The 58,858-nt window shown below is 38.3% G+C and overlaps 1 protein-coding gene across 3 annotated transcripts; it reads left to right on the forward strand.

The window, feature by feature from the left end:
- Positions 1-35,192: 35,192 nt before the first annotated feature.
- On the forward strand, positions 35,193-58,549 carry LOC149780722 (acyl-coenzyme A thioesterase 8-like). Of its 3 annotated transcripts, XR_016415125.1 has the most exons (7): positions 35,193-35,441; positions 40,485-40,630; positions 44,042-44,267; positions 48,106-48,263; positions 51,645-51,836; positions 53,176-53,401; positions 57,474-57,600. XR_016415125.1 is itself a non-coding variant. In XM_089937773.1 (6 exons), the coding sequence occupies exons 1-6, from the start codon at positions 35,218-35,220 to the stop codon at positions 57,590-57,592; spliced, it is 1,065 nt and encodes a 354-aa protein (XP_089793899.1). In that variant the 5' UTR covers positions 35,215-35,217; the 3' UTR covers positions 57,593-58,549. The 3 variants fall into 3 exon arrangements, 2 of the variants coding, with proteins under 2 accessions (XP_089793900.1, XP_089793899.1); XM_089937773.1 differs by lacking the exon at positions 53,176-53,401 and having other exon boundaries at positions 35,215-35,441; positions 57,474-58,549; XM_089937774.1 differs by lacking the exons at positions 40,485-40,630; positions 53,176-53,401 and having other exon boundaries at positions 35,208-35,441; positions 44,079-44,267; positions 57,474-58,549.
- The last annotated feature ends 309 nt before the right edge of the window (positions 58,550-58,858 follow it).

Genomic DNA, 58,858 nt, shown 5'->3' on the forward strand with positions numbered 1-58,858 from the left:
AATATCTTGAAAATCATCCAAGTGTCAAAAACAATTGCTATTATATGTGATGAATAGTATTTTAAAATTTTGGGTTGAATACATGTACATTTGTAATACTCTTCAAGTTTAGATGTACGAAAGAAGCACACTTAAAGATGTTATGTTTACCCAGCTTCACTTCCTCTCTTTAATAACTGTCCATTATATAATATTAAGATCCACTGAAGTCCTTATATTAATGACGATACTTTAGATTCTTCTTCTTGTTAGACAATGTTTGTAAAACTGGCCTTGTCAGCAGCTTGACATAGTGATTACTTTTGTGTCTGTGTGCATATCCATATGTCCATTCTTATGTCTGTCCATAGGTCAATCTACAGTCTAGATTATTCTCAGTGGTAAAGTTTTTGGGTCTTTTTGGTCAGTTTCTCAAGATACACCACAGAGTCATGTTACTTAATAGGTAGACACATCCTGTTGTGTATTTTGCTAAAATGCTTGCTGGTAGGCTCGATATACAATGCTTGACCAGTTTTTGTTTCACTAATTTTGCAGCATTGAATGGTTTCTGTTTCACGTTTTATTATTAATTATTGACTATGAAGAGGGTTTAAAGAATTTATCTTCATCTGATGCGGTAACATTTTTTATACTAATGGACGCAAGCTTTCTATGACTGGCCAATTTTGTAATAATAGTGTTGATCGTTGTTTTATCACAGACATGGCATGTCATGGACATCTTGGGACAAATATTAAGGGTGGGACTTCTGCTTTTAGATGTTGTGACTTTATTCATTTTCTTGTAGTTTTATTGAGCGTTTTGCGATATTTTGTTTGATGGATCGTGTAACTTTAGAAACTGCAGTTTTGACAGTGTTGAGAATATAGTAGGAAAATGTAAAAACTATGGTATTTTGTGCTACATAGTTTTTACAGGCCTTAGAGCCACTCTGTATTATTTGGTCTAATATAAATTAATTGAATTTCACTGCGTAAGTCAATGTATATAGCCAGAACGTAGAATTTGTGAAAAAGTTTCTTGTAATAGAGATTATAATACATGACTGAGGATGTTGTGTTTGTCAATAATTTGTGCAAGTTTTATATCCTTTATATGCTGCCATCGTTTAACTCACAGAAATTTAATCCTGCTAAAATATTAGGAGTTGCAGTATTTCATCATTCTGCATGGTGCAAAAACAACAGACCAGCATTCACTTATTGTTTTCATGGGTATGTATTACAGTGCTTGTCAGCCATATAAAAATTAGAAACTTTAATCTGCATGATTGAGTAGTTTAGTGAAATCAGTGTGTGTCTCCATGTAATCAGTGGTTTAACAGATGTCATTAACTTCTCTATGTAATGAAAATGTATTCGTAAAAAGAGCGAGTTAACAGTGCTACCTTCACTTGCAAATCAAACCATTATGAATGGTCATATGCCACTGAAACCTGTCTAGTACAACTGTTGTATTTGAAATGTATTCATACAATCATTACATTTAGGAGCACGTTGAATTGTAATTGTTGTTTAACACACTATTTAATGATTTGTATTACCACATAGTTGGTACACTTTATCTATAGTGTGTGCAGTTTAATATTTTTATATTATAACATTTTAACATATCACTTTATGTGATTTTGATTGGTCCAAATAATTCTATGAAATTCTTGCACAGTAGTCTCTTTACTGATTAGCTTTGATTATGGGAAAATTTCATTACCTCGCCTACTAAAATGGTTTTTTTTGTACTGTTACTACTAACATTTTGGCGGCCATTTTTTTCAAATCGACTGTCCAAAGGGATTGTTGCAAAAAGTCATGTCTGTCTGAATTTGGGGGTCTCTTTATGCCATGTATGGATTATCATGTGCTGAAAAATGACGTTAAACAACAACAACAACAAATAAAACTTAGGGAATTGGTAAATTGATAGCACGCATGTGAAAAGGGGTGGGAGTATATCCACCCTATATACAAGAGCAGTTTAAATGTTAAGTTATAGGAGTAAATAAACTCACCTCTGTTCGCAGAAGAATGTGGACATAAACCTGTCTCCCAACTGAAAGAATATTAGCCAAGCACACCATGTTTATGCTGTTATACAATTCCGAATTTGTCTGTCAATATAGTCTATAGTTCCAAATCAAATAATGCAAATCTCCAGTCACAAACACACTGTAAATCTGGAATAACTGCATCCGTAATTATGCCATCACTTATCCAATAATCTGAATACTTAGAAGTGAAACTGAGAGTGATACACTCTCACTGATAAACATTTCTTTGTAACATCATACTGAATTTGCATGTAATTTTGTGTTGAAAAATTATGTCATTTGATTAAAATATTCTGTGTATTCTAAAGGACAGTTGCTCCTTGAATTATAATGGGTAAAAATTAAATAAAGTTTATTAGTTATAGAACAGCGCAAAAAATTCCAGGGACTTTTTTTTTACAAACAACAGTGTCATGTTTACCCCGACCCAGAGTAGCCCCAGTTTGAAACATGTATCATCAAAGTAATTCTGACAAGCCATTGTTTGATGTTAAACATTGCCGCAGGCTACCACTAATCCATTACATAAGATTGCCGTGGCTAGAAGTGGAGAGTCGGACCTAGGAGTTGCGAGGCCACCAGATAGCCAATTATCACCTAGTTGTGGAAACTTTGTCCAAGATCAAAAGAAGTTGCCTGAAGAGGTGGAGTGTCTTAACTTCTTTTCCCTGCAAACAGACAGACAGTTTGAACTGGCCGCTAAGACGATTGGACAGGGTCACAGCGCCACCCAATCAGAATGGAGATAGGGGAGAGACCCTGATTTGGGTAAAATGATATCTCCGCATCTTCCGGCAAGAATTAGTTTGCTAAGAGAAATTACCCAGAGGAGGTTAGCGTAACTCCAAATAGCCATTCGATATTGGCGGGAAAATCTTAGAACAGGAAATTCTAAGTACAGACAGCTTCAAATAAGGTCAGTGAGCTATTTGTTCGGTCTTTGCGGAATGTGACTGCATTTTAATTGTAGGTCGTATGTATACTTTATTATTACTAGAATCATAGTACGAAGAATTACTTTATTTTGTTAATATGTTTGCATATTTTGAAGAAATGAGTTGATATTTGTAAAAAATTATATAGCTTGCAACCCGTCGTAAGAGTTAATATTGTAATTCGCTATGTGGGTATTTTATAGTAGACTAACACATGTGTTCATGTGATTATAGATTTTGCCTTTGTTGAATATTTGTGTAATGTACAGACATGCGTCTGATTATTGTCAGACTGTAGTACAATGAGATTAAATATATATGTGTATATACTGACGTGACGCAATGTATTGATGTCTGTATGACAATTCGCTGATACCGTGTTATTACGCCATTGTTTACCCTGCAAGAAGTGTGTGGGAATTTCGATGTGTACGTATGCGTGACAGAAACCGTGATAGCCTTACCTGATGATTAATTGTTGATCTAGTGTGAGGTAAGATTCGATAAAGCATATGTTAACGCCTTGTGGTTTTTCACAGGAAGCTTTGAGGGACAGACCAGTTACAGTTTGGTCCCGTAGTCTCAGATAGAGAGACGGAGGAAAGGAGAAGAAAGGAGAGAGGTCAGGAGAAGTTGAAGTCTGGGAGCGAAATTGGAGGAGGAGATAGTAGAGAGGGAAACAGAGTCGAAGGAGGTGTTAGAGGAACGGAAAGAAGGAAGAAATTAGCGGGAAAGAAAGAGATGAGTAGATGCAAGGACAGGGGGAAAATCGAACTCACACTGTAAATCACGGGATGAATTAGGCTGTCACTTGGTCGAGGGAAAGACGGGTGATTGAAAGTTATCGTTTTTAAATTATCGAATTTATTAAATTGTTATTGCTTGAATTTCGTCTTCGTGTTCTCTATAATTTAACCGTCGGCATTGCTGACTGGGGGCTCAGAGCTGTAAATCTACCTCGTCACTAATTTAACTTTCTAACCTCACGAGCCAGGGTGGAACTTCCATCATAATTTAATTAAAATATATTGGAAGAACCCCACCCCAATGCGTGCAAACTTCACAAACAGATAAAAGGTGCTGTGTCTGACTAAAAAAGATTGAAGTTATTTCTTCTTTCACTCCTATTTCTATTCAAATAAAAAGTATGTGATAAACAGAATCTCAATGGGGTAATGATTTATTGTTGAATTATTAACCTTGTTTCATAAATTCAATATTAAATCATTCTTTTTTTGGAAAAAAACAATGCACAAGTTAACGAGTCAATAAAGAAAAGAATGAATGAATGAATGTGTAACCATACCAGTTTTTTTATATATTTTTTTTACAAAATGTTTGAATGATTTGTTGAATTTGTTATTATAATAAAAATGTTTTTGAATTAGATGAATAAGTTTTTGTTCTTTTTATTTTATTTATCTAGATGAATTCTATGTATCCTTTGTCAATATAATCAACACTCTTCTCATACATGCTTACATACACAATATATATAATATATAATTATCACAGAATCAAGATGCTTGATTATGCTGAGCTGCCAGCGTACAAAATTCCAGATTATTTTGAGATGCGACAAATCAAGTCATTATCTGGATTTTGATGCTGATGAGAAATAATTATAACACTGACAATTTCATATTCATTATTCTGGAAACTCACAAACATTATCAAATATGAACTTTCATAAATGGATTGTACTGCACAGTACATTATTGCCTGGTTCCCAGACCATTGGTAACTACTGCTCCTATGTGGGCTTGATGTGGGCAAATTCACTGTTTCAAAAATGTGGCAGTCTGGTTTACATTTGTTATCACTATGTTCAGCAGCACAGTGCCTCGACGACCACACTAGGTCATGAGACTGATGATGATGATCACTATCCTGAAATTAGAATATGGTAAGAGAACCAGTACAATATGATTGTCTTTGGTACTATTAAAGATGTTTTGAGAGCAATTATGTTCATATAAACTGAATAAAAATTAAATTCAGATTGCCCTGTTTTCGGATTATGAATTATAAAACTGCACATAAATATCATATTTAGAATGCACATATTGGATCAACAGTGTAATGTGGGCTGAATCTTGTGTGACAACTTTGCTTCTTTAGTCAACAATTTCTTTTTTGGCTTACTCTGTATACAGACAAACTCTTATAACCATTGGATGTTTTTACATGCATTAAATGTCAGTAATACAGTGAATAAGTGCAACAATGGTAGCATTCTTCAGACCATGTGCTATGTTTTGATATTTGAGCAAGTTCAAGACCTGCCTGAATGGTGCCTTTTTACATCCATCTGAATCATGTGCAAATGAAAGTACTTAAAGTACATTCTTGTTTATTTAATTTCATTTGCAGATTTGTAAGTTTTAATCAATGCTTACAAATGGGCAGTGCTTTATCACCAACTACCCTGACGCACTGAACTGTCCTGTTAATTGAATTTACATTTACCCTAAAGTCAAAAGTAGGATTAGAAAACGTTAAATTTTCTCTGTGTCAGCACTGTTTGCTTAATTTCGATATCGTCTTAATTATATTTTTTCTGTGATCTGCATGATCAGTTGCATCCTTGACAAGTATTGTTGGGCTAGCTGTTCTCGTGTAATGATTGCTTTATCAGAAGAGTCCGAAAATTGTTGTTGCCACGTCAAACATTGTCCAGAACTGATTTGATTTCTTTACCATCGATGGAATAACGTGCATTGGTAAATAACGCCATTGATAAACAACCCGACAAGGATATTTGCATCTCACGTGGCATCGTTCTCGCGCATCAGTTTTCCCTCCATTTTTAAGAATGCCTTACATGGAAGAAAAACTTAGCTGAGTCTTGTACTTGCAATTCATTTTTTAATTGGTTTGAGTCTCTGGATGGATATGAGTAATACTGAAAATCTCTTGCTTCAATCCACTAACACAGGCGCTCCCATGTTAAATGCTGGAACAAATGCATTTTTGAACTGTGCCTTTGCAAAACTATGCATTATTTTATTTCATTACCACTTCGTGACCACTCACGTCCAAACCCACTTCCCGTTGCCAGATTTGCTGTCTCTGAATCTGATAATCTCTGTTCAGCGGCCAAGTTAATGATTTTATTACCTGCAGGCAACATTGATTCTGTCGATGGTAACGCAACTGGAAATTTTGTTGCTGATGCTCGTGTTACTAATCGTCGTATTCGATCTCGGCAAAGCTGCCTGCGAGCCCAGTTGTTTTAATCAATCGACAGTAGCACTTTTAATATTATCCATAAATTGCATTGAAACTTATTTAGTGACGGGTGAAGAGTGCGATGATAAAGCTGTGAGTGATTTTGGTGCGCTCGCAAATAATCCACTAACAACGTCACTAAGCCCGTAATATGTCATATACACATGTTTTCTAGCGTTAACTACACAAATGGGTTTCACACATCCACACACGACTGTCTTTGTTATTATTAAATATCAGATCGATCTCTAATGTACACGTGTATCGTCCATGTATAGGTTTTCTAGCGTGAACTACACGAACCGGTTTCACACGTACACACACAACTGCCATTCTTATTATTAAATTTCAGATCGATCTCTAATGTGCACGTGTATCTTCCATGTCTAACCGTGCAGATCAACAACATGGCCGTCTGGATCGACAAGAGAAAAACGAGTATGTGTAAATCGATTATTATGGCATGGCAGATAAATATGTGCTGCGGGCGTAATCGATATCAAATCACCTCGTTCAACGGTTGGTGAAAATCCAAACAGTATGTAACTCTGTACAACTACGCCTGTTGTGTCAAACCTCACAAGCATCACAAGTTAAATTAACCTGGATCGTTGGGGTCATTCTCACAATGTCAGGCCCGATATGATATCCAGTCCCTTTAAGTCCTGCACTCAAAATGTGCATATTTTCGGGAAGATCTTTGAGCCATCCAAGAAGTGTTCTCAACGATGCATGTCCAGTGTTAAGCATATAATTTGGAGATTCAATGGCAATAACGGAACTGAGTGTGGGCTCATGTTTACGAATATAAATTTTGGACTCTTTTCCAATCAATACCGACATACTTCGTCGAACCTCGTCATTGATTGAGACAATATCGTACGCGCCTGCAAGGAAGTTCAATAATATGCCAGGTGTCACCACTATCTGGTGAAAACACGTTTTATTTGCGGGCAGACCACCAAAACGGTTGGGATTGAATATTAGGCCAATTGTATTACACTCGTAACGATGCAAGTGCTATCTAAAGTGTAAGCGAGTGATCAACGGTCATAGGTGCAGAAAAAGTCACGATAAATTCTGGTTTTGTGGATGAGACAGTGATCATCGAAGTAACGCTCTGAGCTGTATTAACAACCACCTGTTGCATCGCAGCACATATTTTCACGTACGACTCTGAGCGTCTTTCCACGAAACGCTTTAATCGCCTCACAACTAATCCATCGGTGAACAAACTATGTTCATCATATACAACATAAAATATCTTCAACAAGTTCTTGCATCAGCGCACGGTACGTGTCTCTATCCACAAAACCATTCGTAAGCAATCGCTGACAAATCGAAGTTGCTACATTAATGACTTCGCGTACGATTTTGCCTGCACGAACTGATCGCACTAGACTTTCCAATCAATCAGCATTAGGTCGTTAGGGTCATACAGTCCACCAAAATTGTTTCCTTACTTTTCATATAAGTGGTACCACCTATCTATTTGCTCGTTTAACCACGCATTGTATTCTTCCGGTGAGTCAAATATGGGTCTATTTTTTTACCTAGCCACTTTCTAAATTGTTCTTTCCTTTCCTCTTGTATATATAATTAGTTTTCCTTGTTCAGTAATCCACCTTTGCATTTTTTTCTTCCTGTGTATGTGTGCAGGTGTAGAAACAGGTGCAGGTTTTTGTTTTGATTGTGTTTTCTCCACAGCTTTGGGTTTTACTACACGCTGGCTAAGACGTTTAGATTCATTTCTAAACCCTTTTATTTTCCCCACTACTTTACTTGTTCGTCTATCCATTTGGATTGTTCTTCTTCGGAGCGAAAGTCAGCTACAGTTTGTTTCTCTATCCAGTTGTTAACATGTTCCCTTTCACCTTTTACCGGTGAAAGTTCTTTTTGTTGTTCTGCATATTCAGGCATTCGCGACCTAGGACTTTGTTCTTCCGGGTATTGTCTTGGTAATTCTTGTTCTGACGTACTTTTCCAAATATTCTGCCCATAAAGTATCACCTATTATAATGTCTTTTCGATCAAATGCATCATACGTTTATAGAAAATAAACACAACATTCGCCAGAAGCTTGTTTCTTTCCAGTAAGCTTCCTAAATAATAATTTAGGCCATTCAACATTCATGACATGTGTCATTCATTGTATTTTTTTTTTATTTCGTGTACTCTTTCCATTTGGAGTTATCTCAAGACCAATGAGAAGAGGCTTTGTAAAGATTAGCTGGCGCATATGTTCATTATAAAGGTGAAGCGGTGTTTGCATCTGCGACTTGTACTCGGGAAGTACGTTTGGTATCCTGGCAAGAGTCTGTAACGTCTTCATGATCAAGTGAACGGGCACGTATTCAACTTCAATAACATTTTCTCTCATTTCACCAACATCTTTGAATTCATCAATTGCCTCTAGCAAACGCGCAATAGTTTCTGCAGTTGCTCTTGTGACTTTTTTTTAATATCCTCTGTGTGTTTGGTTATCTTACGAAAGTAGTGAAGTGGGATACCCTAGCGTCAATGGGAATTAGCATTACAGACCCCCCTTGGGACAATCTAGCGTCAATGGAAATTTAACATGGAGAAAAATCGTGGGACAATCTAGCGTCAAGGGGAATTCAACATGGGAATAAATCGTGGGACTGTCTAGCGTCAAGGGGAATTGAATATGGGATTTTTTTTTTTTTTTAAAATTTTTTAAATTTAAATTTAAATTTAAATTTAAAAAAAGGGGTAGGCAATGGAAAGGCTATCTCTTTTCGAGAAATATGGCTGGCCCTGAAAAGGGCCTTTGGGTTTTTCTTCTTCTTCTTCTTCTTTTAACTTCTTAACTTCTTCCACCATCCTCTTATTTTGTCCATCATTCCTTTCTTCTTTTTCTTTTCTGTTTCCGGCAGCCAGTCCGGGTGGCCCATGGCCCGGAACTTCTCTTGGATTTTCATCCAGTTTGTGTTCAGTTTTTCGAATTCATCCTTTTTTTTCTATTTTCTTCTTCTTTTCTTTCCTTTGACCACTTTTCTTTGATCTTCTTGACCTCTTCGGTCAGCACATTCCTAATTAGTTCTTCAGCTTTCTTAAGTTTTTCTAACCCCCACTTCGCGAAACACCAATCTGTCCATTCTACAATGTCTTCTAGAAAGCACCTTGCTCTCGTCACACGATCTATCGCTTCTTTTAACTTACCCACTTTGACATAACGGTGGGTTAATTAAACCTCTGATTCTCTTCTCCTCATCCTCTATCATTTCTTTTACAATATTTACGGATAAGTGGAGGCTGGTTACTTGTCTTGAGACGAAGTCTTTTGTCACTGCATACCTCCATTCCTGTTCAACCCTTTCTACTACACTCAATCCATCCACCATCCAATACCAACTTCCCATAAGATCGTTGTATAAAGCTGAAGCTGCTGGCATCTTCTTGTTTGCTTATTCCGTAGAATGGGTTCCAATGGCCAACACTGTTAGTTTTATACTGAAAGCGCGTACGTGAAGGAAAACATCCCCCTAAAACATAAAATTGATCTTACCTAGATCATGACCAAACAACGCGCGGACGTGAAGGAAAACATCCCCTACTTTTTTTTATTTCATATAATAAAACCCAAACTATACTCTTCACATACGCTTAGAAACAATAAAGAAACCCATAATCTACTATTCACACAAACTTACTTCAGCATTTACAAACACAAACACACAAACTTACTTCAGCATTTACAAACACAAACACACAAACACATACACTTCCACTATTAATAAAGAGTTAGTGTTTATATTCACACTACTCTACCTACACACATTGGCAAATTGATGGTTATTTCTTTTCTAGAGTATTGGGTAGCCCTGAAAAGGGCTGTTTTTTTTTGAACTTCATGGACACCTGGATAATGGTGGCACCTTCCAGGCCTGGCGCCACATACACATCTTATCCCCCAGTTACTTTTTACCTTTTGGGGGGAGAGAGCAGAGGCAGGATATGTCGCTTCAGAATCCCAATTTTCGCTCTCTGGGATTCTGAAATTTCTTCTTCTTCTCTCCTTTTCCTCCTCCTCTTCTTTGTTTCTTCTCTCCTCTTTGTATCTTCTTTCCTCTTCGTCTTCTTTATATCTTCTCTCCTCCTCTTCTTTGTTTCTTCTTTCCTCCTCCTCTCTTATCCTTCCCTCCTCGACAATGGCTTCCGCGGCCAGTTCATTTAATATGCGCCTGGCATATTCCAGATGCACATAAAGTTCCAACAGTTTCTCCAGTCTCGTGTTCATTTTTGGTGTTGATCAATCAGCAAGGGTAGCTGGACTGCCGAACGAGTTTCAATTTATACTGAAAGCGCGGACGTAAAGGAAAACATCCCCTAATAACATAAAATTGATCTTACCTAGATCATGACCAAACAACAACGCGCGGACCTAAAAGAAACACTCACTCACTTTTTATGCTACCCATCACTATTTTAAAATTTTTTATAAATCACTTCAATAGACTATCCACATACGCAAATCAATCCAATCTAACCCCAAATATACACCTCTAACAGCCAAAAAAAAAAAAACAAACATCATTTTAATCTACTATCCATACCAACTTACGTGAGCACTTACAAACACACAAACACATACCCTCACATTTTTTAAAAAAAGAGTTAGTGTTTATTTTCACACTACTCTACCTACACACATTGGCAAATCGATCGTTATTTCTTTTCTAGAGTACTGGGTAGCCCTGAAAAGGGCTGTTTTTTGTTTGCTATGGCATTTTTTTTTTAGTTTCTAAGAATGCGATGTCCTCTGAGGATAGACTTTCTGGCGATAGGTCTGCTTCTTCGGAAAGAGAAGAAGAACTCTTTGGTGTCGATACGACAATCGACAAAGCCTCTGTCAGCTTCAGGTTGCTGCTGCTGCTGCTCTTGTTGTTGTTGCTGCTGTTGCTGCTGTCTCTGAAGTCTGTACTTCTCTGTCCATTCTTCTTTTTCCCTGTTCATTTCTTCTCTGAAGAGCTCTTCTATCAGGTCTTCAGTGATTTTTAACATTCTCACATTCTCTATTTCTTCTGGCTTCGGTATCAGACTGTGTCTGACCCTATGCAAATTCACGTAGGCTTCGTTGAGTTTAGCTAGTTTGGAGCACATCTTCTTAGGAGGATGAGTCAACAATGGATGGTTAGACTGGAAACAACCCCCGGTTCTTAAAATCAAAGCGCGGACGTGAAGGAAAACATCCCCCACACGGTTTTCGAGCCGCAACGTTTAGTGAGTGTCATGAGAGGGATAGTAAGAAATGAAAGAGCATCAATCCAACATTCTTATAGCTAAACAAACCACAAAGGCATTTTTTCAAAACACAACATTTTTTTATTAAAAAATCACTTAACACTAAACAACAACAACTCTAACATTTTTTAACAATAATCCAACACTATAACATCAAACAATTTTTTTCAAATCACAAACATTTTTTCTCAATGGACCATCTACTTTAAACAGGGCTGACAACGTTGTGAATGAAATTGTGATTTCCACTGTTGGAAATCATTAGGCCATTGATGGACACTACGTTTCCTAGCTTGAGACAAAAGATAAGCATAATGGTCACAAAACCATCGATCTACTTTCACATCGTTTCTAGCAGAAGAACGAGGATCGAAATGAGTCACTAAATGTTCTAAGGAATAGCCCAGGCTGCGATGATGCAGAAAATACACACAATATTGTCCACACACCAAGGAATCTGTGCCTTGTAATTTCACATTATTGAATCGGGTGGTTTGAGCATTTCTTCTCATAAAGTCAATGATATCGTCTTCCAAAGGGGGCAATCCGTACGAATCGAAATATTCCACACATCCTTCTTGAGGAAAGTAGAGTTCATCTTTAGCACAGACGACAGGATTCCAAGAAGACGTATACGAACTGTGGTTCAAAAGGTAATAAAGTTCCCAGGTATCCATTGTTTTGTGTTTTTTCTTCTTCACAGGTAATAATACGTCGTCAATTCGATCCTGACTTTTTGCTTGAAAATGTCTGACGAATAAACGGTTATTCGTTCTGTTTCCTCACTCTGATTCAGGAGAGCTTCGATACGATGGATCTCTTGAGTGGTTAATGGTGGACAAGAATGTTCACGCAAGTCTTTATACCACTGATGCAACACGTCTTTGTCCGAGATGAGACTCCAAGCTTCGTCCAGATATTCGTCCAATTTTTCTTCTTGACTCAGCATCAGGCATTTATCGTGTTGAATTTGACTGGGATGATCGTTTTGACATCCATAGCAATTTTTCTTGATCAATTCTGTTATTTTGTCGACCAAGTGTTTGGCAAAATAGGAGACTAAATGGGCTTCTTGTTCTGGCCATCTCGACTTCATCATGATCACTTCTTCTTTTTTCACAGTCTCTTCACATTTCATGTCCAAAGTTTCTCCACTAGGTAAAGAGGGATAACAGTCTTCCATGGTTTCTAGTAATCTAGAATGACTTCTCTCAAACTGTTGATTTCTATCGTATTGTCAAATTCTGCATACAGGATGACGTTCACTGTCGCTGGCAGTGCTTCTGCAAACTGAATTTCTACACGAATCTGGCCAGATTTTATAGGGTGGAAATGTCCCTCGTCGCTGCCTTGGTCTGGAGTGAAATCGAAAGCCCACAAAGCGTAGCCTCCTGCATAATCGTCGTACGTAATACCGTGACTGGTGTTGGTTCCTAACTGTCCGGTAGCTTCGTACAGGGACATGTACGATCTCAAGTAATTGTTCTGGGCAAAGTTAGGCTCGAAAGGCCGGTTACACAAGGTCTTGCCATCGCGACTGACTTCAATCTTGGACACTTTGTAATTTTGAAACTCAAAAGGATTTTCGTTGTAGACTCCATTGAAGGCTGAATTCTTGACGATACCAACAATCAGACGTTTGGGTAACTGTCCTTGGAACAGATGATCTTCGATCATGGATCGGTGTCCAGTGGGAATGGTGAAGGTTTTCACTTCCACTCGTCGGATCGGGTACTTGGCGGTCGTTCTGCTCAACGTCTGACTGATGTCGTTACCTACTTTAGGCAACACTTCTACGCGACGCACGTAGAGTCTGGCTTCTTCGATTTTGGTTTTGTAAGTGGCATCATGAGCAGCCATCAAATGGAAAGCGGCACTGCTACGATTCAGTCTCAGACGGATATCCACCCCGTTCAGCAAATACTTTTCTTGCAACCACATGTCTAGATGCAAGCGATCCATCAGTTCTAAACTACGACTTCTAGCAATTTTGTTTCGTCGTTCTACAAATCCCTTTGAATGTGAAGCATCCGCAACAAGTACAATAGTGTTGAACTTAGTCGCTTGGTCAGGTTTCCATACCACGCAAGCATCCAGATGAGTGTTCTTGGCGTTTATTCCGTACGTCAAGAGATTCTCCAGGTAGGCTCGGTAAGGGTAAGTATCCATGCTGCTGCTGACCAGTTTGTTATTCAAGTACAAGTCCACTTCGCTAAACAAGGAATGCATGAAATTGTTGACGGGAGCTACTGCATCACCATCGTCTAGGTTATTGTCGGGTGGTTCGAACACTTTCACTTTTAAGTATAGGTAACTGCTATTCAGATCGATGTAATCTTCGGGCTGTCCTTTGATTTCAAACTCGATGGGAGCGGAATCGGTCAATGAGGAGACCTGGTGAAATTCCACCCATTGGGATTCTTGCATCGTCATCATGGTGGGGGGCATGGCAAACAGATCCAGTTCCGTCTTGGAACAAGCGCAAGACTCTCGGTGCATCATTTTGTTCTGTTCTTTCTCAATAATCGAAAACGTCTAAGTCTCGAACGGTTTTTCTTTTCTTGGCCTTTCTAGCTTGAAGTCTGGTGAAAGGGTGTTTTCTTCGTCGTCTCTTTCTGCCTTGTCCTTGCTGAATGCCTGACTCGGTAGCGTGCAGGGCATTTATAGGTGTGTCTCGTCGGCACAAAATGTCTTTGCCCGTTTGCAGCAAGACATTTTTGCCTGCCCTCATGAAGGCTTCTTTAGGGTTTTGTTTGTCGATGATGACATTTTGGAGAAATTCTTTGCCTTGCGTCAGTGCCGCATCTTTCAAGGCTTGCAATCCGCGTGTCACCATAGGTTTCAACACCGGGGCCACCGAACGAAAGGCCGATTTTAACATATCTCCTAAACCGTGTCCTCGCTGTCGAGCAACCCCTCGGTACACTGGATACATGACTTACTTACGAGTCGTGAGAGAACCGTTTTCGAAAATGGAGTTTCACCGTGACTTTTCCTTTGGTGAATGGAATATTTTGTCCCAAATCTCCTTTTATAGTAATGTTGACCGTGTCCAAATACGACTTGCTGACCGGCAAATAGTGAGGATGGACAAATTCGCGGTGGACGTGGTAAGTGTTTCCACCTTCCTCGTCAGCGTTTGCGGCAGAATCCACTTTGAAAGGAATGACACGCAGTAACGGCACGGAGGTGTGTCCCACCACGTTGTACTCCACCACATCGGAGTACACGAACATCAAATTCAGTCCTTGGTTCAGTTCTACCGGGGAACGAAAAAACTTGGCAAAAGAATCGTTGTCGAAAATGATTGATAATTCGGGGGTTTTTTTTATTTGTTCTACTTTCTTCCTCATCTCCATGTCACCGCCCAACATGTCAAACAATTCATCAAAAAAATAGAAACCCATGATTTTACCCCCTCAGGAAATTTCATCAGGAAGCGACGAGCTGTTTTGTGGTATTCCAGGGTGACACTTTTGTTCTTGACATTCTTAAAAGCTTCCCCAAACACACCATTAAACCTGGTGGCTATGGTGTTGACCAAATGTTGACCACTAAAATAATAGCCTGAGGGAATGGACAACTGATAGATGGTGTAATTTCGAGTTTTTGTGGGAGGAATTTTCTTGTCATATTTGCTATGGGTATCCATCCACTGTTGTATTTGTTCGTCATAAATTTCCACATTAAATTTATTATGATTGGGAAGGACATTGAGGACTTGGGTCGGGTGAATCATTTCCACTAAAGCCACTTCCCAATGGGCTTCGTGATCTAAGGGGATGGCTTGAGGTAATTTAGCCGTGTAACAGCACAACGTGTTGTTGGGAAACACCTCCATGGAACTGTCACTGGGTAAGGTTAAGTAAAATTGGTTTTGGTGACTCATAATTCCAGAGTTCTGTGGCTGTCCGAGGGGTTAGTGGATGTCAGAGGCGTGTCTCCGCCCAAAATGGGGTTCTGGTTGTGGTTGTTGTTGGAGTGGTGACTGGCACTGGCACTGGACACAACGTTCCCGCTCGAGGAGAATTTCAGGGAGGGATTGGGAAGCAGGTAACCGATGCAACTGCTCAATAAAATGGTCCACAATTGTTTGTCTCCTTGTTGCAAACTCAAATTGGCGATGGCTGCCCCGATGACACAATACACCACGAAGATTTGGCAGAAAAAGACGATTTGCGTTTTAGGCACACGTTCTCCACACCACACCCACAAGGGTTGTTTTTGTAAATCTTGCACAGAAGAACTAGGTGAAGAAGGACTGGTCGACGTAGCTGCGTCTGCTGTGTGAAAGGGCATAATGGTCACTTCTTCTTTTTATAGTCGATGACTTGCGAAGCGTCGATCCAAGAATCGAAACTGGGTGGATATCCTTTCCAACGTACTTTGACTTCTTTGACACGTCGTTTGCCCATTTTACGGGTTCTGCGTTCGAGAATGCTTTCGATGTCGTACACGTCGTCTTCTTTTTTGGTGACACGTTGTAACTCGGGCAAATAAAACGTTCCTTTGAGTACTTCTCCGTTCATGTCTTCCAATTTATAGACGGCAGGATGACGACCATGCACTCGTCCAGTGACGCGAAACAATTCGGTCGTCCAGTTAGGTAAGTAACCTTTGTCGAAAGTGCGTTTGGTTTTGCCAATGCGCACCCAATCTCCTACGGCCAACTCTCCACTTTTCTTGGGGACAGCCCTCGTCGGGGACGTACCGAACAGGCGCTCAAACACCAGCACTTCGTTGTCGGGAGTCACGTCTTGCGGGGCACGTCCGATGCTTCGATGGTAAGATTGGTTGTACGCTTGCACCAGGTGCGGTAAGATGTCGATGTACTTCAGAGTGTGGTGATGCGTAAAATATTTCCACATGCGTTCTTTCAAAGTGCGTTGAAAACGTTCCACGATGCTGGCTTTGGTTTCGGGATTCTCGGTGGTAAAAAAATGAATGTCACGTTTCTTTAATTCTTTTTGGAAAGCTTGGTTCAGAAATTCGGTGCCTTTGTCCGTTTGCCATCGAAGAGGGTGACGACCGCTTTGTTTCAACACCCGTTGCAGGGCTCGCACTAACTCGCTGCTCGATTTGGAAGTCAAGGGCACGACCCAGGCAAATTTGGAAAAGACGTCGATGACACAAAACAAATATTTGTAACCACGATTGTAGCTGGCCAAATGAGAGACATCGGCTAAATCGGCTTGCCATTGATGATCGATGCCTTCCACTCGGGTGCGACTTCTGGCAAACTTGCGTCGAATGGGTTTGTGTAAAGTGTAGGTAGCTTGTTCTTGTAACCATCGTTGCACTTGAGGTAAACGGAGACTTTTCAGTCGAGTTTTGGCAGCACGATACAATTTTTGAACTCCTGCGTAACCTGCAGGATGCGAGGGATCGTAGTAAATGCTGGCTAAGACTTTTTCCATTTTTTTGTGTTTGTGTGTTAATAAGTCACCCACTCTTCGGTGATGCTACTTTGGGTGGGTCGAAAGGGTGGTTTGGAAACGGATTTACGTGTCCGATGGGCTACGGGAGTAGAAGTCGAAGGTAGTGGTGGTGGTGGTGGAGGTGGCAATGGAATGGCTTTGGTTTTCTTTTCTTTTTTCGCTTCTGGTTTCCCTTCTTTCTTTTTCACTTCTGTCGAAGGAGGCGTGGACATCATCGTTTTAACCCAAGCTTTCATTTCTTCTCGTTGGGGGGTGGGGGACGGGGTCAACAAGGATGCTGCAATCTTACTCGAAATGGGAGCTGCTGACGGTGTTTGAAACACTTCGCGCATCTCTTCTTCCTCAGGTCTTTGTGGGGTAGCGTCTCTGGTGACCCTTGGGGATGGTAGTGGTGGTGGTGGTGGTAATGATGATGATGGTGCTGAACTTTTCATCAAGGTCTTAAAATCTTTTAGAGTGGGTAAAGGTGTTTCGTCTAAAGCTTTCTGGTGAAAGAGTTGCAGTCTTTGCAAGAGTTGACCGTACTTTTGCGATTTTTCTGTTTCGGACAAATCTTGGCGATCCATCAAGGATTGCAATTCGTGTTGTAACTGGGACATCTCGCTCAAATTGGGATTGGGAGGTAAATGCGGGGTGCGTTGTTCTTGCCACCGATGGTATTCCATCCATCGTTTGTAAGGCACTAAAGCTAGTTTTCGTCCTTTCATGGGGTTGTCAGGGGTGAATTCTGAGATCATGGGACTTCCGAGGGCCTTTTTATCTTGCTCCCACGAGTCCTCCCAACATGGTTCCCAAGACTCCTTTCAGTATGGGGCCTAACAAGAGAGGTAAAATGCCTCCACGTTGGACCAACATCTTCTTTTTTTGACGAATGGGAATTTTCTTTTGAACCATTTTCCGAAGAACGTGACGATGTTTGCCTAAGCATTGTTTCTGGTGTTTGGACAAAGGGATCGTGCCTTTCAAAACGTTCAAACAACATTCGCACACGGTATCGATGACCTCTTTGGAGGCCGTTTGAATGAGTTTTTTTCGTAGGGGTGGAGAAGCTTTGGACAGGACAGATAACATGTCCCCATGTTTGGCTAAACGTGGTGGTAGTCCTTTCCTTTTCTTTCCTTGGGGTTTTCTGGAGGGTGACATCTTTGCTTGTGGGTTCCGGGACATTCACCAAACAGACACTAACGTCGATGACTTAACACACACCCTTTTATCTTTTTTTGGGACTATCGCTTTGTCATAAAGGTGACAATGTTTTTCCCAAAATCGCCAAGGAATCCTCCCCTTTGTTGACGCCTCTTTTTCTTGGAACGACTGTGTCTTTTCTTAGGGTAACGTCGATGCTTGGCTAAGCGCTTTATCGGATGACGCGTCTGCTTTTGTCTCTTTCTTTTGTGGCTTCTTGGAGGTGACATCTTTTACAAGTTCACTGATACCCCGACTTGGTCACAGGTCTTTTTATACTGGAACGCGTCGCCACTGATTGTCTTTACGTCGTGTCAGTTTGAGGACAGGCATGACACGTCGTGCAGGGGTACGCAACGGACTAAATCGAGCCAGTTCTTGCTTGGACAAATCCAGTAAACTTTGTAACATACCCGATCTTTCATGGACTTTGATTTTGGGAGAAGGTACTTTGTGAGCAGCAGCCACTGCCGCTAAATTGGAGGGTCCTGCCACTGGGGAAGTTCTTTTGGGGGTCATCAACGGAGAAGTTCTTGGTGTGATCAACGTCTCCAAGTACTCTTCAGTTCCTGGTGACATCAACGGAGAAGTGGACAAACGTGAGGCTGCCGGAGACGCAGTCACCGCTGTGGCAGGTCGTGGTTTGCGAGTGTAAGGTTGCGTCCTGGCCGAAGTGCCTCTCTTGCGACTAGTTTTCTTCTGTGGACTTTTCTTTTTCTGGGGACTTTTTTTCTGTTTCTTTTTCTGGGGGCTTCTTTTCTTTTTCCGGGGTAGTGTCTGCTAAGAGGAGGGTCCTGCCACTGGAGAAGTTATTCTTCTTGGGGACCTGGTCTTTTTCTTCTTGGGGCTTCGTTGGACTTTTGTCTTGGGGATAACTTTGGGGGCATTAGGATCCCATCTTAAGAGTGAGCGAATGATGACCCCTCCTAGAGTACCACTCCCTCCAGGTTTCAAAATGATTTGTTTTTTGGTTTGAGTATCGATGCGGGGATCGGCCAGTTGGACCAAAGCAACTTTGTTTCGATCGAAAAAGCGTTGGGTTTGATGAGGAATCTGAATGATTCCTTGGAGTATTTGACGTGCTGTCACCGTGAACCATCGTAAGACTTCTTTGAGACTAGCTTCTAAGACACGAGCTCGTGTTTGTGGATTTTTTTCTCGACTGATGCCATACAAGGCACGAATCAATTTGACGGGAAGATGCGACTGAAGGGACGTCATGTTCACACTGTGTGAGACAGACGAAAAAGGGTCTGAGGTTTTTATAGATTTTTTTATGGGGAGTGAAATGAAGTCGAGGACGGAGACGTGTACAGGACAGGCCCTCCGTCTTGGCACCAGTGGTGAAACAAGTGGGTACGAAATCGCAAATCCTCGGGGGTCGTAGGTTTCAAATCGACGAGTAAATAGGCGTGTGGCGTTTGAGTGGCATCGTCGTACGCCTGAGTCAGTCAAGGCGTTCCTAACTGTTTGGCTAAGACTTGCACTTGCGATTTATCTCGAGGGCTTTTAAACAAGACCACGTAATGCGCATTGAGACTGATGGTGCTATGGGCTTTATTTTGTTAAAACAAATTTTGGGTGATGTAAACGACACTGGCATTACGGTGATGGCCTTTGCGCGTAAACCACAATTTAATTTCTTCTTCGTCTTCTCCTAACATGTCGTCGAAAATGACCAAATGGGTTTGACGGGAGTCAGAGACGATGCCGTCGTCTTCTTTAGGAATGCCTTCCACAAACACGATGGAATCGCCTTGACTTTCTCGCAAGAGGCTGTACGCCGATTGCCACTCTTTGTAACACCACACGATCCGTTGAGGGGGCCGATCGATCAAATGATGTTTATGTTCGATCAAACGTTTGACGAATTCGGTTTTGCCAGAACCGCTAGGTCCAGCAATGAGCATGTTAAAGGGATGGCGAAGATACAAAGCCTCCCAACTGGCACGATCTAAGTGTTCGTCGATGACTTTGACAGTAGAGGAAGAGGGAGCAGAGACAGTAGAGGTAGCCATGGTGTGAGAAATGTCACTTGTGACACGAAAACAAACAAGACAAGAGTTTATATACTTTTTCAGAACACGTTTATTGAATGTTTTTTTTCAAACATGAATACGAAAGACAAAAATACATAAAAGCCAAAGGCTTAAGTACAAGGATAAAAGGCACATGATAACGATGAACGTGGAATAAACAAAAGTGTCTGTACAACATGTTTTGGGTAATGTTCTAACCAGTTCTATAGTAGGGGGTAAGGTCACACAAGTGTCCTCCCGAAAGGGTCTTTCAGGCCTGTCCACGACAGTCCTGTCCAGGGTGACGGGTTCTTCTGGCACCGTCACTAACACGAGTTGAAAAGTAACTTTTTTCCTTGAACAACTCTCGTGCATACTGGGCCACTTCTTGGGTCCAAGCCTCAAAACCCCATTCTTTCCAGGCACGGACATCTGTCCAATGGGGATGTAAGTCACAAGCTACACACACATCGTCATACACGTCTTGGGTAGCTAAAAGTTGACGAATCTTTTTTTCCTGTTGAGGTCGAGAAGTATCCAGATGAAAACGCAAGGCTTTGAGCAAAAGGAGTTTTTCGTGACCATTTAAGGCCATTGAGGTGGTAAGTACTGATCGTAAAGAGTCCACAAAGAATCGGCTGGTAAACGAAATCCCCAAAAACAAGTCACTAAGACACACACCACTTGTCGTCCCAAATTGAATGGATACAGTTCTTGTAATAATTGATGGTAATGATCCACGGTTTGAATATGGTCATTGAGTTCCTTCCACGGAATCTGTTGGATGACATGTGACATAAACCGTGGCATGGCAGCCTGTTTTTATATTCTCTTTTTTTGGATGCAATACACGTACTTTCTAGCCAGAGATCTTCGTTCTCCAGTAGGGAATCTAAATCTTGCATACTGTAACCGAAACGTCAGAGTTCGTTTAGAAGTTTCCTCTTCCGCTAAGTAGATTCCACGTAACAAATGTTGGTAATCCTTTACCTTGTCTTCCTCAATGTATTGCTGTAGGTGAATCTCGAAGTAACCATAATTATGAACATGTCGATCATTAGCGACCTCAAAGTGTTGAACAATGTCTGACCATTGAAACAATTTCTGACGAATCAGTTCTCTTATACCATTCAGGTACCAGTGGTTAAAGATCTGGTGACGTAACGGATGCAATTGTTCTTTACGTTTCACTTGTATTTTCACCAGCTCTCGGTAAATCCTTTCTCTCAACTCCACAGGCAAGCCCAAAATGTTCTCTTGTAAAGTATCCATAAGTATATACACTGTTTTTGGAATTGTTGGGTGGTGGCCAATAGCCTCGTTTAACTTTGTGCCTAATGTAATATCCACTCATAATCAGTCTTCTTGTACTTTGGAACAGAGCATAATTTAAAACCGGACGAATCACTTTGAGTTTGCGTTTCACTTGTATTTTGATCAGTTCTCGGTAAATGCGTTCTCTCAACTCCACAGGCAAAGCACGAATGTTCTCTAGCAAAGTATCCATGAATAGGTCATACTAAATCCTCTTTGGTCTGACACAAGAAATGTACTGTTTGCACAAACATGGTTTTACTTCAGTGTCGAATTTAAATCGTTGAGTCACTAATCTACACATTACAATTCGTTCAGAAGTTTCCTCTTTCACCAAGTTGACATTGTGTTCAAGATGTTGGTAATTCGTTAACTCTTCCTCTGGAATTCGATGCAGTACGTTTACAATGATGTAGGTAGAATCGTCCATACCAAACCAATCCTTTTTAAAACTAGACGATCGTTCATCAATGTCTGTCCGATGAAACACTTTCAATTGAATCAATCCTTGTATAGCCTTCAGGTACCAGTGGTTCAAACACCGGTGACGTAACGGATGCAATTGTTCTTTACGTTTCACTTGTATTTTGACCAGCTCTCGATAAATGCGTTCTCTCAACTCCACAGGCAAAGCACGAATGTTCTCTTGTAAAGTATCCATGAACAGATTATTATGGTAAGAAGTTACTTAAATGTCTCGGTCCCACTAAAGGTAAGTAATGACAATTCGGTGACCATCGAGCATGTTCAACGTAGGCCGAATCTTGCGGTTCCCAGTGGTGAAGTGACACACCGCAACTGAAGCACTTGACTTTATCTCCTTCGCCCAAGTAGAAAAATCCGGCTCTGGCTAATTCTTCAGGGGTCGGTCCTCCCAGATACTTTGGCCATTTTCCTTTGAACGATTGAAGACGATTTTCAAAGTCGCAGTATTCCGACAAACGCACAGGAAACGAATATTCGTCTTTCACAGGTTCGTTTCGATGAGGGTTGAGTGACATGGGCAGGAGTTTGCTCAGGGCTGGATGACATCCGTAGGGAGGTAAACGTGAAGGTCGACATTCCCCTTTAAACCCGGTAAAATGTCTAAGAGGACGAGCGGCATCGCTTTCGCATCCCTCAGGTTTGACACGCACAGCATCACTTTCCATGATAGGGGCAGTGAGAACAAAGTTCCCATGATGCTTTACGGCATCGCTCAGGTCACAAGGTACAGCATCGTATCCATCGCAAGGCTCACAATCGCACTCGTCTGCAAACTCCGTTACGCAATTACAATGGTAACCACATGGACAATCGCAGTTTGCTTCCGGATATTTTCCGTCGCAATGTCTGGGTCATATCCATCCAATATTAGTCACACTAGAGGAAGATACAACTTTTTTACAATCCCGAAACTGGAACGATGTCTCTTTCAAAGTATTCATCTTGTTCGCTCGGTCTTGGTAGTCACAATGAACTATCGATCTTGCCTAGGGTTCCTTTTTATATACAGACCAATACCGACGTGACCGTACGGTAAGGTGAAATGATTGGGAAGTCGAACTCGCTTCTGGTATACAATTTGATAGACTTTATCCAAGGGTCGACTGACGATTTGGTGAGTGGGTAAACGTACAATTTTGTTCGGTTGATAGGTGGTCACTTTAAAGTTTCCATCCTCTCCCGATTGCAAGGCTTCTTTCAATACCCCAAAGTTGACCACTCGACTGGTACGATAATTCAGAGTCAGTCCTTTCACTTTGCACGTCGTGTGCACTTCTCCTTGTTTGTCACGGTATTCGTAGCCGTAATTTTTGGGACCGCCACTGACGAAACTTAGAATCTTGTCGTCGGGATGCTCGTCTGTCCAGGCTCCTAAACGGTCTCCTTCGATGTCAGGGTGATGTTCAATCGGGTGATGGATGTAAATGCAACTGTCCGTGTCAAAGTACAGGACGCGTTCCCCTAACAGTTCTAAAGCTTCGTACAATTTTAAGCGAGCATGGGCTGTCACGTAAGCCGCAATGATGACATTTCCAAAAGGGTCGTCTTGTACAAAGTCCACATCTTCTTCGTAATTGACCAAGATCAAATCCTCGCGAACGACGTCCACGTGTTTCATGTATTTGGTTTTGTCGTGAATCATCTGGAAGTAGCGGGAAGGTTCTGTCAAATATTCCGTCTTGGGTAAACACGGTCGTTGTGCCATTTTATCCCACAAGCAATTTAACATCACTTTGGCAAACGATCGCCTGCCTTCGTTTTTCTCGATGTGGTCTAAAGTGATGCCTTCTTGTTCGTAGTATTTCTCTTTGAATTGTATTTGGTCTTCGGGAGTGTGACACCAGGAAGGATAGCCGCTGGCTTCTTGCTTCAGTTTCAAAAAGGCATCCACGTAGTCGGCGAAAATGCCTTTCTGACTGGGATCACCCTTGTGGTATTGTTGTGTCTTGGGAAAGTGACAAATTTCGTACACTTCTAACAGTTGGTATCCCATGTCCAAAGCTTTGAACAATTCTACGCTGACCCAGGTTCCCGTCAAGGCCCGTTCTTCCTGGCTGTGATGACAAGGCTGGTCTTGGTTGCACGTTTCGGCACAAGTACGGCACAAGGGAAACATCAGTTTGCCTTGACAATGGTGAGGTAAGACGGGATGGTATAGGTTCGTGGGAGGCAAAACTTTACACTTGATCAAGCCTTCGTATTGTCGAATGTTTTTCAGGAAGATGTGTTCCGTTAACAATTGTGGGTGCCCTACAGGAAAGCGACAATATTTGCACACGTAGGGATATAGCGAACACACGTCCAAGTATTTGATTTCTTCTCCTTTCTCTTCGTTGGCTTGGTACAGCAAACAGGTGGCATTGGTCTTTCCTCCGTACAAACTATCCCTCGGGTTCAGCGGGTCCATGAACTGGTAACTTTCCACGAGGCGTTTAAACTCGGGATCGGTTTTCATACGGTGATCGTACTCGTGTTCCCACATTTCCACCACTTGGTATCCTTGCTGTTCTAACTTTAGGCGTCGCTGACAAGTGTCCTGGTACAAGTCTTCCATGGTTCGTTGCAAAAACTGATTTTTAGTGCCACGGTCAGGGTAACAAACAGGACATCCGTGAAATAAGGAACCGTTAAACTCGTACACGATCTTGGGGTTTTCTAAGTCCCAGCCATCGACCGAATACGTTCCGATGGTCTTTTCGCCCCCTCCGTTGCGGGCATGCTGAATCCACTTGTCTTCCTTGTCGCACAAGTAATGTAACCAACGTAGGGCTTTGACCGAGTATTGACGTTTGACAAAGTGGGTCGTTTGAGGGCTGATGACAGCCACGGTGTTTTCAGGCATGAATCGTTGTCGATACACTAGGGAACACGCTTTGGCAATGGTGCAAGCTTCTTTCAAAGGATCGACCCCTCCGTGTTCCATGAACAGTTCTCGAAATTTTCCACAGCAACGCCGTAAAATGTCCACGTCGGAACGACAATACTTTAGCATTTCTTCCTGAAAGTCAAAAGGGTCCGAGGCGTGAATCTGGTACCAAGCGTAGAAAGCTTCCCGTTGTTCGGTACGCATGTTGTCGGGGTCGTAATAGTGAGCCTCAGGCAAATGGGGTACAACGGCGTGTTGATTGGCTTCAGTATTGAAAAAGTGTGGAAAGTACCCTTTAGCCATTTCTGTCATTCCAAACGTTTTAGGCATTCGACTCAAAGGCATGGCCAAGTAACTCATCGAATCTTTAAACTGCACTTGTCCCACCTGCATGAAAATGATTTTGGCTCCGTTCAAAGTCACTTTAGGACGCTCGGTGCCTTGTTCCGTATAGTATATGAGAAGAAACTGTCCATCGTATCCGGAAAAATTGCGAGCCATCACTGTGGCATGACGATGACAATCTCCGTAACGTTCGATGTCCTCTTGGCTCCACGTCTTGTCGACGGGGTCTAAGACCCATTGGGCAAAATCGGCTAACGTGTTTGATCCCCGAAAGATTTTTTCACGTCCTCCAGGAATCTTGCTGCAGTGAGGGCAATGACTGAAGATAGGTTCTTGAATGCACTTCTCGCACGCTCGATGAGCCACGCAGAAATTAGGGATGTGAATGCCAGTCTCTTGCATGCATTCGAAATCGAAAAAGATGAAACTGCCTTTCTTCTTGTGACCGTCCTCTTTCTCTGGCGGGGGTTGGTATTTTTGCACGTAACATTCGTGTTCCAAGTCCACGATGTGGTGACAAATGTGACATTTTTTCTTTCCTGAACATACGTGTGCCTTGGCATTGTTGGTAAGTATGCCTTGTCCACACGTAGGGCACAATCTCAGGAGTTGACAAGCACATTTCTTCTGTGAACCTTGTGTTTTCAAATGTTGCTGGTAACAGGCAGGGCTGACAAACGTGCGCAGACAAGTTGAACAAGGCACTGGTTCTTCGCTCAGACAGGGTGGAGAGGCCAAACATCCTGGGCATTTCGATCCACAATGCTTGTGTTGCTCTCGATTGTTATAACCATAATCATATTTCTCACAATAATAACCGTATCCTAGGAATCCAGTGATACTGGTAATGGTATCGAAATGGCCATCGTTATAATAGACATGAATGTATTTTCCGTCCTTAAATTCTTGGCCTCGAAACAACAGAGGACCGCGCATTTCTTGAGGGTACACTTTCAAGGTGTAGCGTGGAGCTAGGGCATCTTGCAATTTTTGCATCTCAGGAATGCCACAGGGTGTGTCTTTGGACAGTCCGGCTTGTTGTAACAGGAGTTCTGCTTCATTTCGTTGTTTGGCTCGGTCGGATTGTTGAATAGTTTTCCAGGTTCTTTTCCATTCTACCGTGTCGTTCTTGTTGGCATAGGTTCGTCCCACCACGATGGCACGGGCTAAACACATCTGGTCATGAGGGTTGTTAATTTGGACGAGACTTGTTTTGGTGTTGCGAAGGTCGTCCACCAATAACACCTTTTTGCGTCCTGTCCCTTGAGGAGGAGAGACGTGGGTCATGTCCAGTGTGGCTTTTCCATCGGTGATGTCAAACTGGTCATTAGATTGTTGTACGTGTTGAATCTTGTCCATGACTTTGAAAGCGGTCAATTCTGCAGGGGTGCTAAACTCGATCCAAACAGGGGATTTCAAACCGTCTTGTTGTATGGAAAGTCTCAAGCGATCGTCTTCTTTGGGTTGACATTGTCGCTTGAGTGCAGTGAGCAAAGAATCCCACACCCCAGTGATAAACACTTCTGCTTTCTCTAACGGCACTTCAGCCTTGAAATCTTTAAACTTCACCGTGTATTTGTAAGCCGTGGTTCTAAATTTTCTAGAGGAACGCTTTTCCGTCTCTCGAATGGAATAGTATTTTTCAGGGTTGAGTAAGGGTGGTGAACTTGGTTTAGAGGTTTCAAATTCTGGTTCACTCATGTCCTCTTCAAAATCACTGGCATCATTTTGTGCCAAGATTTCAGCCCTGGTTCGAGGCGATAGATCACGTTTCTGCCTCTTATTTTCTTCTTCTTTCTTCTCGAATGAATGGGATCGTTTCATCTTGAGTGCAAAACGTCAAATGACTCAAGTTTAAACACCATAGACTAATTTATAGTCATGGCAGGCCAGCGTATATAAAAGGGTGTGTGTCTTGTCCTTTCACTATTCATTTCACTCTCAAGCCGAGCACAACGATGGAAGAGACTAACCAAATCGAACGTTTCGTCAGAGCTTTGCGAGGGGTCATTAGAAAATTCTCTTCAGACCAGCCCACGGACTACTCTCCTTCCTTTCGAGATAAAAGTCAAGATACTTGCTATATCTGTCAGAAGAAAGGGCATTGGTCTTCAGAGTATCCAGACCGTCAAAAAAGAAAGAAAACAGGGGCTAAAAAAGACAAAAGTAAAGATACCTGTTATTATTGTAAAGAAAAAGGACATTGGTCTCCAGATTGCCCAAAAAAGAAACAAGAGGAATCAAAAGAAAAGAGGAATTCTTTAGAAGAAGAGAGGGATTCTTCAGAGGAAGAGAGGGATTCTTCAGAGGAAGAGAGGGATTCTTCTGAGGAAGAAAGAAGACAGGTGAAGAAAAAGAAACAGGAGAAAAAAAGAAGAAGGGAAGAAAGCGAGGAGGAAGAAGAGGAAAAGAGTGTGACGGTGAAGAAATTCAAAAAACAGAGAGACTAAACAAGGAGAAAAGAAGAAATCAATGAACTTTTAATTAAAGTGTTCTGTGGTGAATTGTGAATTGGATTGTAATAATGATAAAAGAATAAATTAATGATATAAGGTAAGTGTCTTTGAGTTTTGATTTTAAAATAAGAATGTACACTCACGCACTCATACACAGACACGTACTATAAGGGTAAAATGGGCTGTTTAATATTTTCTTTGAGTTATTGGCAAATTGAAAGGATATCTCTTTTCGAGAAATGTGGCTGGCCCTGAAAAGGGCCTTTTTTATTTCGGTGTAGGGGTGAGTTTAACCAATCAACTTTAACTGCCTTATGCCTTTGCCACGGCCAAGGCCTACTTCTGAACTGCGTAATGTTGATGACGATTGGGTTGAAATCACTAAGGGTGGTACGGTAGGCTTAGTCACAGGGTTGACGTGTTTAGCTCGGGAAGGTCGTATTCTCTTCGGTCGTAATAAAGAAGTCTGATACATTTGTTTCAGACTTCTTAACTCCGTTAAAATGTCCAACAGTACCGTGACCGTTTGATTTCCACCCTCTTGTTTCTTTGCTGCTACTTCTTCTTGCTGTTGTTGCTGTTGTTTTTTTCTTACCTCTTCTTCTTCTTGCTGCTGTAGGAGAAAAGCTTGTTCCGCTTCCTTTTGTCGTTGTATAAATTTCTCCAATTCTTCTTTCTGTCTCTGTCTAAAATTCTCCACTTGCGGTAATGAAGAAGGTAACGAAGGTTCCGGAACAAATTCTTGCGAGGAGAGAAAATCCACAAAATCCCAATTCACCTCTTCTGAAAGTAAGTCCGGGTTCCCTTGGGCGGTCTCCCCTGTTGGTGCACCCCATTGGATCGTTTTCTGAGTTTCCGTCATGTTGAATCACTGTCGCATAGATTGACTGCACACAAGCGCTAGCGAATCTATATAGACTACGTGACGTCACAGACTGCTCTCTTCGGATTGGATGCGGGCTGACTGAATTTTGTAACGCGTGTTCGGATTGGTGAATGAACTCAATCCGTTTCAATCCTACCTCTGCCTATAAATAAGCGCAGTTCACTGTTCTCGTCGCTTCAAGATGTGGACCACAGTTGAGTCATCCACCCTTGTGTCTTCCATGATGTTTAGGACAGACTTGCTCATGTATGTCCGATCCAAGTGGACCGTTGTCCACAGGACAAACACCAGCCTGTGGATACGTAGGATCTACGTTGAAAGACAAGGATGCCTGAAAAGAGTGCTAATTTACGGGCCAACAGTGAGACGCAGCCTAAGGACAAGAAGAAGACCAATGCGGTGCCCTTTATGTTCATGAATACATTAACATAAACCCAAAGGCCCTTTTCAGGGCCAGCCATATTTCTCGAAAAGAGATAGCCTTTCCATTGCCTACCCTTTTTTTTAAATTTAAATTTAAATTTAAATTTAAAAAAATTTAAAAAAAAAAAAAACCCATATTCAATTTCCCTTGACGCTAGACAGTCCCACGATTTATTCCCATGTTAAATTCCCCTTGACGCTAGATTGTCCCACGATTTTTCTCCATGTTAAATTTCCATTGACGCTAGATTGTCCCAAGGGGGGTCTGTAATGCTAATTCCCATTGACGCTAGGGTATCCCACTTCACTACTTACGAACTTGGACCAGGGCATTGCTTTTGTTCCCGTAAGCGCTACCACTTGTTGTGCGGTTGGTCTGGTGGCCCTTCTAATATCCTCGGTAATTCTTGTATGGGTCTAATCAGCTTTCAAATGTTTGTACAATCCCGGCTGGGATACTTCTCGTGCAGTCTGTCGCGACTGTAACATATTTTTGACTTTTTTCGGCCTTCTGTCATATTTTGAATCAATTCTCGCTGTTCTTGAACAGCTTTACGTCACTTATCATTCTCTTCAATGACGCCACTGCCGGATACTTTTTTAACATGATAGTTTTTTTTTATTGTTTAATTTCACTCATCACTATAAGATAAGTTTGTGTGAGACGTGTCTGCCTCTAAACCCGCACGATATTTGCCCCTGTTGAAACTAGGCGTTCCAGTTAATTATTGCTGAGAAAACTATATTGATCGCTTGTGATCTGCGTAAACATATTACGAAATTCGTCCCACTTGTGGTCGGCGGCACACCAAATTCAATGACTGTTTCCAAGGTCATGCGCGTGAATACCACGAAATATCATCAACATGTTACATTTGTTACAGATTACTTTTGGAACATGTGCGTATCGCTGAGTAAGATAGATGACGTCAATATTTATTGTGATTTTCAAGCATAACATTGTCGTACACAACAAGATTACTTTTGTTGGCATCCAAGTCGTTAATTAATGGTAGGGGCTTCATGGATAGTGGCAAAGAAATCGATGGAATCGTTGTTACCTCTTCCCAACGATCTTTGGGTTAATGAACTCCTTTCGAACATTTCTAAACATCATAGCACAGTTGATCACTAGCCGATGGTGCGATCACATACAACAGATCCCAGGTTAATCATCTTGCAACAATATTCAGCAACAGCCGAGTCTTCCCGATCCGGCATGGCCGATGATTATTGCACAAACTCAGCTTGGAGACAGGTTCCATCACCATACTTGGACAGTTTAGGTGTTGCTTGTGCGGAGAAGTCAATGGCCTTGAAATCATTATGTGCGATGTCGCGCAAAAACATATACCGCAAATTCAACTCGAGTTCAAACAGGTAATGCAAGATCTTAGATTACTGAAACTTGTGTTCGATGTGAAGCGAAAAAAGTTCATCACCGCCTGGTGGAACACGCCTCCCAGGCCAGTTTTTGTGCCAGAGGAATTGCAAATCGTTCCAGCAAATAAGGAACAGCCAGATTTGTTTTAACACGTTGACAGGTTAACCATTATCAATCGCAAATTGGCTCGCAACAGCATGATGGCCAAAAGCGTAAGTGGCGATTCCATCGGAGAGTATCCATAGCATGGTATCGAGCGAAGACAAACTCACTTTAGTGCATCGGTACACACCCATGTGATGTTTCTTTGATTGGATCATATTTGTGGCATATGAAAATTCACGTCGGTCTCGAAGACATTCCATGCACATTTCGTGCTTGAGATCTTTTTCTACAATAACCTTTGGAACACCTTTTGTCTTTTTAATATTTTTTGGTCCGACTGCAATCGGGTACATTTTGGATCGCAGTCCCACATACTCATCGATTAGTTTATCCAAATATTCGTCTTTGAACTTGGACAACCACATTGGCGTTACTAAACAGCGGATATTCTTTCGGATAATAGCATCGCATCCAATCAAAGTTAAACTGTTCAAATTTGAAGACTGTTCCTACATGATCATGACAAGGGGGCACAAAACTTTAATGGACTGATAATTAAGCAATTTTCCACTGCCGGTCCGTGTTTGTACAAATACCTTCCACTCAAATACAACTGTAATTGCTTTCCTCTAGTACGTAGTCGTACTTTCGGTGTTAAACTTACAACGTATCCGTTTTAAGTCAATTGCCTCCACCATTTTCGGCTATGTGAACCGCTGCTATACACTATTGGTTAATTGTCATTACATACTAAGGGAGGCAACTCATGACATCCAATACATGTCGCTAGGACAAAACACTAAAATATATGTTCGATCCACCAAGGTCTACATAGGGTTGTCATATCAGAACCTTGGCTAGCGAAGATGATATGACCCTTGCCTAGCGAAGATGCCGGTGATGCAGAACTAGTAACTAAAGGTCATGTGATGCATATAGGACAGAACATTACATCTGGCGCTATGCAACCCTGCACACCCCCCCCCTCCCAAAAACTCACAGTACCGCGATAATGTGGAACCCGAGGTATTGTATGAAGCTATTATACTGTTGTAATTACATCTTTAAGTACGACAGATGACCCGGATGCGTGAGGTCGCGGGTTCGAACCCCGGCAGAGTCATAACAAAGACTTTTTAAAAAATGGTACAAGCAGCTGCCTCGCCTGGCGCACAGCTGGTCGGACTGGTATTAGGATAATCGACTGGGTGAGACATGATGTTAAATGTCTGCTACATGCTAGACATCACTATAAACTGCCACATTGCAGACATCGTAGCAATTTGACTCACATTATTAATGCTATGTTAAAAATCCAAACACACACACACACACACACACACGGCGCGCGCGACAGTTGACCAGTCTAAAGTACAGTAATGGTTTCCTTTAGACTAGTCTAAAGTACAGTAATGGTTTCCTTTAGACTGATCCTCTGCTGTGCTTCACATCAAGGCCAGAAACGATTTTTTTTTTAAATACACAATTTCCGAATATGATCTTTAAGGCGAACTACTTTGCTATATTATCTACATGATAAAACAAACAAAGAAGCAAACAAAATCCACCCCATCCCCCAGCAACAATACACGAATAACTGCTTTTTATTGTTGTATTGACAAAATCATGGTCTGGAAAATTTACAGGCATAGAGTAACTCCATATATTCTCCTTCAACGTACTTGGTAAAATCTTCGCATTTTGAACTAGTCCTACAATGCAATACGCCTCCCCTGATATTTGTGTTTTGGGGCGACTTACATTATGGGTAAAATTTTGCAATAAAGCCATTGCATAATATCGTCGAAAAAGCACAGAGTTCTGATGCAGCAATGTTTAGATCGCATGCTTTTCTTAAGTGACATCACGACCATATTTACATTGTTGTGGCAGTGATACTGATGCGCTCTACTGTTTTGTATTTTGCACTGGGGTTAGATTTGTAAAGAAAAAGAATGTCTCAGGTTTTCCTCACAGGTTATACTATTTTTAAAAAAGACCATGTATATCGATGGTATTTAAAAACAAAACAAAAATTAATTTTGTTTATTTTGAGGCATATAGTATACAGTTTGGTTAGACCAAAAAGTAAATCTCCGCATTTTGTTCTGACATTTCTGTTATTTACCAGAATGCAGTAGCGTACTGTGGCGTTCTACGTACGCTCTGTTATGAGTTGGGGGTGGGGTGCTCCCAATATTTATTTGAATTACTATGGAATTCCCACCCTGGCTCGTTTTTATAGGAAGTGAAATTAGTGATAGAGAGAGGCAAAGCTTAGAGCCCCAAGTCAGCAATACCGACAATTAAATTGTACTGTATATATTGTACATAACAGATAGAAGGCCTCAAGGTAGATTAGATCAGTAACTAATTGAGTTACCTTCTCTAAATAAAGTCTTTATTATTATTCAAAAGAATAACAATTTAATACAATTTAAACCATATTAATTTCTCAACCAATCTTCTTCCTCTCGACCATGTAACAACCTATTTCATCACGTGATTATAGTGTGAGATGGCTTTTCCCTGTACTTGGTTTCTACTCATCTGTGCTCTACTCTGCTAATTCCTTTCCTCCTTCTGGCGTTCTCCGTACGCCGATTCTTCCTATCCTCTTCCCCTTTTGTCTCCTTTTCTCCTCCCCCTTCTCTCTCTCTCTCTTTCTCTAGCAACTAGGCTTGTTCTCTGCCTACTGCCTCGTTATATTATGTCTCTCTGAGACTCGGGACTCAACTACCCGGTAGTTCTGTCCCCAAAAGATTCCTGCGAAAAACACAAGGACGTTAGCATGTTTCGTTAACCATCTCGCCTCACACTAAATCAACAATCAATCATCAGATAAAGGCTATCTACATCTTCGGTCACGCATTCGTGCACATCGAAACACACGTTCTTAGAGAAAACAACATTGCAATAAAGAGCGGCGTCCTACTTATCATACAGGCATCACTAAATTGCGTCACATCAATATATTCTTAATCTCATTATTCTGAACAAAATCACAACAATCAGACGCATTTCTGTACATTACACTCCCAGAAGTGTACACAAATATTAAAATATCCATATTATTTAAATTTACACACTGCAACCATTTGCAAAGTTACAATTTAATTCAACAACTGCAAAATCTAGAACATCACATAAATAAATACACTAGTTTACCACGAAGTAACCAGATAGCGAATTACAATATTAATTCTGACTACGAGCTAGCAATCTACATAATCATAGCTCATTTCTCAAGTACGCATGTAAATTAAACAATACAAAGGTAATTCTACGTACTAACAATTCTAGTAAGTAAATATACATACTGCACATAATTATAATTACAATGCCGTAACATTCTGCAACAATCGAGCAAATAACTCACTGACCTTGACGAAGCTTTCTGTCCTTGAATGTACTAAGGTTACGTTTCCGCCAATTCACGAATGGCTTCCTCGGAGATATAGCTACAACTTCTCAGCACGATGTTTCACAATGACTAATTCGTTCCCAGCCCAAATGACTGTTAAATTCTGGTTCGAATTGATGGCCCCACCCTTCTTCAGTTCCGATTGGATATCAATTCTACCCGAGTCGGCCCAACTTAACAGACGAGCCTCAGGCCATCTGTCAAAGCGGGGAGATTTACAACAGCATCGAGGGTCCTTTGTTCTAGAACAAAGCTTCCAACGTCCACATGTTAGTTTTGACACCTAACGATGTGGGCTTTTGTACAACACGAATCGCTACGATAGACACAGGGTCTACTTACACATGGCGCTAACCCATTCCTTTGTTCCTGACTTATGTAATCACGGGCAGGCAAACGTGACACGTACTAACAGTGGGCCTGACGGGGCGGTTGTACCGTTTGCCAGAGGTCATGTGGCGCCCAAACCACGGGTTCCAGAAGTCTTCGGGCGCCAAAACCCCTGTGGGACATCATCGTCGCCCTGGATGCCATTACCCTTAATATACCACTGCCTGAAGTGTCAGAACAATAAAGCGGAGATCTTGTTGTTGGTCTAACAACCTGGCCTTGCTTCAGATCTGCACCTTTAAAAAAGCCGGCCAAAACTGGTAGCTCATCTTGCATATTTTCGCTTGCCGGACTTCAGAAAGTGTTTAAAAAAGTGTGTAAAAAAATGACGCAGTAACTTTTGTTTAAAATACATTTTGTATATTTGGTATATTCACTGAACATTCATATACTGGTAATGTCTAGTCAAGCAAAATTCATCTTTCCTATTTTAATGATTACTAAATATTTTGTAGGAGGTGGGGCACCATAATATTTTCAGTACTTAGGGCACTGGAAGGCCTTAGCCTGACACTGTTCGCTGTGCTCAGATCATGTATAATTTCCACAAGTACACTATGAAAGTAACATAGAGGTATGCCAACATTCTCTCAACTGTGCATGTTGCAAATGCAAACAACTTCACATTACACCTGTCACTTAGGGGCCCCGAGTGGACTAAAGCGCTCTCCGTTACGGATCACTGCCATCTCACCTCTGTCTGCGTGGGTTCGAGTCTCGGATTCAGCCAATGTGGGTATGTGAGAAAGCTTGCCAGTAGCTTCTCGTGGGTCGGTGGTTCTTTCCGGGGTTGTCCCGTGTTCTTTCTCCACCGTTAACACTGGCCGCCGTGTATAGCCTATCATGTGCTGAAAAATGGCGTTAAACCCTACAAAAACAACATCAACAACAGCACCTGTCACTCTCTCAGAAGTTTATATCAGTGAAGTTCGTGTTAAGGGAGGTAACCCAGTATGGGTTGAAAAACATTGGGACCGCCTCGGCTAATTCTGTGAGACAAAATTGTCTTTCACGGTATGATCCGTATTATTAACCTCGAAAGTGAATACGGGAAAATGGCAACACGAATGAACGTTTTAAGAAAAACGTTCTCGTGTGTACTTAAATCAAAAATAGTAAAAACTATAGTTTTTCAGCCTAATATTGCAATGTCAACAACAGTTTCAGGACAACCCGACTTAGAAAGTCAGCTAACTAAATCCTTTTTGGCTTTGGAGCGGATTGATGTCAATATATTCAGGTTTGTTTTTATGTTGACAAAAGTGGTATTCCTACACTGTAACTGCGTTATACTTTATGACCCCGCGGTTTCTTAAGTTTTGAGCTTACCCTTTCAACTTGTATCTCTGATTACCCACCCACCCCATCTTTGCTATAATTTGGATGAAAATTATTAAATTCTTTAAAACATTTTAAAATTTTAACATGATAAAAAAAATCCCACTCCTTTACAAATTTGTAATTAGTTTAGTACTCTCTCAGTGCCATGGACAGGGATTGGTAACTGCAAGCCAACTGCCATATGTCCTACGTTCTCTCATATAAGTGCTTTTGATGCTGAAAAAAGCAATATCATACCGAGTGACAAAATTACATCAGATTACCCTCATGACCCATTCTGACATAGGACCCTTTACTTGACTGCTGTTTTATAGTATGAGTATGATAGACTGGGTTCTATGTCAGAATGGGTCATGAGGGTAATCTGAGGTAATTTTGTGTCAGAATGGGTCATGGGGGTAATCTGAGGTAATTTTGTGTCAGAATGGGTCATGGGGGTAATCTGAGGTAATTTTGTGTCAGAATGGGTCATGGGGTAATCTGAGGTAATTTTGTGTCAGAATGGGTCATGTGGGTAATCTGAGGTAATTTTGTGTCAAAGTGGGTCATGGGGGTAATCTGATGTAATTTTGTCACTCGGTATTATTTTTTCCAATTAGATTCTTGCTGTTTTTCAGCATCAAAGTTGCATTCACTTGTGATGTATACATGAGATTCTCAGTGGTCAATTAATCACTAATATCAGAGACACAGCATATCTGTGTCTATACTTAATACAGGATGACATCATCTGTAACAGTTTTTCTGCTGGAAAACAATTTTTATCCCATAGTATGTAGACTTTACATATAGCATGTACAGTTTAATATTTTTTAAATTACCACATGTTAACATATCACTTGATGTGATTCTGATTGGTCCAAATAAACCCATGAAATTCTTGCACAGTATTTTCTTTACTGATTGGCTGCGATGATGGGAAAATGTTCTCGTCCTTTGAAACTTTTTCTTTTTACTAATACTATGAAAATTTGGTGACCATTTTTCAAATCGACTGACCAAAGGATTTTAAAAAAAATGTCATGTCTTTCTAATTTTTTTGGTGAATTTACCCCACTGGGGATCATTATGCCATGTATTATCAAGCACTGAAAAAATAACATTAAATCCCAAACAACAACAACAACAACAAATGAAATTAAGGGAATTTGTCCATTGATAGCATGCATGAAGGGAGGGGTGGGCAGTAAATTAATCCTGTGAAAAGTAAACCAACCTATACAAAAAGTGGTTTAAATGTTAACCTCTAGATGCAAATAAACTCACCTCTGTTCATAGACGAATGTAGACATAAACCAGTCTCTCAACTGACAAAACATTAGGCCTATCAGAAAACAGTATTTTTATGTGGTAAAATTGCTCAAATGATCCAGTGTCTCTTATGTGATGCAGTTTCCATTGTCTCCTGTTCCAAATCAACCAATACAAATATATGGTCACATATCAACATTGTTACATTGTTACATTGTTCCTTTAACCACAGTGAATCAAACTATGTGACATCAGGCAGGACTTCCATACACATTCTGTGTTGAGAAACAATGTTCTCTGAGTCAATTGTTTCATTCATTCTGAAAGACACTCTTTTATTTCTAGTTTTGACAGAAAATCTTTTTTTTATATTGGTTTAAAAACTGCCAAAAAAATTGACAAAAGTTTGGGACTATTTTTTTTTATATGCAACAGATTAAAGGTATATCGTGTGAGTCAGAATAAACAAAATTATTTCTTATTTCTATCTATTTCCATTACAATAAAAAATGAATTAGTTTACAGATTGGGGTAATTTTCCATTAAGATGATTAATTTTTGTTTAGTATTTAAGTTTAAATGCAACATAGGTCAGGTGGGGATGTAATATAAGGCTATTTGGTTTGTCATTTCTTTATTGTAATGTCTTTGACTGGTTTGTTATTTCTTTATTGTAATGTCTTTGACTGGTTTGTTATTTCTTTATTGTAATGTCTTTGACTGGTTTGTCATTTCTTTATTGTAATGTCTTTGACTGGTTTGTCATTTATTACTGTAACGTCTTTGACTGGTTTGTCATTTCTTACTGTTATAATAATAATAATAATGTGGACTTTGTATATCGCCTAATCTTTAGAAGCTCTAAGCACTTTACAACTTTAGACAACACCTATAAGATAAGAAACATAATAATATTATTACAAAAACAAACAACATGAAATTAGAAAAACATTAAAAAAATAAAAAACATGCTGAGAATATTTCAGGTAGGAAACATTATTAGGTCTTTAAGTTTGTTTTTGCTGTCGAAATAAGTGAGTTTTGAGAGCCCTCTTGAATGTGATCACTGTGTCTTTGTGTCTAAGTTCAGTGGGTAATTCATTCCACATTGCTGGGCCCTGGTATGCAAAAGAACGCTGTCCATATGACTTTGTTTTCATACTTGGAATAATGAGTATATGATTGTCAGAAGAGGAGCGTAAGTATCTTTGCCTGATTTCTTTACTGTAATGCCTTTGGCTGGTTTTTCTTGATTACATGTATCTTGGTTCATTTCTGACTATGTTGACTTAACAGTACTAAGATATTCTGTGATGTTATCATTATGTTTATCATAACCCTCATGGAAGTGGAAGTTAGGACTAAAAGAAGCTCAGTAATGAAATTAAACAGAGAGAAAACAATTATTTTTCTTTCTTTTTGAAGAACAAAAATTTGATTAATGTTAATCAGCGTAAACACTGACATAAAGAAAGGAAATCCCAGTGAGAGGTTATAGTATGTTTTGTGTATGTCAGTGCAAGTTTTCTTGTCACAGCCTGTAACGAAACAAATAATGCAACTCCAGCCAAGGTGGAAGCACTTATTGAGAGCTAAATTAATATATGATCAGCATGAACTTTTTTCTATATTTAGCAATAGGCATGAAATTAACATTATATCCCAGTAGTATCTTACTTTCTTAATAAATGCTGGTAACCGTCATGGCAATTTAATGTCACAAGATAAATGCAGCAAAAACCTCAACAGCAACAAAAAGTTATCTATATATATATATATGTTTTGTATCTAGTGATAGAAGAATAGATACCCTTTTGAAAAAATAAATCTCAATTAACTTCAGATGAACAATAACAATAGAATGTATCCAATTTAATGCAAAAGCAGTGATGTAATAAACAATGTGTTCACTGGTACATATGTAATGTTTACTGAAACAACTTCTAATACTTTATTAATAATTTTTTAAGATCATTTATCCTGAAATTAAAAGAAATTTATAAAGGAAAATGAACAACTCGATGATAAAATGCTATTTATTCCAAATTATTCTCAGCACAATTATAAAATGAGTTTTGAACAGCGCTACTTGCCCCCCACCATACTTTTTCCTATCAGTTGATCTCCATTCCTTTCTTAGTTTATCAGAGGTCCGTCAGTAAGTCATGCCCTCAGTTATATAATGGTTAATATTTTTGGACCCTGTTGTGCATGACTTGTAGAGAAGAGGGGTATTACTTATGATATATTTTGGTACATACTATTTTTGTATATTTTGTAAGTCCTAAAGACAACAAATTTTGTTATATAGTTGAATACATATAGAAAATATATTACTTGTTTTTTAATATAATGGATGCTGGAACAGTTACAAGATTTCTTGCCATTATTAAATTAAGAATTCTAGTTGCTGCTACTCCGCAAGAACTTGATTCACAAGATTTGTTTCCCTTCTTAAGACAGATATACAGTTTATTTTTTATGGAGAAATCTCAGCAGAGAATTCATTGATCACAAATCTTTATAAAAAAAAATGTTCTGCACTATATCTGCATGTATTTTCTTAGAGGATGACAAATTAATATCTCTAACAATTTAAGATGCTATTAAACTAAATCCATAGGTTTAAAATATTATAACAGTGTAAAGTTCAAGTACAATAAATTATAATAAGCAAAACTTTTAAACAAACTACATTTAAAATTTGGTGCCAGAGTTCAGAAATGCCTATTAAAATGCACTCGTCATAAATATAAAACATGTAACAAACTAAAAAATGAACAACTAAATTGACTCGATATCAAAAACCTTCTTTAAAACAGGCAAAGAACAACAAATAAAAAATTTAAACCAAATTATGTCTCTCATGTATGAGCAACTACCAAGGGAAGACAGAAAAAGGAAACCTGACTGACAGGGTAATTCCCTGAAGGGAGAGGAATATTAATCCAGAAACCCTAAGATAAAAACTTGGAAAACAGGAGATAAGGGGAGAAAGAAACCCCCAAGATAAAACTGAAATTTAAAATTCAAAATCCAAAGCTTTAAGTTTTCACAATATCAGAACTAATATTCTTAGATATATGCTTAAAATGAATACAAATGAAAGATATAAATGGTATAATTAATAAAAATGAGGTATTCAAATTTTAGAGATTACTAAAACCAAACACTTCATGATAATTTTACAATGAATGCAAAGCTTTGGGGTTTTTTTTGGGCAGTATAAAATAAACTTTTGGTTATATAGAACAATTTGAGGGTTTATCTCAAACAACCTAACCAGCCATGTATGCTTGGAAGGGCAATGAGCTGTCCACACAAAGATTCAAACAAGGCAATTTTCATTTTATATCAAGCAACAGATCCCCATTTTCTATGAGACCATAAATCTTAGGAATGCTGTATGCACATTTTTTGGACCCCTATACATGCAGGGGTGCATTTTGTTTTTGTTTTTTGTATCCATACTTCCATCTATCCGTTGATCCAATCCTCCAATTGTCAAAAGCATGTAGTCTCTGTTTAGACCTCACAGTCATTTCTTGTTTGAAAATCAATTATCTTTCTTCCTTTTTCAAAATTATACAAAGGGGACCAGAAGTCAAGCTGTTTTATTTCATTTTCCAGTATATACAGGAATTTGTTTTCAGATCAGATTGTATAAACAATTAAATGGTTTAACTTGCAGAGCTAATGAAAAAAACTTGTGGCGGAATCACTTTGGTCGGTTCGTATTTGGAGGCCAGGTTGTTGGCCAGGCACTTGTGGCAGCATGTGAAACTGTTACAGATGATCAACACATACACAGTCTTCATTGCTACTTCTTACAGGGAGGTAAATATATCATGAAAACTTTACTACTAACATTAAAAAGATAAGATCATTTACATTTATGCTTTTGCTTGATCAGTCACGTCCATCTGTGACTGCATCTGTCAGTCAGTTTTTCAGAAAGTGTTATATGTGGAATATTTTGTTTGAAAAAGCATCTTTTATAATTTCAGAATAGCTTGAATTATTTATTGAGACAGCCTTTATTTTATTTAGAGCCAATTGTAAGAACATATGAACCATTCAATGACTTTTAATAGCAGCAATAATTTACCTGTCACTATTGTGCAGCTTTACTTAATTCAGTTCACAAAATGTTATCCATTTGCTGTGACTACAACTACATCCTCCCAGAGTTGAGAATTGTCAATAAGACTAGGTCCACTTATGTACCTTGGATGTGCCTGTGGAGAACAATCATCTTTTTCAAGGAATGTTAATGTTTGTGATGTGAATAATATGACAGAAAATTATTGGTTGTTGTGAGTTTAAACCATATTACATTCTCTCTTCAACAGTATTTCATCTTTGGATATGTTCATGTTTTTATGCCAGCAACCCCAGCCTATCTTCATTAATTAGTTCTGGAAAGGTCCTCTTGGGTTACCACATTATTTCCCACCCTTTAGTGCTTAGGGTACATCCCTCTTTTTTTCAAGATACAACTAGTTCATGAGTAAGTATTGTGTGTTAAGTTATATGCCATACAGCTCCTACCACAATAGGACTTCAAATTTTCCTTAATGAAATAAATTAATTAAACATCAATTTGGTGTTTCTTCACTTTTGTATTTTATTGTTTGTGTTCTACATTGTTCCTAGAGGGCAATAACTGATCAGCTTCCTTATTGAAAAAGTATAGGAGAGTGAGAAGACAGGAAATTCTTAATGAGGGAATCATTGTTTACCATGTGCAAATACACTCAAATGTATATAGCATGCAATACATACGAACATGCAAATTTCAATTATGAAAATTATTAAATTGTATTACTATTATTGTTCTCTCTCAGATAACTTTTATTTCAAATAACAACCTTAGGACATCCTGTATAAAAATTTGGCCATAAGCAGGGTCTTTGGGATACTCACTCATAATGTCTCGCATATTCAAAGTGCACACATAAGAAATTATTGTTCATTTTGCACCATACAGACTAATGAAGTCTGGTATCTAACTGATTCCACATGTGCATATAGAGGACAGAGAAACATCGATCCTCCTCATTGTCAGAATTGGCAGATCTACTGTTTTGTCCTCATTCCTCTACTACTGAGGAAATATTACAAAGGTTCTCTTCAGGCCAAGTCATTGTTCAGTGCATAGAAGTTGGTTTGTTCTTCCCTCTGCCTTGAAACCTATGGTGTCTGTCTCTAGTTAATGGGTAGATTCCCTGAATTGCCCTATTAAACCTCCCCAGCTGGATGCATTTGTGTCCCTAGTAGGTATTACAACTGGAGCCTGGGCATGACTTCCAGTTAAAACAATTGAAGTCATTGATCACAAAGTCTGTCTGCTGGTCACCATAGCTTGCATTACTTACCTCTTTTCTTCTTCTTTATTTCATATATTAAAGGATGCTGCCCTGAATCCAGCTGGATTAGAACGGATGCTGGAATCTGTGGCCAAGACATCCAGGCATTGCCTTTCTGTCACATTGGTGGAATTTCTGCATATCTGCTATGACTTTGCACTGGACTCCTGGCAAGTCTTATTTAACCACAATAAAGACCTTCTATGGACTGCTCTATCAGAAGCTGAGATCCTCTTCAAAAGACTCATTCCCACCATGGCTTGACTAACATAGATCCTTCAAAACCATTCCTGACCCATCGCAATCAGCTAGGAAGCATACCAATGTGAACCCTCTAAATTCTTCAATGAAAATGCAGCCCCAGTAAAATGCGCAATTTCAGATGAGACTGCTTCATCAGTCGGGACCTCAGAGTGGATGTCACCAAAGAACCTCTTTTAGGAAGTTCTCTAACCTGCCTTCGTTTGTCAGAGATGGCAGCCATATGGACTACCACCTTCTCTTGCTTGTCTAGGCCTCTTCTTCGAGGCTTGGACAAGCATAATGGATGATAGGATGATCGTTACATTTGTATGCTTAATTTTGGCACTATTTTTAAATATTTTAAAACGAATTGAAAGGATAGGAAATGTCTTTTACTTCCTCTTAATGGCCCTTTTGATATTTTGGCCTCCGCTATCTCACAGTGGATTATCAACATAATCAAAAGAGCTTACCAGTTCCTTACAGACGGAAACATTTCTTTTATGAAACTAAAATCCTGTGAGGTTTGAGGTGTCATTGTTAATTGGGCCAATGTAAATCGTTCTTCCTCAAAGGATGTTATGAAGGTAGCTTATTGGTGATCCCATACTACATTCTCTTCCTTATGTCTCCATTCATTAATACAACAAAGAGCATTTATTTCTGGGACCCATAGTTTGCAGTACATATGGCTGAGAGGGACACTAACAATTTGTGTAGTGGGGAATTCATCAAATCTTTCTGTTTTTGATATGCAGCCTATTCACCTATCTACACAGCCTATCCATCTCAAAAGGTTTCTACCCACACAATAGTGACGAGTGAGTTATTGCTGCTATTAAAGTGTAGTTTTTTGTTGGGAGAGTCTAAAATTAAAAACTTAAAAATAAGCAACACTTACCTATCGCTATTGTTCAGTGCCCCCCCCCCCCCCCCCAGGTGTCCTGGGATAAAGTCATCTATGAAAATAATGATTCGACTGTGCAGGCGCACGTGAGGTGTATGAGTGGACCTTGTCTTACTAACAATTCTCCGCTCTCTGGATGTGATTTTTTCAACACAATAAAACTTAGTAATAGTGGTGAGTAGGTACTGTTTAATTAAAATAAATTTCTGCCCACTTAAAAAATAATATCACATTATCACATCAAACTTTTGTGTAATTAATATGGAAAGTAATTGTTTTGAAAAGTAGAAAAGGCTGACGTAAAACAAAGACCAAAAAAATTTGTTTAGATTCATATCATCACTGTAAAAAAATGGAAATTCCTGAACTAAGAATTTGTTTCACATCTCAGCAGTGTGGAAATGTCATTACAAATTTATAAGCATGTTCTCTATGTTCCAGTGTTTAACAAATTCTAGACATCCATTGAAGTGTGACCTTCATTTATGCTCAGTATCACATGGATGCTTGATGGCAACATTGTTATTTTGAACCAAATCACTTACATGACATTAATAGGGGTACATTTTCCCATCATTCTTGGCCATTTTGTAAATGGTCCATTAGTTAAATATGCACTATCTTGCTAATTTTATTAATTTAATGCTTGGAAAACTGTAAGAAAAATATTTTTAAAAAAATCAAAACATACACTAGGATATCATGTCATATCCTTGACACTACTTCTAGGTAATTGTCAAAAGCCAATCCTATATATGGTTGACAGGACACGTGATGGAAAGACTTTCTCCAATCGCTCTGTAAAGGCCACCCAGATGGGAATTACCATTTTTACCATGCAGGCGTCCTTTAAACTGGATGAGACACAGGTCTACAAATATCAAATGCAGATGCCAAAGGTTACAGGACCTGAGGAATTAATGGACACCACAGAAGTGTTGCAGTTGCAGTTAAAGTGAGTTTTTGTCTTTATTACAAGGTTTTTTTGTTAAGCCATGTCAAGTTATGCTTGGGTGCATGTGTTTTTCATGGGTAGTATCACACACTTCATCTCTAATGTTTCAGGACCACGAATGCAAACTTTTGAACATGTTTTAAGTATAAGTACAAAACAGTCATAAAAGTTTGAAGTAATAACAACACAGACTTCAAACATTTTCTCTCGCTCCCATTTCAACCACTCCTGTTGAGTGTGAATTGGGGAGGAGATATACATTGTACTTATTTTGTGCTAATTGGACAGCAGTTTATTACAAATTAATCTAACATGCTTTTGATGACTCAGATCTAAGGCAGCGGTTTGTTCACATGTGGAAATGGATTAATTGTATTTACTGCCTATAAACATTTGCATAATTTTTAAACATGTAAATCATCATACATGTGGTTGTCATTGGTGAAGGAACTACCCATTCCAATCAAATTATATATTTCCACATATTTGCTTAAGAAGATTGCATAGTAGGTATTTTGTGTTATTTCTTGTTTATTTTAAAGTTTGTATCTATGAATATGGCATCTCAGGTGAAGAAGAATGTCAGTAAGTGTAGGTTAATGAACACATTACACAATGCTGTGATCAGGCAGATTTACTATCACTGCCAATATAAATTTCTTTGAACTACAATATTTTCCATTGAGCAACATTTTGTTAATATAACCATTGATAAGTAGCATCATATTTAAAGAAACAGTGTAAAGTTTGTAATCCACTGCTTACTTTTGTCATTGTAAATTCTTCAAAAGCATCCCATGTGCATGTCCAGGCAGTTCCATTGTCAGTTTTTCATTCATGTACATATATGTAGGGGCCCTGAGTGGCCGAGTGGTCTAAAGCGCTCACTGTTCCGGATCACTGCCATCTCACCTCTGTCTGTGTGGGTTCGAGTCCAAGGCTCAGCTAGAATGGGTACGTGGGAAAGCCTGCCAGTACCTTCTCATGGGTTGGTGGTTCTTCCCTGGATTTTCAAGGGTTTTTCCTTCACCAGTTATTCTGGCCACCATGTATAGCCTATCTTGTGCTGAAAAATGGCGTTAAACACTAGAACAACAACGTATATGTAATAGTATGAAATGATATCACTACAAGCCTTGGGATGTTGTACATATATGTAATAGTATGAAATGATATCACTACAAGCTTAGGGAGTTGTACATATATGTAATAGTATGACACGATATCACTACAAGCCTTGGGATGTTGTACATATATGTAATAGTATGAAATGATATCACTACAAGCCTTGGGATGTTGTACATGTATGTAATAGTATGAAATGATATCACTACAAGCTTAGGGAGTTGTACATATATGTAATAGTATGACATGATATCACTACAAGCCTTGGGATGTTGTACATATATGTAATAGTATGAAATGATATCACTACAAGCCTTGGGATGTTGTACATATATGTAATAGTATGAAATGATATCACTACAAGCCTTGGGATGTTGAACAGAAAATGTCAGATATATTCAACAAAGACATGTCTTACAAACTGAATCCTATTATAATAAGAGGTGAAGGACATACTGCAGATGAAATAATCCCAAGTTGGGCAAGGTTTGGTATGCACAGTATCATAGCTGTCAACTGTTCTAGCCAATAGATAGTGGGAAAGGTTTCTAATTGTTTTGATTAAACAGTACTGCTTTGGTTGTTGATAACTGTATACACTTAGTAATTTTGGTAACTTTGCAGCTTTACTCAGGTCTTGATGTTTAGACCCTGCTAATTTAATTTGGGGTATTGGGACCTTACATATTTTTTAAACAAGTTTCAGGCACCCACATACATGTACATGTATCATGTACATGTATACAGACATACATACATACATACATACATACATACATACAGACATACATACATACATACATACATACAGACATACATACATACATACATACATACATGTACCTTGAATAATCTTGATCAGATTTTTTGAAAAATTGAAGAAATTCTATCCATCAAAATAGTTTTAGAAAAAATTCTTAACATAAAAAATAAAAGGAAAAGAAATATCCTAATTGGAATGGAAATCTCTTGCACCCCACAAGAAAATTCTGTGGTCTGCCCATTAGTGCTCTTTTGTATGGAAGAAGCAGACATACTCAGAGGAAGCCAAATGCACTTTGAATGGGAGACAATGTATATAATATTTTCTATGGAATGAAATATTTTTTTGTTGCCAATAAACTGCATGGAATTAATTATAAATGTTTCATTTTTAAAAATTTAAGATGGGAACAGTTACATATGAGAAAGTTCATTCTTTTTTACTATTAGGTGGAAGGCATTAGCAATGTTTGTAGTCTACTGGTCATAGACCATCCATTAGCACAAGTTTGTTGACCCTTTTCTACACCTTCCATTAGCACAAGTTTGTTGACCCTTTTCTACACCTTCCATTAGCACAAGTTTGTTGACCCTTTTCTACACCTTCCATTAGCACTAATTTGTTATTATTTCTCCTAAACTACCAGTACATAAAGGATTACCATGAAAATGTAAACACTCATTCATCCCATGGTCTAGTTAGTCCTAAATGAATAAAGGCACTGCTCTGAAAATCTTGCCATTGCTACTCTTCCCAAACTGATGGTCATATATATTGACATGTTTGTCTGCTCGTTTTTTTTTACAATTCACCTCTGAAGTCTTGGAAGTGAAAATCCACAAGCAGTTTTTATTTTTACAAGCATGTCTGAAGTAAGTCCAAGCTGTCTAATCTACATCCCAAATTACACCCATCAACCAAAATAAATGGAATGAAAAGTTCTTTTAAAAATACCCATAGAAGGTCTTTATTAAATGGCAAGTATTACCAGTGAAAAAATTCTGGGAAATTCTTTTTCTTTAAAAATCTAACCCTGTGTAAAATATAAAACTGTAGAGTGTTACCGTAAAGAATCACTGAAGATATATTGTCAACTAAATGAAACAATTGTCATATTTTGTAGTAAATTTCAAACATTTTGATATATTATATGTGGTATTTACTTCCAAGATGGTAATCACATAGTTCATATATTACACCCCTCTGAATATAACTTGATGATGTCAAGAATGTATTGTAATGTCATTGAGACATGCTGTAGTTTTGACATGAAAGAAAGACATTCAACACATTCAAGAGTAAACACCTATGAAGTATTTGTTTTATTTTTCAATTCAAACATTAAGGTAATGTATTCTGATCCTTTCCTGAGTTGTGCACTATACTTCGGTCATGTTTACATTTAAATCAAGAGAGAAAAGTGGGGACAAATCCAAACAGTTTGAAGTAATAGTGCAATAATTGTTTTGCAATTCAATAAAATAAATAAGTTCTTGATGCTATAACTTAATAACAGAAGACAAAAATATATCTCTCTAAATAATTACTCTTAGGTTCTGTACCAGTAACTAACTTTAATCTGTACTACTGCTTTTTATGCCAAAGAGTTGAAATGAAAGGTCAAAGGGAATTAACTCCTGTTGAGACCATTTGGTGGACAAGGAAGGTTATTTGTAATTATATTCATAATGGATTACAATCAAAATGAAACAAGTAGACTGCATTATATGGTCATTCACAATACTGTAACTTATTTTTAAATGTTTACTTTGTATTCTTGCAAATAAATTATGTGTTGAATTGTCATAACACCAGCACTTAAAAGTTAAATTGGTAATGTACTACCACTGTGCTGTTCAGAAGTCAAATCAGATGAATATAAAAAATAACAAGTCTGTGTACAAAAGTAGATCAATGAATTTAATACAGGTTATTTTATTCAAATTCCAGACATGCTGACACTCCAGACAAGGAAAGAGAGTTCATCATGATGATGCTATCTTGTGACATCCCTGTGGATATACGGCCTGTTGATCCTAAGGGGTATTTCCGCCAACGTTCATCAGAACCAATTCGCTATGTGTGGCTTAAAGCAGAAGGACACATAGGTTAGACTTGCATATACAGTAGTCCCCCTCTTATAAGGCAACCTCTATTGCAGCAGGGAAGTGGCCTTATAATGAGGGTGGCCTTTCTAGAGGGGGATGACAAATGCGAATAGTAAATACATATGAAGAAAGTCACAAGTACATTTAATTCTAAAACATTTAATATTTTCATTAAAAAATCGCATGCATGTTGTGAAATAAATGTAAAACAAACTGTTTCATCATTTTCAAAAGAATGTTATGAATAACCATTGATATAGTTTTAAAACTGTCTTTATAATTATGTTACAGATCACATCGTCTGTCACTTTGTTGGTAACAGTCTAAAAAACAAACCAGTCTCGTCACACTTAAAAATATTCTTGCTGTCATATCCCCTGCATATATCATTTAGTCTTTTGTTCCAATCTTCGACATCTTCATTATTAACATCAGCTAATTCTACACTAAGGACAGAACACTTAATATTGTGTTGCACTTGAAATCTGTGCAACCATCCATTACTTGTGGTAAAGTCGTCATATCCCAATTCAGCTGACAAAATTGTTGCTTTTTCTTGTCATTCATATCAGGATACAAACATCTCCTGGCTCAAACAATCTTCCTTTCTCTGTCCATTTCACCTTCCCACTTCTGCAGAATTGTTTCCTTATCTTTCACGATATTGTTTATCTGAGTCTTTCTGATGTTAGTTTTCTGTTAGGATCATTGACCCTCCCCCATCTCCTGGTCAGTTGAATTACTTTCACTTTCTCTTCTAAACTGAGAATTTTTTTTTCCTCAATGACATGTTGATTTTTTGCAGTAAGTTATTCATGTTGCCAACACAATACTGATAAAACAATGTTTTATGCATCTAAACAGATTGCAGTGTTTTTAAAGGAAGTGATCTTGTCACGTGATTCATTAGTCCTAGTCTGGTACACTAATGTTTTTATACATTTCTTTACACTAAGTGAGAGAAGCCAAAACGGCTTCGATATGTACCATTAACATCAAGCAGATTTTACCTCGCGGCTGTTAGGATCTGTAATTTTGACAATTATTATAAGTAGTAATAACCACTAATTATCAAAGTGAACAAGCTCAACATCTTACTAAGGGAAGCCATAAAGGTTGTCAAACCATTTTCCTGCTGACTTGGGTACTGTATATCGATACTGCCACTTCTCAGTTGTTACTACTGTTCAATAATTGTAATCTTAACAGTTATCAGAGTGACTAAACCGGACATCTTATGATAACACAGCAGTAAGGCTAATTGGATAACATGTACTTACCCTTTTGTATGGATTAAAATTTGAGTCATTTTCGGCTTTATGGAATAAATGTGGCTTCTCATGAGGCGTAAATGATATAATATTAACCTTAGTGGTACATGTACTTTAGTCAACACTTCTTTCAATAACAAAAACCTGACATCAGGAAACAGAAATCTGATTACTTAACACACATTATAAATAAAATACTGGTTCTGGATACATATGAAAATAAAATGCAGATGCTTGTGCGGGGTAAATTTTATATTATTGCACTAATATGGTGGCCGCTGTGATGTTATCTGGGTGGCCTTTCGTGAGAGGTACTTTTAAACACAAACTCATCGGTGCCAACGGATTCTGGCCGTAAGGAGTAGGTGGCCGCTTGTCAGGGGGCCATTCAAGAGAGGGACTACTGTTATCATAAGTCACATATATAAATGATAGTTGAGGTCCGAAAGGTACCATAATGGTTCTGTACTATAAATCACAAATCTGCATGTGAGTGTATGTCTATGTGTGTCTCTGTATGTCTGTGTGTGTGTGTGTGTGTGTGTGTGTGTGTGGATATCGATGCATATTAAACAAGAAATACTTAAAATGGATTTTACATTTATTTTTGGGGCAGAGAACCATTCATTGAGGTATAAACTATTGACAGTTAAGAATGCATGTAGTCACCAACTGATCACATTGTATTAAAAAACGTAATTCCTTCAGAACTGTGCAGAATGAAGCATTGGGGGTGGGGCTATGTGGCAGTGACCAAAACTGCTCTTGACAGTTCAGGAAATAATATTAATGGGTTGGTATGACTGGTGATTGAGCAGGGATTGGTTGTCTGTCATTTTCCTTAAATAAGTAAGTAAATTAATTGATTTATAAATTTGGCCAAGAAACATTCTTAGAGCACTATCTTTTTGATTGTGTATGCCAGATGTGTGAGCAAACATCAGTTGGCTATTGTTTACTGAACTGCTCAAAGATTGTACACAGGATGCATCCATTAGTTGGAGGTCAAAACATGGCACTTAAATGGGTTCTCATAAAAATACTCATAGGCATACCTGTGACTGTCAATCAACACTTTTCACCTTTTTGAATAGAAGAGGAGATATTCAACACTTTTCACCTTTTTGAATAGAAGAAGAACCACCCTGTAAAAAACACTAGGAAATCCAACAAATACCCCATCAAAAATTATCTTAAAATAAATTTTTGATCGGAATTCTTTAATTAAAAAAAAAAACATACAACACACACTTTCTTTTTTTTGGACAAGTAGGGGGGATCTGTCTGGTGTCCCCCCCCCCCAAAAAAGAAGAGGAGATATTGCATTTATGATAATTACACTAAAACTAAATTTAAAGATAGACCTGGAACATGACTTTCACTTAACAAGGGTTGTTCAGTTGGTGTTTATTTCTTCAAATGTTGCACCTATTAGAATTACTAACATTTTAATTGTTTAATATTTAATCATATATTGTTTTTTCAGTGTATTGAGAATTTGCTTGGGGGGGGGGTTGGGGGGAAGAAAATTTAACAAAATATGGCTTTTTATTAAAGGTTATGAATGTGTGTATTTTTAATAAACTTTCTAGGCACTGTTTTCTATGATAAAACAAGCAACATATCAAGATTTCATTTACCTTTTTTATTGCAGTTTTTGTTCACATTCAGTATAAAGAGGCTTAATACATGTACAAGGATATTTTTTAAAAGTAAAAATGGAATCCACACCTACCACTGCATCATAAGCAGGTCTGCAGATTATCTGGGCATGATAAAAGAAGGGAACAGTGTATTAGCATTACACTTCAATGATTTAACTGTCATCCTTTCAAACTAATTATTTATACTTAAAAAAATCATTTTTCTTATGAAACAGTATACATGTACTATGGAATTTCACACAACAGTATTTTGTTCCACTTTACTGTTTTTAAAATTAATTATTGAGAGTGAGTAGACTTCGTACCTTGAACAAATGTAGCAATAAATTGACAGGTTTTTTATGGTAAGTTGGATGGTGACGTTTTTTTGTTGTTGTTAGTTTTTCTTTCTTTTGGTGGTTGTCACCAACTGGTTTGACTATATATTATTTCTTTGTTTTGTCCAGGTGATGATAATAAAGTACACCAATGTGTGGCTGCATACCAGTCTGATTATTCATTGCTTGGAGTTGCCCTGCAGCCAGGCGGCAAGAACTATGAGACGACTTTCATGACCTCCCTCGATCACACAATATGGTTTCACGCTCCATTTCGAGTAGATGAGTGGATGTTGTATGAAATCTTCAGTCCCCAGTGTGGTAGGTAGAAAAGGGTAAAAGTCAGCTCTTTAAGAATACGAAGTTCCACATGCAACACTATAATTCCCATATTCACTAGGGTTATATTCCATTGTAAGTATTAAAATAGTGTAATTCACATAGTCACAAGCATCATATTCCATTGTAAGTATTAAAATAGTGGAATTCCCATAGTCACTAGGGTTATATTCCATTTGTAAGTATTAAAATAGTGGATTTCCTACAGTCACTATTCCATTGTAAATATTAAAACAGTGGAATTCCCATAGTCACTAGGGTTATATTCCATTGTAAGTATTAAAATAGTGGAATTCCCATAGTCACTAGGGTCATATTCCATTGTAAGTATTAAAATAGTGGAATTCCCATAGTCACTAGGGTCATATTCCATTGTAAGTATTAAAATAGTGAAATTCCCATAGTCACTAGGGTCATATTCAATTGTAAGTATTAAAATAGTGGAATTCCCATAGTCACTAGGGTCATATTCCATTGTAAGTATTAAAATAGTGGAATTCCCATAGTCACTAGTGTCATGTTCCATTGTAAGTATTAAAATAGTGGAATTCCCATAGTCACTAGGGTCATATTCCACTGTAAGTATTAAAATAGTGGAATTCCCAAAGCACTACGGTCATATTCCATTGTAAGTATTAAAATAGTGGAATTCCCATAGTCACTAGGTTCATATTCCATTGTAAATATTAAAATAGCGGAGTTCCCATAGTTACTAGGGTCATATTCCATTGTTAGTATTAAAATAGTGGAATTCCCAAAGTCACTATGGTCATATTCCATTGTAAGTATTAAAATAATGGAATTCCCATAGTCACTAGGGTCATATTCCATTGTAAGTATTAAAATAGTGGAATTCCCATAGTCACTAGGGTCATATTCCATTGTAAGTATCAAAATACTGTAATTCCCATAGTCACTAGGGTCATATTCTATTGTAAGTATTAAAATAGTCTCTAAAATATGCTTAAGATTGGCCACTTTTGTAAAACCAATGTTTACTGCACAGCTTGCAATGACACGATCATTATATTATGACATGCCTTATTATGTTGGTGTATCATAGTGTTAGAACTCTGGGAAAGATTAAACATAAAATGATGTGGTTGTGACTTCTGTTTTTCGTATTATATGATTGCGGTTTTGGCAGAGCTTCTAATGCTACGATCATGTCTATCCATATTGCTATGAATTTTTCTGCAAGATAACTCCAGTTCTATAGCTAGTAACTTCATCAGACTCTCTAGGTAGCTTACGATTCAGATAAGAAAAAAGTCTCTCAGTTCAGGGGGCAAAAGATTAAAGGTCAACGTTGCTGTTACAGAAAGAAGAACAAGGGTTTTGGCACAGTAACATGAATTCTGCATCACATACCTGAATCAAATTGTGTGGATAGCTTGCATTTGGGCTAAGGAAGAAGGCTACTGATTTGCAGGTCAAAAGATCAAAGATTAAGATCATTGACTGTAAGAGGACATTGATTTCCGGATTGTAACATTAGTTCTACATCGTATTCTGGGACCAAACTTTGCAGACAGCTTGCACTTGAGGTAAGGAAGAATCCTGTCAATTTTGGACTCTAAAGATTGGAGGTCTTGGTTACAGTGACTGAAAGAACATAGATGTCTTTTCTCACAGTAAAATTAGTTCTTAATCGCCTATCGAGACTAAACTTTGGGTAAAAAATAAATAATCTTATCGATTGAGAATCAATAGGTCAGACTTCAAGGTCAATAACTGAAGTGAGAAAAGATTGTTTCTGCATGACAACATTAGTTCAGGATGACAGACCCAGACCAAATGAAGATGATTTCCATGTAATAACATTAATATACACCTCAATAAAAAATGTGGTGGATATCTTGCTCTTTGGGTTAGGAAGAAGTCTGTCCAGTTTGAAGTAAAATAGCCATGGAAAAAGATTTTGACTGGAAGACGAAAATTAGCTTCCTCACAAACATTACAGCATTACAGTTCTTGACAATTTAACTTCACCAAAGTTTGTGGATGACTTGGAGGTAGGGTAAGAATAAAACCAGCTGATTTAGGAGTGAATGGTCAAGGTCATTGACTGAAAGAAAAAAAAATGGTTTCTTGACATTAACTTGAGTTCTTCATCAGATTTCTGGACTAAACTTTGTGGATAATTTGCACTTGGAAGAAGGAAAATAATGTTGGGGTGGAAAGGTTATAGGTCAAGTTCACTGTGATTCAAAGGGGAATTGTTTTTGCAATACAGTTGTAGTTCTAGACAACGTACCTTGACCAAAGTTTGTGATGGGCATGCATTTAAGATATGGAAGAAGCCTGTTAATTTTGGCATCAAAAGGTCAGAGATCAAAGTCATTTTGGCTAAAATAAAAAATGGGTTTTGCAGTAAAACTTTTATTTTTGAGTAATTTCCTTAACCAACCTTGTGTGCAGGATGGCTTGCACTTAGGATAGTAAAGCAGACCTTTACATTTTTGTGTCTAGAGGTCACAAGTCATGGTCAAGACAAATTGAATGAGAAAATAAAATAGTTTCTGCACAGTAACTTTATTTCATGACTGCATACTTGACCACATATCCAGGTAATTGAGATCCATTGTTTTGTTCCTACATGAATAACTATTAAATTTAGGGCAAGTGTATACTGTGCTGTTCATGGTATTCTTGTTAAAGTCAGTTAAAAGTAAATGAGACAGAGGGAAATCTTAAGGGTTTTTTGACCTACCATAAATTGGCAAAGCAGGAGAACTTATGGGATGACATGTTGTCAGTCAGTCATCTATCTATCAGCATAACTTTATTACCTTTACTCCACCTCAGCTATTTTGAGGATTGCCATGATACATTATACACACATTCATGTCATGGTCTACATGGTTCTAAATGAACATGGTGATGCTTGGAAAACCAATATGGCTGCTTGTTATTGCTACCTTCCTGAAATGCATCAAACATGGCCACCATGGCAGCCATCTTTTAAAAAATTTCAGCACAACTCCTAAATGGAAATTCGTATTAACACAAGGTTTTCAACAGTATAGGTCATATGCTGTCTATTTGGTCCTAAATGAAAATGATGTCTCTCATACATTCGTTATGGTTGCCACAGTACCCATTGTGAAAATATTGTTATCACTACTCCGCATGAATGAAGGAACGTATCAGTATGGGGTTTTCAATATGGGGTTTTCATGTAAAGACTTTTTATCATTTCTGCTTGGTTCTAAATGAAAATGGTGCCACCCAGGCATTCAGTATTGCTGCCACAGAGGCCATCTTAAATTTTTTGTTATCCTCCTGAATGGATAGACAAATCAGCGTAGCAGTTTTACTAACAGACTTTCATATTATGTCTAGTTGGTCCTAAATGAAAACAGTACTAACCTCCACTATGGCCACCTGAAGCCATGAAAATCTTATTATCAACGCTCCCTCTGAATGGAAAGTCATATCTGTATAGAGTTTTCACTAGAAGACTCCATATGGTGTTTAGTTGGTCTTGATTGAAATTGTGCACATCTAAAATGGCCACCACAACAGCTGATTTCAAAATCTTAATATCAGAGATGGTTTCAGCACTCAGCATTTAAAAAGAAGAGATGATCTCAGCTTGAATGACTGGCAGTTCTTTTCAGATAGCAGAGCATCAGTCCATATGATGGAAGTCTTGTTTGTGAAAATACTGTGTTATCTCAATAATTGACTCATGCTAAACAGATCAATTAACCTACATACCCTTTCCTTTGCATATTTAATAAGAGGTATGTCTGATCTAAAACATGTGCAAATTTGATGAATTGGTAAACACTGATTCAGGTATTATTTTTATGGTTGTTTAGTAACATAATACTTTTCCCACACTTTTCTATGTATGACATTTTTTTGGGTTTGGATTACTTGGTCGTTTAGCTAAATAAAATTATAATTTAAGAAATGTGAAATGCTCAAAAATTTCAAAAGCAGTCATCCTTAAACTGTGTAATATGTGATCATCAGTGTGTGGACAGACTGTTGTCATGATTACATGAATTTCAGAATGTTGAGAGACAATAATTGTTTTGTTTTTTTAAATTTGTATTTCATGGATGAATGAGAAATAAGATTTAAATTAATTCTTATGTTGTTCAGAATTCTAAATAGAGGATCACTTATGAGTGATCATTTTGTGTCAGGTTTATGATGTGAGTTGAATTATGTTATTTACATGAAATAAACTGTCTGCATTAGGTGGCATTTTGTGTTATTGGACACTAGTGCATAAGATTTTGTTTATCAGATAGCATTAATGACTCAGTCTGTGATGTAAACTCATTAATATTATATATTAATATAATCGTGAATATCAGTATCTCTGGAATTATGTTCTTCCATCTGATCTCGTGTAAATTTCTATCAATTCAACAGCCATCAGTACTCTCAGGACTTTGATTGTATTTATGAGTTTCATAAATTTCATTCTAAAGAAAAACAAGTTTGAAATTCAATAATTCACATAGTATTTATGGCTTTAAATCAGTCTAAGATGTTCTTAGTTGGTGTTGCCCAAGTTATTGTACACTTGCCATTACAATTCGTCCTTCTGAAATGACCCTAAAAATACAAAAATACAGCCATCTAACTAACTTTACAGAAGTACCTCAGATGCTTTAATCTGCCAATGATTTTCACACAGAACACCTGCATTTTTAAACTTTTGCCTTCAGCATCAATCAGAAATACATGTTGAAAGGGACAATACATTTCTTAAAAGGATTAAACAATCAGCACAGAAGTAAGAGCAAAATATTAAGATTCTTGGATATGCTTGGAAAAATTCTGGAGAGGCAACACTTATGTTTACTGGACATTATGTGTTAATTCGGAGTCTTGGTCAAGGCACACACGATGACTGCCACCATGATGATGTGAAATTGAAAAGATTACACACAGTTGTGAGAACTAACAAGAAACCACTGACTTCCAAGGGTTTTGTAAGTGCATTCTTTGAAACTGAACTGGAAGTCATTATGGTCTTAGTGTACCATATGAATGTTTAATTTGAACATAATATTTAACTTTTCATATGCAGTACAAGATGTTTCATTACACATTGCTGAAACTTGGTCTAGCATACTGTACAATACAGACTGCCTTACTGAGGTCTTTTTATGGTTGGAAGGTCTTTTAATTGCTGAGTTTCACAAACTCTGCCTATGATTTTACATCATGATACAAATAAAGGTCAACATTATGTAATAAAGTTTGCTTTGATGAATGTTCTAATTCTGTGAATATTTTCTTAGGACCCTTGGTTAGCAATTATACCAAAATTAACATCAGAGTTCAGTGTCATTTTTCTAATCTTTTATTTTTTAATTTCTTCAGCGTGAAACAAGTATGACTCTGCCACAGTGTGTAGTACAATATTATATTGTAGGGTAAATTTGTAGAAAAAAGAAGAAAAAGACAACAAAACATTTGAGATATTTTTCCTAGTAGTGTTTTTCTTAATCCCATGAATGATCAGGGATCTAGAATGGACCCAATGCACTCTCCTGCATGTGGCACTTTGCCTTGGCACTAATCATATAATAATAAACCAAAATGAGTAGGAGGTGGCTTTTTTTATTCATTTTTGTTCATTCTTCTCAGGTAGTGGTAGAGCCCTGTGCCATGGACGAGTGTGGAAAAGGGATGGAACTCTTGCCATGTCAGTTGCCCAGGAAGGTGTTGTGAGAAACAAACCAGTGGAGACTCAATCTAAGTTGTAGTGGAATTCGGAAAAAAATGTTATAGCCCAGTATTAAAAAAAGATATTTTCACTGTTCACTACAAAGAGAGAGCTGGAAGCAACACATCTGAGTCTAGTCATCCCTGTCATACCAGTGAATGGAATTTGTTAAATGCCCCACCACTTGCAGATAACTTGAATAACTTTCTTAGAGTAAAACTGCAAATTTTTAATTTTTAGACATTTTTTAAAATTTTTAACAGAAACTTTTGACAAAATATTAATATAAGGAAGCAAAAGTCACTTGATGTAAGCAATGTTTGACATTATTTGTATTTATATGTAGATTACCTGATTGGACTTCAAGGCCATTACAGCAAATTTTTAAACATTTTTACTTTTTTCATACCTTTTTTACTTTGCCTTTTCTAAAAAAATGAAGCTTTGTTGGCAGAATTAAGTAAAATTTACTTGATTTAGCAAATGAAATTTGGTATGTATATTTGTATAATTATGAAGATAATTTAATAGATTTTCATGTCATTTTGGCTATATTTCAGTTTTTTCTAAATTGTTAAATTTTGGGTTTGCAGAGTGGGCATATTGCTATAAACACAAACTATTACTTTTATGCTACGTGTACATCCCTTATTAAATTATTTTAAAGTTTAGAGGAAATCTGTGTCTTGTCAGTATTTCATAGTTTAACTCTAATCAAAGGAGCTTGTATAGCTGACATGCTTGTAAGACTGTATGTACATTATCTCATTTTTGTATAATTTTTGTTGTATGTATTTGCAGCATCATAGAATACAGTGTTCTATGGTTATTTGAATACAGCTCTGTCTTTAAATTCAGCTTTAGCAGGAGGTGCTTCTTTTCGCTATATGCTCAATATGAAATTCTTATATCCTAGAATATATGTTTTATTTTGTACAAAAGTTGTGAATGAATGTTTTGTTGAATTATTTATTATGATAAAATGTTTTCTAATATATATTTTGTTATTTTTATTGCATTTATCTTGGCTATTTTTATGCAGTTATTATTATTATTATTATTATTATTTTACAATATATTTTCCACTATCCCACAACAAACTCATGACATGTTTCATTTACTGCTTTCTATACAAATAACTTCACATAATTTTTAGTGCATATAGTAGTTCAAATCATAGATGGCTTTGTTTCTTGCTTTGCAGAGTTTGTATCCTTTGTCTTTAGCCTGGAATTAGATTAAAGCAGTCTTGTTCTCCCTATAAAAAAATACATTTAGATCAAAGCAGTCTGGTTCTCCCTATAAA

Source organism: Sinohyriopsis cumingii, chromosome 16 (genome assembly GCF_028554795.1).
Source record: "Sinohyriopsis cumingii isolate HCF-2022 chromosome 16, ASM2855479v2, whole genome shotgun sequence".
Taxonomy (NCBI): domain Eukaryota; kingdom Metazoa; phylum Mollusca; class Bivalvia; order Unionida; family Unionidae; genus Sinohyriopsis; species Sinohyriopsis cumingii.

Bases quoted from the DNA above. Each gene is read 5' to 3' on its own strand.
- LOC149780722 (XM_089937773.1), top strand. From the start codon at position 35,218: ATGATCCGTATTATTAACCTCGAAAGTGAATACGGGAAAATGGCAACA. The intron at 35,442-40,484 runs GTTTGTTTTTAT...TTTAACTTGCAG, and splicing joins ATTGATGTCAATATATTCAG to AGCTAATGAAAAAAACTTGT. The intron at 51,837-57,473 runs GTAGGTAGAAAA...CATTCTTCTCAG, and splicing joins AATCTTCAGTCCCCAGTGTG to GTAGTGGTAGAGCCCTGTGC.